The 72,089-nt window shown below is 36.0% G+C and overlaps 2 protein-coding genes across 2 annotated transcripts; both read left to right on the forward strand.

Annotated features, from left to right (window-relative positions):
- The first annotated feature begins 20,198 nt into the window (after positions 1–20,198).
- Positions 20,199–20,702, forward strand: LOC141660105 (uncharacterized). Its single transcript, XM_074467067.1, has one exon. It carries the CDS (start codon positions 20,199–20,201, stop codon positions 20,700–20,702), a length of 504 nt encoding a protein of 167 aa, XP_074323168.1.
- Positions 20,703–30,395: 9,693 nt separating this feature from the next.
- LOC141660106 (uncharacterized) lies at positions 30,396–31,376 on the forward strand. Its single transcript, XM_074467069.1, has one exon. The coding sequence runs from the start codon at positions 30,396–30,398 to the stop codon at positions 31,374–31,376; it is 981 nt and encodes a 326-aa protein (XP_074323170.1).
- Positions 31,377–72,089: the final 40,713 nt, after the last annotated feature.

Consider the following 72,089-nt stretch of genomic DNA (forward strand, 5'->3'; position numbering starts at 1 on the left):
TTTATGTTGATTACACAGATTTGAACAAAGCTTGCCCTAAAGATCCTTATCCATTACCTCACATCGACACAATGGTGGATTCAACGGCTGGTCATGAATTACTCACATTCCTGGACGTGTCGAGTGGCTTCAATCAAATCCAAATGGAACCGTCTAACTGCGAAAAAACTGCGTATATAACAGACAGGGGGATATATTGTTATCTGGCTAGGCCTTTTGTATTGAGAAATGCTGGAGCTTCATTTCAAAGACTGGTCAATAAAATGTTTAAAGAATAAATAGGACGGATAATGAAAGTCTACATTGACGACATGGTTGTCAACTCTGTCAACGCAGAAAGTCATGTACGTGATCTGTAATAACCCCAATTTTTGGATTTTTTTTTACCCGTATGAATAGTGATTTTGCTGATTATGCTGAATAAGAAAACTTTTCATACCACACTATGTAGGGGTTCTTCTATTGTTATTCTGAGATCTTATTAGTACTTTATATGGGATATAAGTGTATGTAAAGATCGTCAGAATCCAAATTCGAACACTTTGATTTTTCCCGAAAATCCACCAGATACAGAAAGAAGTGAGTATAAGGTAACAGGATAAATAGGATTTAAATTCAAGGATTTTAAGAGGGGATTATAAAAAGGAATATAATGTTTTGAGAAAGGTTAAGGAAACCTAAGTAATAAGATCCCGGGTATGATCCCTCAAACGATAAACGAAAACGAAAGTTAAGCGAACCGTATAACAGATCAGCGGTCATTAGCCAAACAATTAAAATCTAATCAAAGAGATTAGTGGGGATGATGTCATCAAATCAATGAGAAGAGGACAAAGGAGGGAGGGTGACATCACATGGTGACATAAGCATGGCCAAGCAAGTGTGTTGTTGGATGATTGTGAGCCACACAATATTTACCATGGTAACAACCTAATTAACAAGCAAAACAAACACAAAAATCAAAAGCAACCAAAACAAAAACATTTTCTTCTTCCCCCACTCTTCGCTCTCGGCTTTTCCATGAAAAGCAAAGGAGAAAATTTCAAAAATCAAGCTACACGCCTTCATAATTCAAGAGGTTTATTTCTTTAGCTTCCATAATTCATAACTAAGATGAGCCATAAGTTTAAGCTCAAGATTCCATGTTTAACATAGCTAATCAATTCATCAAAGTTCTTGGTGAATAGTGTTTTCAAGAAACTAACTTTGTGTTTTCTTATGTTTTCTTCAAGATCCAAGCTTAGTAAAGATAGTTAGTGGTTATTTAAGGCTTCCTAAGTGATTCTCCACTCTCCCAGGAAGGTATAACCCCTCCAAACCCTAACTTTAATTTGAGTATTAGGTTTGGTTTTGTTTGTTATAGTTCATGAGAGCATGATTCGTGTATGTTTAAAGTTTGGATGGAATTATAATGATTTTGGGTTATAAATCTTGGTTGTTGGTTGATGAACCTTAAGTATAATTAGTAGCTCTTGTTTGAGATTGAATAAGTTGGAAAAATCATGAGATTATGGACTGAGTTAGTAAGGTTTGGATGAGGTTTGGTGGTATTGGTGGTTATGGGTTGATTTGTTGTTGATTGTGGTTGATTGGAGTAGTTTAAAATTTGGTAATCGCGTAAACATAGCCGTCGTAATGTCCGATTTACTTTAAGACTGTTTTGTTCTTAACAGTCAGGACCCGTGAACTCACTGTTAGGTTTTGACCATTGCCATGATTAGATAGTTCATGTTACGAGCTTCGTTTTGATATATAGTTCGTTTCATTCCGATGTACGATTTAGGAGAAACGACCGTTTTAAGTAACGGCGTTTCGCGACCGAACCATTACCCCTCGCCTTACTTTGAAACCTTGGTTAAGGACTATAAATGACTAATTGGGTTATGAAACAATTATGTTAAGTGGATTAGGCAGTTGGTAAGGTACTCGCGAAAGAATCGCTTTAAAACCCTTAATGGTTAATTTATTAAAAATGGTGGAGCCGAGGGTACTCGAGCGACTTAAGTAAAACGTTAAGCGCGAAAGCGAACGTTAGGACTCTAAATGGTTAAAGTCTAGTTTCTTAAGCGACCGTGGTTTAATTCCGACTTATGTTGTTGTTCATAGGTTATCGAACCCACTCTAAGCTTAAGTCTATCCGGGAGCACTCAGGCAAGTTTTCTACCCGTTATACTGTTGTTGTGATGTATATGTGTATATGAATTATCTTGTGATAGATGCATAATTGTTATTAGCAAATTCTTGCGATATATTGGAGCATGTGATATGGTATATATGCATGTCTGTTTCGTAATCTTGATATATATCTGTTGGTTCAAATGCTTATTAGTTGCATAATACCTATGCTAGAGCTAAGCAGTAGTTGCGTATACCCTTAGTATATGGGACCCAAAGGTGAACATTTTCTAAAACCGGGAGTTGATGTTCCCGAGTATAATATATATATATATATATATATATTGATATAGTTTTCAAAACTATTAATCGAATAAGGTTTATTCGATAACTTTATTTTATTTATTTAATGAATATTATTTTGAATATTCATTCGAGGGCTTATGACTCCGTTTATTTTATTAATGAATATTATTTTGAATATTCATTCGAGGGCTTATGACTCCCTTTATTTTATTAATGAATATTATTTTGAATATTCATTCGAGGGCTTATGACTCCGCTTATTTTTATTAAATAATATTCTTTATTTTGTTAAAGAATAATGTTTCGATTATCAAACTTACTTTTGATTATTCAAATAAAGATAGTACTTTCGTATAAGTATATCTTTGGTTATTTAATATTCATTTCAAGTATTAGTTTTAACACTTCTACTTCGATTATTTTTATAGAGATTATCCTTTTTGGGAATATTATTTAAATAATAATATTCAGATATTTTCTAATATATTGGGATTGATTTACTTTAATAAATCAGCAGTACTCCAAACATTCTTAAAAATGTTTCGAGTCTTCGAAATGATTTTAAAAGTTAGAGCGGATCCCAAAACTCATTTTTTTATATTTAAGATCTTCCTTTCGAAGAGGATTTAAATATTCGCTCAAAACCTGAGGGATCCGGCTATGTGGTGTATTTTATATTCGCAATGAGGTTGCTGTTTTGATAAATGAATTGATTACTTACCCAACGTTCGGGAAGTAAGTCCATCTAATTGAGTCGGCATAAGCGACAGGCCGGGATACGGTCTATCAAAGTGTAAGTGGCTGGGTGGCAGCCGATCAACGCGTAAGAGGCCGGGTGGCGGTCCAGCACAAGGTCCTAATGAGGCCAGGGTGATGACCGGTGGGGGATTCATCCATCTACTAGTAGAAAAGGTTACTTATTGGTATCTTTGCCTGATCAGCAAGATATCAGGTTTATGCCAAGGTTTTCTCCTTTACAAAATTCATTGGATATTGCAACTCTCTTTATAATTTTCATAACAGAGGTTTTCAAGGAGTGTATGAAATGTATATATATAGGTGTATATATATATCGGGACTTAATGAAGTATCTCATAACTTCATTATTTATAATGATATTTCAAGGATTGAATCTATTCAAGTCTTATCTTGTAGTCTCATCTGGGTGATGAACTTTTGAAACTGATTATAACTTGAACGGTGGTAGTTCAAGTAGTATTCGGATATAAGTATATTGGAGTATCTTGTCACTTCATCTTTTAAACTTATATCTAGTAAATGATTATCTTGTGCATGTCAAAAATTTTCGGAAAAACGTTGAGACAAGGTTAGATATATGAGATCACCTTGCAACGATATTTTATACAGTTATAAACGGGAACTCTGTGTATATTATACATGTCAGAGGATTTCAAAGATTGTGAAAAGTATATATAGACATATATACTGAATATTTTGCGACTTGGTCGCGGTAAGATATCAAACTTGGTTCATTTCTTCTTGACCAAGACTTTCATGAGTACTATGAGAATGCTCATATATTGTAAATCATTATACATATTATTTTGGTGGGCTTGTTGCTCACCCTTGCTTTCTTCTTTCATCACACAACATCAGATAGACAAGATGAACAGGACCAAGCTTCCAATTCGCAAGCGGTTATTAAATGTTCCGCAGTTTTCTGGAAGCGTTGTTGCCGCCGTAGCTGAGGTAGGAGCTACCAATAGGCTAGGTTTTCAACTATTGATGAACCAGATTTATGTATATTTATGAATTGTAATAATGGCAAAGAAATGTAAATCTATTTAGAAACCCTTTTAAGGTGTAATGGCATATAATTTTAGAATAAAATGACTTGTGTTATTTTTGGTATTCATCTCTGAGACTATAACTTATGGAGTGTGTGTGTATATTGTGGGGTCACAGTACGTAGTAGTTCGTTGTTTATTAAGATTAAGTGTTATTAAGGGAAATGGAACTCGTGACAACTCGGATCCCCGACCCCGGATTTGGGGGTGTTACAGAAATGGTATCAGAGCGAAGCGTTATAAACCTCAGAGATGATGTGACGTTAAGATAATAAGTTCACTAAGATAATAAGAACTCTTGCCAAGTTCATAGTCGGACTACCTAACGTAGTACTGACAGTTAAAACCCTTATGGGAACCCTTATAAATATCGTGATAGAAGTATAGTTCGTTATCGTATATGGTAGCGGGACTCCGAACCCTGAAGTTGAGGAGCAACAACGCGATGATGTTTTATTAGTTATTGGAGATCAGATTGTGGATCCGATAGAGCGTCCTAGCACGAGACCGGATGATGTTCATATTGAGGATGTAGCGGTTGAGAATGTTGTCCTAGAGGGGATTATCGCTGAGAAGGATCCTGTGAAGGATCCTCACAAGAATGAATAAAGGACCACTGAGGAATTGATGACCATGGTTAGGGCAACTACCAGAGGTAGGATTGGTCGGTCACTACCAGAGGTTCGTTCAAGTTTATAAAGATAGTAGCCCCTTTAACACGACTTACTCGTAAGACTGAGAAGTTCTAATGGACAGAGAAATGCGAGAACAACTTTTAAGAACTGAAGCAAAGATTGGTGACGGCCCCTATGATGGCATTGCCGGATGGAAAAGAAGATTTTGTGATCTGTAGTGACGCTTCGCATAAGGAATTAAGGTGCTTCTTATACAACACATCAAGGTAATCATGTACGCGTCAAGACAATTAAGGGAATATAAAATTCGATATCCCCACCTATGAGCTTGGGCTCATGGCAATAGTTTTGCCCTAAAGATTGGAGGCACTACTTGTATAGAGAGAAGTGCGAGAATTACCTAAGCCATAAGTGCTCTAGTACATTTTCACGCAGAAAAGAGCTCAACATGCGCCAAATGAGGTGGTTAGAGCTAATCAAGGATTACGATTATGAGATTCTTTATCATTCGGGGAAAGCCAATGTGGTGGCTGATACCCTTAGTAAAAAGGAGAGACTCAAGATGATAATGTCTTTGAGAGAGTTTATAAGAGATTTTGAGAAAATGGAAATAGAAGTGAAGGTAACCGGAGCCGGTACCGAAAAGCTGTTTGAGATTGCAATACAGCCTGAATTATTGGAAAAGAACATATTGTGCCAGAAAAAGTGATGAATGAAGGCAGAGAGCCAACAAATAGATAAGAGATTAATACCGAGAAAAATGATAAGGGAATAATGAGATATTCCTACAGAATTTGGGTTCCAAATATTCAAGAGCTTAAAGATGAGATCTTAGATGAAAGCTAGTTTGAGGAATAAGATTTAGAGCAAACCCTGAACGTGATAGTCAGGGAGGTCGCCATCAAGATAGAAGGAACCCATAACATGATGAAGTGGAAAATAAGGATTTAAAATAGGTAGGATGACCCCGATTATGGGGAGGAGGAGGGAATGTTCAGACTAAGGAAACAGAAGTCGAGTAAGGAAAGGAGACCCGAGACGGTACTCCTATACGAAAATTTATGGACCTGTCTAAACAGAATTTAGACTATTATCCCCAACCACCACCCTGAGGAAACAATGCGGTGAGAAATTCTTTCAGGACCTTTAAGTCACTAAGCTCTCAGAGTTCCAAGGAGCAGGTTGACCCAGTCGAGGCAAAAGCCTGGCTAAAGGAAATAGAGGAATCATTTGAGATTCTAAATGATTGACGGAGTACAAAAGACTATTTTTATCACGTACCTTCCTAAAAGAAAGGCCAAGGAAGGAACGGAGCAAGAGATTATAATAAACTGATTAAAGTTCAGTCAATTGTTTTGGGGAGAGTAATTCCCAAGGTTATGGAGAGAGTGTAAAAGCTTTAGAGCCAGAACAAAGGCGGACGAGTATGATGAAATATGAAGCTAAGTTGTAAAAGTTGTCAAGATTCGTTCTGATGATAAGAATCCCAGAACGATGTGATGTTTGAAGTCAATGATTAGTGGGTTCATGAAATAATGATAAGAGAAAGGAAAAAAAAGAAAAAAAAGAAACTGAAGTGGAAAGGAATATAAAGGCAATAGAGTTTGAGGAATGATAAGGGAGTTGGGTATGAGGAAACCCTAAAGACTCGTAGCAATAGAAATAGAAAAGTATGTAATCGTCAGGATGAGGGTGATTCACCATGAGTTAAAGTTGATGATTGAAGAAATAAGAGATACATATATTTTATCCCCTATAAGTTGGGAGGATTCGAGGAAACCTTAAGATAGTTCGAAGGATAAATAATGAGGCACGGATAGACTAAGGAGACAAGGAAGTAAGAAATTAGGAAAAATTGGATGAAGGAAGTGACCTTCAAGAATGTGAAGTGTAAGACCGGTGGCTTGATACCCAGAAAGGGAGACGCCAGGTATGAAAGATATCCCAACATTGAGATGACTATTGAGATAAACAACAAAAGTAAATGAGTAATTATTAAGAAGAAGTTCAGGTGGAACACGACCAATGTCACACCCCCAACTTAAACAGCAAAATAAATATAGCTATTACAACATTTTAATGAAGAATACACAACCAAATCCAAGATCTTACAGTTTAGGGTTTGGAACAGCCCAACACTACCAACTATTACATCTGATTACAAATACCGAGTCCTCACACAACTATTATTACTTATTCTACCTGAGCTCGAACATAAGCATCAGCATCACAGGTCTTACGGGCAGTCTGCTTGAATCTAACCATAGCTGCTAGCTGTAATATCAGGGTAAAGCAAGAAGTGAGCCAAATGCTCAACAAGTGCTAACAGTATGACACAAAACATAAATCGAGATATACTTTTAAGAATGACAATGGAAAAACATAACTAATGATAACGAGAGATAAAACTATGTGAGATGGCATCATTTTACTTGTATCAAAACAATTTTAAAATCATGTCTTAATCAAAATCATTTTATGACACTACGGATTACAGCCGGTGATCAGCCGCGAAGTAATCCCGAACCTCGCTGGGTTTCAAAACATTAACGGGAATCCCTAGGCAACTTTTAAGCCTAATATAAGTGTGGAAAGGACTCGCGTCTCAGTCCAGATCCACTATTCAAGAAAATATATATCCCCCTTTGGGACTGAAAACCCATATTTTATTTATTTCAAAAACTGATGCCGAATTGTAACAAAATCTCTTTTAACAGTAAATATTTTTATTAAGGGATTATAGATCAACTCGAAACACGGGAAATATGGTACTAAATCTCAGGGCCATGATTTACAAAACTTTACTCTATTAGGGTAACCAAAAGGTTTTCATATGTCAGAACTTGGATAATATGAAGGGGAAATGCCAAACTGGGCTTAAAGCAATGGTTTCTCGTCAAGGTACAGGTGTTGGATCATTAAGAAGATAAGCTTCACGAATACTATGGGTGTTAAGGTAATGATCTCTAGCTCAGGATGTATATATATATCCGAATTGTCAAGCTTTAGGATAGGAAAGAGGGTATCAATCAATGAGGAATCATGTTGGTAAGTTTCTGACTATCAGAGTTCAAGGTAAGGTTCTATAGGGGTTCAAGTATCAGGATGAGATATCAATACTTAGGAATCATCATCATGTTAATCAAGAGGATCAATCAAGTAATATAACAACTCTTTATTTTATCATGGAATTTAACTATCATGAAAAGACTTTTGAACTACTTGCAATACATACTCGAGGGTTCATGGCATCTCTATGTAATTCAAAGATAAGCGAGAGATACGCTTGATTTAAACATATCAAAATGACTCAGGATAATTGCATCGATATATATGAACTGTTTATAGTAAATACGAAGGTCAAGTTGAATCATTTGCCTTGAGATAGGCTGGTCTGGTTTGACTGGTAGGAGCAACTGGAGCTTCAGTCGACTTTTATGGCAAGTTTTCCCTCGTCTCGAGATCCTACATAAATAATAATAATCCTTATTATAATATATTCTTACCATCTTAACCTATTTACAACCCGGAATTAAACACGGATGGCACTTAGGACTATATGCACTTAATTTATATCCACCTTTATATTTCAAATGTACACACGTAGCCACATAATCACATATCATATATTAATACCAAATAACACCATAATGCAACACTAGGCTTGGATGATCTCGACTCACAACTTAAGTCACTTGGTCGCTAAACTAGACAAGGTCTTCAAATTTTGGCTTCCTAACTCGATGTGCCTTTCCTAAATTATCCAAAACCTATTGACCCTCACTTATGCCTTTTGCTCTACTGACCTTATACTATCTTACAACTCTGGTGGTCGACCTAATACTCACTTCTAAGTGTTCTAAAACTATGTGATAAGTGAAAGCGCTCACTGGTGCAAAATTTCGGAATGACAACTATGGTTTCTTTAGTGCATTAGACACTCTTAAACTACAAGTTTTCCTTCAAAACTTTTACACAAGACTCTCCTGACCTAAGGGCATCTCGCAAACTTGATGTGGCTCAAGGGCCTGGCTTGGGCCTTCTTGGGCCTAAGCTAAAAGTCCAAGGTTCCCCTGTTTTTCTGGGCAGAAAATGCCCTGACTTGAATTAACTTGTGACACATGGTTCTAACTCATATCCTATTAACTATGGTTGGAAAAACTTCTCTGACACTCCCTCTAACTAAGGCCCAATTGGGCCTAATGAGGGCCTACCCATGACATGGTCAAATCTCCCTATTTCTAAGTTGTAACAAAACTGTCCCCTGCTGGACATATTTTGTTATTCTACTTGTGCACCTAACCAAATGACATGCAAACCTCCAACCAACTCCTAAAACCTTTTATATACTCCCAATAATAACTTCTGGTAGCTTGGGCCTCAAAGTGCACACCAATTATATGGTCAAAACTCACTCTAAACCTCAGTGTACTAAACTGATTTTCTGCAGAAACTATAACTCTCATTTCGCCAAGGTTTTGACTTGACAAACTCAACTACCAACAACCCAATACTCAAACCAAGACCTAAACATGGTATTCTACTGAACTAACTCCCGTATTCTCAAAATAACCTTGGTGAGATCATCCTTACCTAAGGTACAATTATGGCAAAACAAGAGAATCTACACTTCACAAATCACAAATCTTCATGCTTTTGAAACAACAAGGTATGCATTTTTATAAAGATAATCATGAATTATTACCATGCAACAAGAAGCATAAATCAATATTAACGCATTATACCTACTGAAATTAAGGCTCACTAACAAAATCTTTCCAAATGATCAAAATCTTACAACATTCTAAGAGAAATCCTCATGCATGCATGCCTTCGGGTTTTTCAAACCAAAACAACACATTTTCTACCTATATCCCATCTTAAAATTGACATGCAAGCCTAGCATAAGGTATACCTAGATGATCACTTAGCATGCAAGGAGTTTTATCAAATTTTCACCACAAAATTCAAGTCATTATCACATAAACATGCAAAAATTGATCAAAACAACAAGAATGATTTCAAGGACCATTCATTCGGCTCCCATATGGTCATGGCCGAATGAAATGGATGGAAATGGCCATTAAATCATCTAGAGTTTCCTTCTCAAGACTTGGAATTTATCCATTCCTTGTAGTTCTCTCAAAAATAACCTTAAATCCATAAGAATCAAGATTGTATTTTGAGTTTCACTAAAACCTTTACATGCAACCCTTAAACTTAAACTTTCTACTCAAAACTCTTTGAAATATGAATGATCATGGTATGGGAGATAACATTTACTTTTATAAAGAGTAGAAGCTTGGTGGATAGATGAAGAAAAATGGGGAGGGGGTGGTTCTCGGCTAAACCCGAGAGTGAGAGAGGGAGGGCCGAGAGTGAGGGAGGAGGAGGGAGAGAAGAATGAGTGTGGTGTGGGTGATGAGTGAAAATGATCATGTCTTTGCTTGTTTTTATGGTATTTGATTTGACAAAATGTGAGTGGAAAGGAGAATTGACAAGTCTATCCCTCCACTTATACTTGGTATATTTTGCATGCAAGCGTAAAGAAGGAAATTGGCTAGAGAAATAAGAGTTAGTGGGGTTGGAATTGTCCTCTTTGTCCTTGAAAAGAATGAGAGGGTGGTTTGCATGCAAGGGCTTTCTTGTAATTTGCTAAATATGACAACTAAAATTTATAATGATTTTATTTTTATAAAATAAAATACAAGTTCAAAAATTATAAAATTTATACCATAAAATAACTTGGATTTTTAGAGACTTTAATAAATCATTTTCAAAATTTGTGAACAAAATACCTTTTAAAAGAAAATTTTTCCAAAGCTTAGAATATTCCTTATAAATCAAAAATAAAGAAATTAAATAAACTCTTGCTTTGAAAAAAAATCATATACTAGACAAAGCAAATTTATAATGCAGAAATTTTCACTCACACTAGCGTACAATCATTGAATATATTTTCATTTGACTTTAATATTATACCAAATCCACAAATAATATTACATAAAATGTCGGTCGTAACAACCAATATCTTCCGAAACATCCCTGTTGTCATTACTGAATCAGGCAAGAAAAGCGGATAACCGTTCTTATCTTTTGGAGGCCATATTGATTGACCTCATTTTGAATAAGGATGCTATTATGAAATTAGGTATATACTATCGAGGTGGGAATGATTGAATAAGACACTCTTATCAGGGATATATGACTTGAATTATCCATGGAAGGATGTATGTACCTTTTAAAGGTGGAATTAAGGATAGAACATCGGCAACTTAAAATGAATCCTAGGGGAATGCATAAAGGTTGGCATTTCACCCTTAATAGGGATAGTATGAGTTTTGATAGTATGAATTGGAAAGGATTAAGGTAATAACAACCTTTAAGAATCAGTGGAGAAATTTTTCAGAAGTATATAGACAATGATTCTGGTATTAATAAATGGTATCTTGATATGCCCTGTATCTAGGGAATACAGGAGGAACGATTCAAGGATAACCTTAGAGGTTTTACAAGGAGAAAGGTAATATTCAAAATTCTCAAGAATAAAAATATTAATAAAGGAAATATGACGTAATTATAATGATGCCAAGTGGGGCACGTGTTAAACCACGAGAAAGTATGGATCGAACCAGTAAAGGTCGAAATTGTTCAGGGCAATTAGGGCCTAAGATAAAAGATGTTCTAAGTATGATTGAGAGTCAGTCGTGACAGTGATTAACCTTTAAAGACTGAGGCAATAACTTATGGAAAAATGGTGATATTTTTTTTACTCATCAGATTTTAAGGAAAACATCTTCACAAAAGCAGTGATTGAAATAAGGTAGAAAATTTATTTGGAGGTGGTTAAAATGACATTGACTGTAAGGAAATTTTACCATCAGGAAAGGCCAAAGAGGTGGCCGACACTTAAAATGTAAGAGGATAATTATAGGCGCTCGTGCGAGAGGAATACGGTGATGATGGTTGAAGCCGGGAAGGTTGTATTACGGTTCAGAAGATTGACATTCCTTCTGATGACTGTGCAATACTCAACCGTAATAGTAGTTGGGTAAAGGTTTAATTCGTGTAATCGCCATTAGCGGGTTATCTATCTTAGAAGGTCCTATCTTGAGAATAAGCCAGGACCATATTTCAAAACGGACCAAACAAACCTTTGAGTTAAGTCTTCTATTGAAAGTATATGATTAAGAATGGTATTAACCTGCTATCGTTGCTTTGATTGAAACTCTTCTGCAATTTTATCTGCTTCATGTCATGTATGTATGTCAGGATCAGGAGTGTTCTTCATGAATCATGAATGGTGATTATGTTACCTCCTTAGAAGGATTTGATACGACATGTATGGACTCCGTATGGTTAGATATTAAGATTTCATGGATCGTGAATGACGACAGTAGGTCAGTAGTGGACCATAGTAATGCAGCAATGATTCTGCGAGTAATGAGTTGATTACAATCGTGAGAGTTGTATTGGAATGGAGGTTGAGATTAAGTACCACTAATCGGGTCGTGTTGACGTATAAGTTATCTTTGATAGAAAAACTAGGTCGATTATTTACCTATTGAGTATCCATTGCTTCTTATCAATAGGGAGTCATGTTACTATACGAGGAAGGATGCAGTGCAAGCATAGAATTCTAGTAACGACGATGTCTAGAATGAGATCCCAGATTCGATTTTCGATATCGAGGGAGTTTCAAAGGTGATTGTGTATAAGCTCGAGCAAGAGCATGGGTCCATAGAATGATGGATGGAATAGTAAATATTTAAGCATGTGAAATGCGATGCGATAATACTTGATATATATACACATATGTTTTGTTCTCCTATGACAAACCTCTATAGTTCAGAGGTAGGTTCCAAGCCAGATATTTTGTGGCAGTATATTTTTTTTTTCATATACACAATTCTCTTCAATTCGTTCTTTTCTCTTCTTTTCATTTTGTATAAACTGAGAAGAACAACCCTTCCAGAAGGGGAGGTATTGCCGAATGACTATCTATCTGTGTGATAGAAGCCTAGTAGGATACCATCTATTGTTTAATTGCTTGTCAAGTACTAAAGGCTGACCACCTTCTGTATTAACTATGCGATATAACAAGTGTTCATGATCATAGTGATCTCTCAATAAATTCTTTTACTTCTATATGATTGATCAAATTTTGGAAAATGGAAACAGCTGAAAAAGGAGTAGTAAAGTTATGGTGGTATTCGGAATGGAAACACATTCGTGATACTAAGGTTGACGTGGTTATTAAAAGGTTATAGAACGCTAACGAGCAAAAGTATAACCAGTATAATATTAGGAACGGAAGGTAGTAGCGATTACGAACTGGAAAAGAATGGGTATTGAGAAGCAAAAGCTCTAATGCTAAAAGCTATAATGAGAGTCTGTGCAATAGACTTGAAAGAAATTGGAATGATCACTTAACACGGATTGAGTTTTCTTACGACAATAGATCATATGTCATTATCAAGTTGTCGCCTTATGAGATCCTTGAGGGAAGACAATGTCGATCTCCCTTATGTTAGGATGAAGTTGTAGAGCGCAAGATACTCGGACCCGCAGTAGTCCAAAGGACCAAGGATATCATAGATCTAATCAGAGGACGGCTGGTAGTAGCCCAAGATGGAAATAAGAAGTATGTTGATTTGACACGAAAGGACAAAGAATAGGAAGTAGGGGACCTAGTGTTTTTAAAGGTATCCCCTTGGAAACCCTTGGAAATGATTGATGAGGTTCGGAAAGAAAGGAAAGTTAAGTCCGCAATTTGTCGGACCCTTGGATATACTAAAACATATTGGGAAGTTAGCATACGAGCTAGCCCTACCCCCGAACCTGTAGCAAGTTCATAACGTGTTCCACGTATCAATGTTAAGGAAGTGTAATTCGGATGTCAGATAAATAGGGGCATATGAGCGCATAGACATGCAACCCGACGTAACCTATATGGAGTAACCGGGAAGGGTTATAGAGTGAAAAGGAACAAGTGCTTAGGAGAAGGGTTATCAAACTAGGCAGAGTTTGGTGGTAGGACCACAATGAGGGAAAATTTACTCGAGAGTTAGAAAGTGCAATGCTAAGAGAGTATCCCTATTCATTTTCTATCTGATTCCGGGACGGAATCCTTTTAAGGAGGGGAGACTGTAATAACCCCAATTTTTGCAATTTTTTTTTTACCCTTATGAATAGTGATTTTGCTGATTATGCTGAATAAGAAAACTTTTCATACCACACTATGTAGGGGTTCTTCTATTGTTATTCTGAGATCTTATTAGTACTTTATATGGGATATAAGTGTATGTAAAGATCGTCAGAATCCAAATTCGAACACTTTGATTTTTCCCGAAAATCCACCAGATATAGAAAGAAGTGAGTATAAGGTAACAGGATAAATAGGATTTAAATTCAAGGATTTTAAGAGGGGATCATAAAAAGGAATATAATGTTTTGAGAAAGGTTAAGGAAACCTAAGTAATAAGATCCCGGGTATGATCCCTCAAACGATAAACGAAAACGAAAGTTAAGCGAACCGTATAACAGATCAGCAGTCATTAGCCAAATAATTAAAAGCTAATCAAAGAGATTAGTGGGGATGATGTCATCAAAGCAATGAGAAGAGGACAAAGGAGGGAGGGTGACATCACATGGTGACATAAGCATGACCAAGCAAGTGTGTTATTGGATGATTGTGAGCCACACAATATTTACCATGGTAACAACCTAATTAACAAGCAAAACAAACACAAAAATCAAAAGCAACCAAAACAAAAACATTTTCTTCTTCCCCCACTCTTTGCTCTCGGCTTTTCCATGAAAAGGAAAGGAGAAAATTTCAAAAATCAAGCTACACACCTTCATAATTCAAGAGGTTTGTTTCTTTAGCTTCCATAATTCATAACTAAGATGAGCCATAAGTTTAAGCTCAAGATTCCATATTTAACATAGCTAATCAATTCATCAAAGTTCTTGGTGAATAGTGTTTTTAAGAAACTAACTTTGTGTTTTCTTATGTTTTCTTCAAGATCCAAGCTTAGTAAAGATAGTTAGTGGTTATTTAAGGCTTCCTAAGTGATTCTCCACTCTCCAAGGAAGGTATAACCCCTCCAAACCCTAACTTTACTTTGAGTATTAGGTTTGGTTTTGTTTGTTATAGTTCATGAGAGCATGATTCTTGTATGTTTAGAGTTTGGATGGAATTATAATGATTTTGGGTTATAAATCTTGGTTGTTGGTTGATGAACCTTAAGTATAATTAGTAGCTCTTGTTTGAGATTGAATAAGTTGGAAAAATCATGAGGTTATGGACTGATTTAGTAAGGTTTGGATGAGGTTTGGTGGTATTGGTGGTTATGGGTTGATTTGTGGTTGATTGTGATTTATTGGAGTAGTTTAAAATTTGGTAATCGCGTAAACATAGCCGTCGTAATGTCCGATTTACTTTAAAACTGTTTTGTTCTTAACAATCAGGACCCGTGAACTCACTGTTAGGTTTTAACCATTGCCATAATTAGATAGTTCATGTTACGAGCTTCGTTTTGATATGTTGTTCGTTTGATTCCGATGTACGGTTTAGGAGAAACGACCATTTTAAGTAACGGCGTTTCGCGACCGAACCATTACCCCTCGCCTTACTTTGAAACCTTAGTTAAGGACTATAAATGACTAATTGGGGTATGAAACAATTATGTTAAGTGGATTAGGCAGTTGGTAAGGTACTCGCGAAAGAATCGCTTTAAAACCCTTAATGGTTAATTTATTAAAAATGGTGGAGCCGAGGGTACTCGAGCGACTTAAGTAAATTGTTAAGCGCGAAAGCGAACGTTAGGACTCTAAATGGTTAAAGTCTAGTTTCTTAAGCGACCGGGGTTTAATTCCGACTTATGTTGTTGTTCATAGGTTATCGGACCCACTCTAAGCTTAAGTCTATCCGGGAGCACTCAGACAAGTTTTCTACCCGTTATACTGTTGTTGTGATGTATATGTGTATATGCATTATCTATTGATAGATGCATGATTGTTATTAGCAAATTCTTGCGATATATTGGAGCATGTGATATGGTATATATGCATATCTGTTTCGTAATCTTGATATATATCTGTTGGTTCAAATGCTTATTAGTTGCATAATACCTATGCTAGAGCTAAGCAGTAGTTGCGTATACCCTTAGTATAGGGGACCCAAAGGTGAACATTTTCTAAAACCGGGAGTCGATGTTCCCGAGTATAATATATATATATATATATTTATATATATATATATATATATATTTGTATATATATATATATATATTGATATAGTTTTCAAAACTATTAATCGAATAAGGTTTATTCGATAACTTTATTTTATTTATTTAATAAATATTATTTTGAATATTCATTCGAGGGCTTATGACTCCGTTTATTTTATTAATGAATATTATTTTGAATATTCATTCGAGGGCTTATGACTCCCTTTATTTTATTAATGAATATTATTTTGAATATTCATTCGAGGGCTTATGACTCCGCTTATTTTTATTAAATAATATTCTTTATTTTGTTAAAGAATAATGTTTCGATAATCAAACTTACTTTTGATTATTCAAATAAAGATAATACTTTCATATAAGTATATCTTTGGTTATTTAATATTCATTTCAAGTATGAGTTTTAACACTTCTACTTCGATTATTTTTATAGAGATTATCCTTTTTGGGAATATTATTTAAATAATAATATTCAGATATTTTCTAATATATTGGGACTGATTTACTTTAATAAATCAGCAGTACTCCAAACATTCTTAAAAATGTTTCGAGTCTTCGAAATGATTTTAAAAGTTAGAGCGGATCCCAAAACTCATTTTTTTTATATTTAAGATATTCCTTTCGAAGGGGATTTAAATATTCGCTCAAAACCTGAGGGATCCGGCTCTGTGGTGTATTTTATATTCGCAATGAGGTTGCTGTTTTGAAAAATAAATTGATTACTTACCCAACGTTCGGGAAGTAAGTCCATCTAATTGAGTCGGCATAAGCGACAGGCTGGGGTACGGTCTATCAAAGTGTAAGTGGCTGGGTGGTAGCCCATCAACTCGTAAGAGGCCGGGTGGCGGTCCAGCACAAGGTCCTAATGAGGCCAGGGTGATGACCGGTGGGGGATTAATCCATCTACTAGTAGAAAAGGTTACTTATTGGTATCTTTGCCTGATCATCAAGATATCAGGTTTATGCCAAGGTTTTCTCCTTTCCAAAATTCATTGGATATTGCAACTCTGTTTATAATTTTTATAACAGAGGTTTTCAAGGAGTGTATGAAATGTATATATATATAGGTGTATATATATATCGGGACTTAATGAAGTATCTCGTAACTTCATTATTTATAATGATATTTCAAGGATTGAATCTATTCAAGTCTTATCTTGTAGTCTCATCTGGGTGATGAACTTTTGAAACTGATTATAACTTGAACGGTGGTAGTTCAAGTAGTATTCGAATATAAGTATATTGGAGTATCTTGTAACTTCATCTTTTAAACTTATATCTAGTACATGATTATCTTGTGCATGTCAAAGATTTTCGGAAAAACGTTGAGACAAGGTTAGATATATGAGATCACCTTGCAACGATATTTTATACAGTTATAAACGGGAACTCTGTGTATATTATACATGTCAGAGGATTTCAAAGATTGTGAAAAGTATATATGTACATATATACTGAATATTTTGCGACTTGGTCGCGGCAAGATATCAAACTTGGTTCATTTCTTCTTGACCAAGACTTTCATGAGTACTATGAGAATGCTCATATATTGTAAATCATTATACATATTATTTTGGTGGGCTTGTTGTTCACCCTTGCTTTCTTCTTTCATCACACAACATCAGATAGACAAGATGAACAGGACCAAGCTTCTAATTCGCAAGCGGTTAGTAAATGTTCCACAGTTTTCTGGAAGCGTTGATGCTGCCGTAGCTGAGGTAGGAGCTACCAATAGGCTAGGTTTTCAACTATTGATGAACCAGATTTATGTATATTTATGAATTGTAATAATGGCAAAGAAATGTAAATCTATTCAAAAACCCTTTTAAGGTGTAATGGCATATAATTTTGGAATAAAATGACTTGCATTATTTTTGGTATTCATATCTGAGACTATAACTTGTGGTGTGTGTGTGTATATTGTGGGGTCACAGTACGTGGTAGTTCGTTGTTTATTAAGATTAAGTGTTATTAAGGGAAATGGAACTCGTGACAACCCGGATCCCCGACCCCGGATTTGGGGGTGTTACATGATCTTCAAGAAGTGTTCGATATACTGAGGTCATACAACATGAAGTTAAACCCATCCAAATACAACTTTGTTGTGTCTTCAGGAAAGTTCCTTGGACACATGGTGACAAGAAAAGGAATCGAAGCAAGTCCAGAATAAGTTAAGGCGATCTTCGAATTAGAAAGTCCAACGAACATCAAAGAAGTACAGAAACTGACAGGAAGAGTGGCAGCCTTGAACAGGTTCATTTCACGATCGTCGAACATGTGCAGGCTCTTTTATGACGTGTTGAGAAAGAACAAAGGGTTCCTATGGTCTGAAAAACATGAGACTGCCTTGAATGACTTGAAGAAGTATCTGGCTACACCACCACTTCTCTCCAAACCCATTCAAGGAGAGGACTTGTACGTGTATTTGTCAGTAACTGATCATGCAGTAAGTGGCGTTCTTGTCAAAGATAATGAAGGCATCCAGTCGCCTGTGTATTACATCAGCAAGAGCTTAGTAGATGCAGAAACAAGGTACACATCTCTTGAAAAGTTAGTACTTGCGCTCGCCATGATTTCCATTAAATTGAGACATTACTTTGAGTCACATAAGATACATGTCTGACGAACTTCCCCTTGAGGAATGTCTTAAGCAAACCTGATTTGACGGGGAGAATGGCAAGTGGGCAATACGACTAAGTATATATGACATCACATATGATACAAGGACTGCCATAAAGTCACAAGCTTTGGCTAATTTTGTGGCTGATTTCAGTCCAAGCCAAATGACGGATGCTGAACAAGAGTTTCAGCAAACTCTTTCAAGGGTAGACATGAAGCCCTGGACGCTGTATACAGACGGTGCATCTAACGTCAATGGAACATGATTGGGGCTTGCCTTCAAATTGCCACAAGGGGATATAATAGCCCAATCGGTATACTGTGACTTCAAAGCCACGAACAATGAGGCCGAGTATGAAGCATTAATCATGGGACTTACAGTTGCTAAAGAAATGAAGATAAAAAATATTGACGTTAAGTGTGATTCGTTACTTATTGTCAATCATGTCAGGGGCTCCTATGAAGTCAAAGATCCTAAAATGGTGGCTTACCTCGACATCACAAAAGGACTAACCAACCACTTTGACACCTTCAGCTTAGAACAAGTTCCAAGGGAGAATAATGTGTAAGCTGATGCATTGGATGGATTGGGAGTTGTGTTCAAAAACTTAGACCTCAATAACATCCCAGTAGTCGACATCATGAAGCCTGCTATGGAAAGACTAGCTCGTGGGACAGAAACAATGACTCTTGATCAAGATAATGATGAGACCAGTGAAAATGTAGATGACTGGATAAAGGTATTCAAAGATTACTTACAATTTGGAACAGTGCCGGCCAACAACAATGAAGCAAGGGTTCTCAAGATGAAGGCATCAAGGTTCACGATCATAGATGGGGAATTATTCAAGAAATCTTCTACAGGGTTGCTGCAAAGGTGTTTGCAAAGGCATGAAGAAGACATGGTGTTAAGAGATGCACATGAAGGTGAATGCGGAAATCATAATAATGGAAGAAATCTGTCTTTAAAAATTCTACGATTGGGATACTATTGGATGACGCTAAGACAAGATGCCCTAAACTATGCGAAGAAATGTAACGCCTATCAACGACATGCACCCGTCATACATCAACCATCTGAACAGCTCCATATGTCTATTCCATCCTGGCCTTTCATGAAATGGGGAATGGACATTGTGGGAAAAATGCCACCGGCACCTGGACAGAAAGTGTTTATGTTGGCTATGACCAATTATTTCTCGAAATGGATTGAGGCGGAGGCATTCAAGCAAGTGATGTCAAAGGAAGTGATTTCATTCATCAAAAGAAATATCCTTTGCAAGTTTGGAGTACCATCTGAAATCATTTGTGATAATGGATCACAATTCATCAATGACAAGACAAAAGCATTTTGCAAGCGTTGGAACATTGGTTTGATCAAGTCGACGCCAAGATACCCCCAAGCTAATGGACAAGCCGAGTCGAGCAACAAGATTATAATCAACAACTTAAAAAGATGACTGATGACTTGCAAAGGAAAATGGGCTGAAGAATTGCCTTGGGTATTATGGTCAGATAGAACAACTCCAAAGACGTCTACAGGACAGACGCCTTACAGTCTAGTCTGTGGTACTGAAGTTGTGCTACCAACAGAGATCATGGTGCCAACGGCAAGATATGGACTCTTGAAAAATGACGTGAACAATGCAGAATTGTCACATGACAAGGACACAGTAGATGAGCTGAGGGAAATGGCAAAGATCAGGGTAGCTGCTTATCAACAAAGAGTAGCCAATGTCTATAACAAACATGTTCACATAAGGACTCTCTGTGTTGGCGACATGGTGCTAAGGAAGACATTCCAGAATATGATGGACATGACGGCAGGGAAGTTTGCTGACACTTGGGAAGGGCTTTATCTCATAGACGCTGTCGTAGGACGTGGGGAATACCGACTTGCCACTATGGATGGAATGCGAGTACCAAGAGCCTGGAGTGCTTTACACCTAAAACTTTATCATGTGTAAAGTTTTCTATCTCATCTTTTTAATTCTCTGATTTTAGAAGTTATTGATCAATAAGTCGATTAGGACATAAGTAGTTTTTGCTTGTCGTTTGTGTTTGGCATGATATTGTGTGCTGTTTGTTATTGTTTGCTTTTGGTAGAACTTTAATGGGAGATCAATTTTATGATTCAATTCGTTATGAATTACCTTACTATGTAATGTGGTTATGCTTCTAGAGTTATGAATTACTTGAGTAAGATACATGAGATTATGCTTGTAGAATCTATGCACATTTGCACTTTAATTCCATAAAATTTCACAACATCACTCTATAGCTGCATAGAATAAAAACTCTCGAAGGGCTGATCACCCGGTTACAATTTTTGCTAGTTTGTAAGTGTCATACACACTTGATAAATTTAATTGACAATAAAAGCGCTATGACGTTCATTACAAAAAAATCAAAATACTTACATATCCACAGGATATTCTACGAAATTATAAAAAATGACATGGTGAGTTTCAAGAGGGAATAAGGCTTTTTAACCACCCTACGAGTGCATGCACCGACGTGTGTTAACGAAGTAACGTAATAATAGTTTTTATCAACAAAAATATACAATTTGACAGTATAACATGACGACATACGCTGACATTAGCAATTACATGAAAGATGATGGACGATGACTAACTAAAACAACAGATTAGGACAAGTGTATCTCCTAAAATACTATATGAGACAAACGTGTATTGAAGGTATACATGTGCGGTCTCAATAATAATATTCAATCAACATCAAATGATCCAATCATACGAGAAGATTGTAAACTTAAAGAAATAAAACCCAGAATGATAACGATTCAAAAGATGCAAAAGTCACAATTAACGATCAACGAAACAAAACAAGATTCCTCGTCTAAAAGACGAAATAAGAATCCAACGTAGCAACTTAAAAAACCAAAGTACGAAGCAAAAGTTCATTAAAACAAAGCAATAACATCAAATTACTCCTCATCAAGACCGTCATCCTTAAGGGACTTCATTTCAGTGTCTTTATTGTAAGTCTCAAACTCGTCTAGAGGGAAAGCATCGTCAGGAAAGTCCTTGTTATAAATCTTGACAGTCTCCAGTACATTCCAGGACTTCCACTCGCCTCGATGATACTCCAGCATAGTGTCCACACTAGTACGCATGATTTGCTGGTGGACAACCTTCTTAGCTTCAGAGCGCATGACGTTTTCAAGAGACTGTACTTTAGTTGCGAACTCATTAAACTCCCTTTGAAGCTCATCCATGCTCACCAATCTCTCCTTGGCAACTCTCTCTGCAGCCTCCAGCTTCTTGACGCAAGACTGACGTTCCTCAGCAAGCTCCTTAGCCTTCTACATCTTGTGGTTATAGACCTCACGGGAAACTAACACACTTTGACGCGTCTACATGAAACAGGAAGAAATAGGAGTTTATAGAAATCTACAGAAAGTATGAAACAGAGAGAAAATGAGTACAGATCTAAAGGAGTGAAGGCAGACTTACGTTAAAGGAGTAGCCTGCTGCGTTGTCAAGAATGTCTTCAAGATCCTTAGCAGAGAGTTCCTCCATTGATTGATGGAGCACCATGTCATCAAGTAAGTATGCAAAGGTGTGAGGGTCAGCACGAACAGAGTAACTTCGAGTCAGGAGAGGCATGGGAACATCAGAGCTAATGGTAGTCACAGATGGGTTAACATGGACCTTCTTAGTTAAAGGGCTAACATGAGGGGTTAACAAAGGGCTGGACAGCAGAGGGGCTTTATAAGAACCAATCTCGGTAGACTTCTCTTCACAACATCTCTTGTTAAACAAATCTTTACCAGATATTAATAAAGGTTTGATAATGGGGGCTTAAACTCTATAATTAGAAAGCAAGGCTCAATCCAAGAAAAACATTAAATCCAAATCCAAAAAGCTAGAAAAAATATGACATAAAAGAGAGGACATCACGCATACCTTTGGCATACATGCGTCCTGAACTCATCTCAATATTATGGTCACTCTTGGGGCTTTCTAGAGTCTCAGAAGACAAACTCTGTATCGAATGTGCCGGCTTAATGGCAGAGGACACAACCAACTTCCCTCTGGTCCTTTGAGCAATAGACTTGGACCCAGCCTTCCTAGAAGTACCCGCCTCATTTTTCAGTTGAGTCTTCTTCATGTTGACAATAAAATCATCTATATTCACTCTACTGGCATTACGAATGGGGCGGCCAAGACAATTGGGCCAGAGTCTATCAGAAACAGGCAGAGCCCAAATTTTAGCTACAATAGCTTTTGTCGCCTCATCACTTTCGTCAAACTCAAAATCACAATCTACATGCAAATGATTGAGAAAAAAAATAAACAAGTCGTGGTGTATACAACTACGAACAGGAACATATGAACAAAATATGAGAATGAGAAACGCTATAGCAATAATGGAATTACTAGACCACAAGGACAAATGAATAGAGAATCAATAACAAGTGTACAAAGGAAAGGGAGACAAATATAGGAAAATTACCCGCGTTGTTCCAACGTTCAAGCAGATAATTGAAATCGTCTCCTAACGACTTCTTCTCAGCAAATATGTAGTCCTTTTTCCAATTTCGATCATTGACCGTCTCATTATTCAATATCAAGGGATCTTCAGTGTCTTTATTGGTGAAACCTTCTCTGCAGTTGTGAAACTTCTTAAGACTGTAAGAATGCTTCACCACTTCAACGCTAATGTTCAACTTATGCTTATCTTCAATAGCGTCAAGACAAGCCAACGTCCTCCATGTAAAGGGCATCAGCTGTCCGGGAGACACGTTAAGTGCCTTAAGCACTCCAGCAACAAACCTCGAAAAAGGGAAAGTTAAACTAACATCAAAGGGATAGAAGTAAAAACAGACCCAACCCTCTCTATAGGAATTGGCTCGGATAAAAGAATCTGGGACTATGAGATTGACGTCGGAATGAAAAAGCAATTTCAATTCTTCAAATCGATCAGAATTGATGAGACTCGGTTGACTATCATGAGAATCCAAAAGGTTAGTCATGACCCATTCAGGGCTCTCAGATGACGGGTTAAGAGATTCATGGTGACTCTCTAAGCTGCGAACACTCTTTTTGGCCGTGGAAAAAGAAGGGTTTTGAGTTGATTTTTCTATGAGATTTGGGGAAAAGGTGAGTGAATAATGAAGGGGTAGGTGTGTATATAGAGACGTGAAAATTAAGTGATAAACATCGAGAAGAGTTTTATGGGGAGATGAAAGGACAATGCATGCATATCAATAGGAAATTACACACAGATCTAGGAGATGGATGACTACACAATTACTTTAAGGCTTGGAAAGTGAAACACGACATCAGGTGGATGAATTTTGTTAATTAAATAAATTAACAAAACCTGGGGTTATTGTTATGTATGGGATTCTGGACATGACGAGAGGGGATCACGAAATTTACAGGACGGGATGTCAAGACGGAAAGAGCAAGAGATCGTCTTAGACAACGTAAGCAAAGAAGTTGATGCCTGGGAGTAGGACTCGGTCTAATAGCTTCCGGATAAGTAGGAGAAAGAATAGGTAAGCTTATCTCCACGATTAACAGCCACAATTCAAATGAGAGAAAAATGAGGGGAGGTTGGAGAAAAAGAAGGAAAGCAAAGAGGATAAGAGGATGAGTACGATCAACACAAACACACACCTGCTCACACCCGAGAGAGAGGAGAAGATCACCTCGAGTCATGATCAACGTTGTTTCGAGTATCTTGTCCTTGATTCTCAATAAAATTGTATTCGTAGTAGCATAATTCAACATCTTGTAAACACATCTTCAAAAGATTAGTGGATCATATTTTGGTTCGGTACATATTCCCACCCGCGGTTTTTCCCATTCACGGGTTTTCCACATCAACAATTACCTGTCTCATTTACTTTTATTTATTTTCATTTTTCATCAAGGTTTGTGGTAGAATTAATCATAAACATATCACACTTAGCATTTAACCCACAAATTTTGGTAAGAACACAAATTAATGAGCCCTTAGCTACAATAGAATTTACTAAAGCCTCGGGGCCGGGCGGAATAAATGCTGGGATTTTAAAAGCTCTTTAGTTAATGGATCATATGAATTTTGACGAGAGGTGGATCATATGGATAATATCCTTGTTTGAATCGGTAAAAATTTCATTCCTAGTTAATGGGACGCCCACGGATAAATTTAAGCCATCGAGGGTTTAAGATAGGGGGATCCACTGTCATCTCTAATTTTTAATTTGGCATGAGAGGTCCTATCGAAATTGTTGACGGTGGCAAATGTAATTTTTTTAAGGGCATTAAACTCTCGAGGTGCAACATTGAACTTACATATCTACAGTATGCGGATGATGTAATTTTGTTTCTAGATAGTGAGGAAGAGTCAATTCGAGGGGTGTAAAGGGTACTCCAATGTTTTGAATTTATCTCAGGTATTCGCATTAATTTTACTATGAGCAGCCTGTATGGCTTCGGTGATTGCAAGATAATCATTCCTGAGTGGGCAGAAATTCTGGGCTGTGAAGTTGGTACAGGGAGTCTTGTATACTTGGGAACGCAGATTGGCACGAATCCTAGTTCAGTTCAATATTGGGATCCTTGACTGAGAAAAAAGAGAGCAAAAATGCTCAACTGGGATGTGGACAAGTTATCCATGGTTAGGCGCCTAGTACTGCTCAAGGTAACACTAGACAGTATTCTGACCTTCTAGTTCAATATATTTAAAATCCCTGACACGGTTTTAAATAAACTAGAATAAACACGAAAAAGATTCTTGTGAGGACACACTTCTCAAGCCCTTAATAAGATCCACTTGATCAATTGGAAGATGGTGGGTTCTTGAAAAAGTCATGAACGTTTGAATCAGACCCCTCTAAAGCTTAGGAATTTGGCCTTATTAGCAAAATGGTGGTGATGTGTCTATTTAGAAAGAAACTCGTTGTGGAACAAGATTTTTAACACAAAGATATGGCGATGAGTGGAGATACAATTTGCAACTGGTAGGAAGTAATGAAGGAGGGTCTCATATGGTCAGGCATTTCTCTAGTTTGGGATCTAATAGCGTTGCCGCTCCTTTACTGAAAGAGAATTATTTTAAATGGCATATCAACTATGGAGAATTGACATATTTCTGGGAGGATTCCTGGCATGAAGAAGGTCCTATTATGTTATTTTTACCTTGATGATACAAAATAGCATTACATAAACACTGTTCAGTATGCTCATTCCTAGCAGCCTGTAATTTGGATGCCAAAACAGCTAATTTATGGTCCAGGCCTATTATTCAGAGAGACGAGATTCAGTTGGCAACTTTACAATCCATTGTGACTAGCATTGTCCTTTCAACGGGCAATGATTGTTTAATCTGGTTTCCGGGTAGAGGATGTTTCACTTCTAAGAAATTTTCACAGCTTTGTACGTCTAGTTACTAGCCTTCACTACCTTCGGCTAGGGATTGGACCATTATTTGGTCTGCCAAACTTCCTCCTAAAATATCGATCTTTTTATGGAAGTTGAATTGGGGTGTACTACCAACCCGTAATTTCCTTAATTCCAAGGTATCACAGATCCCATTTCAATGTGTCTGGTGCAGTTGGGAGCAAGAAACGATCGAGCATCTCTTCTGGAGATGTGAACTAGCGTCATGGGCTGGAGGGTTTATAGGGAAATGGTGGAGTAATAATAAATTGCTACAAAGAACCATGCACTTCTCACTTTCTGGGCTTCTCGAACTTTATGATAAAAATCAAGTCACTAAAGTTTGGAGTTTCATAGCTGCAAAAACTATTTGGAGTATCTGGCTTGCACGAAATGAATTACTCTTCTTAAAGAGGAAGATCACAAGGAAACTGCTGGTATTTCTGATACTCACAAGGATGGATAAATGGGGTAAAGCAACAAAGGCACTGCCCTTTGGTAATGATCCGTTGTGGAGGGTAAACCCGCTCGGAGCGATTGCACTTTATACTTACAAGATTTTGAGAGAATACCAGAGGTACAAAATGGAGTCGTTTGATTTTGTTTGTGCGGTTGACAGGGCATGGGGGATGACTAGATATAAAAGATTCAAGGGAGGCATTGGAGGTAACATTAAAGGATCGAACAATGCTCTCCTAAATGTTTTTTCTAGACCTGTTCAAGTTTCTACTGCGGAAGAGGCTGAGATAAAAGCAATTCTGTATGTGGTTAGTTTTAGCTCAGCCAGCTTATCTGAAGGGAAAAGAATGGTGATCTTCTCTGATTCGGTAAATGGCCTGGAGATTATTAGGACTAGACTTCGAACATATGTACTGTCGAACGGGAACATTAATGAGATAAAGTCAGTGCTTGATTCCAACATTTTCCTTTCCTATGTCCCAAGGAAAATCAATGACAGTGTTGATCAATTGGCCAAGGAAGGACTTAATAGGACATCACTGCATTCTTATTCTGCTAAAAAGATCCAGTTGGCTCAGGCTCAAGTTTTGGCTGAAGTTTTTCTGTTTATTAATATATCTATTTCGGTTCCCAATCAATCACAACATGGGTCTGCCTATACTGGTATTATTAGCATATTTTGCAAGTTTTTCTTTATTCAAACAGCCTTCAGTCCTTGTCTTTTCTCAAAGGTTTTTAGTTTTAACCGCAAGATATGGTTGTCCTAGTGAGACTGTTTGGATTCAATCACATCGAGTTAATTGTTATTCCCTAATAATACAACAAGAATTACAGAAGCGGGGTTGAATGTAATTCTGGCTTCTTTTTCAAGATTTTAAAACAGTTCTTACATGATAATATATATGTGTTTGATTTGCAGAGTGCGGAATAAATTATTTATATGAATCAAAATACAAAGTAATAAAAACACAAGTTTTTAAAACTTTCTGGTGGATTTGAAAGTATCCACCAGAGAAATATATATATATATATATCGAATGAGAACCCTGTGAAGTTCGAATGGCTCACAACTGCTTACAAGTAGAATAACTAAACTTACAGAGAAATGCTACAGAATTCAGCTTGAAAATGTTTCTCTGAAAATGTGTGTGCTTAGTTAGTTGCTAGTTGGTCTACTAGCTACACTTGGTTTATATATCACCAAGTTTACATGATAATAAGACAAGATAATAAAACAAAACATATCTAGTCTAACTTCATGCTACTTCACTACTCTCTTCCAACATCTTTGAATATCTTCATAATAGCATGGAAATGGTAATGCTTCTTTATTCTCAAATCCCTGCTAAACAGGCTACCACATTCCGTTTACAAACACTCGACGCATATGACTGTGTTGTCACTATCAACAGATATTTGAATTTGATCATCCGTCAGGTACATGCTTGTCATCCGTCGGGTAGCTTTATTGAGCATTTGTCGGGTAGCTTTGTTGATCATCCGTCGGGTAGCTATTTGTCATTTGACTCCATTTCACTTATGCAGAATTACAAGACACCTCATATTTATAATTAATCAACCTATTATGCATATGTACTAGTAGTCAACATGACTCATATGCTCCTACAGAATCTATACAAAGTTGTTTGTAAAAATGTGCTACAATACTTATTATTTCATAAGCTATTCACTCGATGGATGTCAAATCATCATCCATCGGGACTATATTGAATCATCCGTCGGGACTACATATGATCATCCGTCGAGTGCTACAAAATTCACTAAGTTAAATCTACCAAGGTGTTTTGTTTAATTTATCATCAAATTCATAACATATTCCTAACAATCTCCCCTAATTTATGTCTACTGGAATTATTGCCATAAATTAAGAGAAACTTGATGATAACAAAACATCCAAAAGATACAAAATAAGAATAGTAGATAAAACTGACAAGTGCTACAAGGTTTACTGAAAATTGAATAATGCAAAGTGTACAAAGAAGTTGCTCACAATCATTATCAAGGTTTACTGGGTTGAATCTTCTTACTCCTTTTTCATCCCTGAATTCCATCAGCCAATAGGGCCTCAAATGCACTATCTTTCCTGTGAAGGGAATTGATAGAGTTTTTGGTAGTGCATCTTTTGTAAAATTCGTAATTTTATTTTTAATTTATTTATTAGAAATTAGATATTAATTTGTCTAGATAAATATTTTAAAATTAGAATATTCTGAAAACATTTTGTGCAAGGTAGTTGATTTGTGAAAAGATTTGTTATTTGTGGAAATAAGTGTAAGAATAATTTAGAAAATCGAAATTTTTTTAGTTTAGGTAATTGTGTGTATCAAATATTTTATTTATGGAATTTACTTGGAGAGGTTGTAAATCTTTAGGAGGAAATATTATTATTTCCTAGTTAAGATATAGGGTTTTGTATCGTTATAAATACACCATATTCGTATTCCTTGTTTTTATCATTAAAATTCGTAGGACTTTCTCAGCAAAAATCAGCTGTCTTGTAAAATTCGTAGAAAATTCATCGTAAGTCAGAATTCAGTGATTCTGGACTTTTCAGAAAGGTCTTTTCGTTATCTTCAGCTTTCGTGTTTCGTGTTTTTCAAGAAAATATCGTTTAGAGGGTCAAAAAGAGTAAATTCAGATCTGGTCAGGCTTTGAAGTAAGTACCTTTTGACTTACTTTTAAATTTCCGAAAAGATATTTCAGTTCTGTTTTTAATTTCATATAAGATATAAAAACTTTGATTTCGAAATTATAAGATATAAGTATTTGTGAATTTTAGAACCCAGTCTCTACGTTTTCGAACCGTTCGTAATTTACGCTATAGTTCCGGAACTAGCCTTAGATACCCTTAGTAGGCGCACAAGTGTGCAACTTTAGATACCTATTAAGGGCGCGTAATTATTGAACTTTAGATGCCGACCACTGGCAAAGTGTGGTATAAAGAATAAGAATAAGAATTAGATGCCGGCTACTGGCAAAGTGTGGCCGTAGATCAAGACTGTGGTATTTATAAGAATTATCGTTTCGTTCTGTTTTATTCTGCTCAGATCTGTTATAAAATCTGTACTGTTATAAATTCTGCTCTGTTCTGTTTTAAATTCTGAATTTTAAAATATAAAACTTTGGGTTGGATTTATTTTAGAAAATGTTTTACAAAATTATTATTGTTTTAAGAAAAATCGTTTTATCAAAACACCCATTGTTTTTCTGTTTAAAAGTTAGTCAATTTGTACTTGCTGAGCTGTGTAGCTCACCCCTTTTAACATTTCAGGTTCGGAATTTGGAGCATATTAAGATTAAGGAATGAGAACTATGTGGAGATCTGTGCTGCTTCGTTTTGTGCTATTTGAATTAGAATAAAGATTTTGTTTTTAGAGAATAAATTTAATTATCTGTTAGACAATTATTATCGGATTTGTGGAGCTGCGTCTCTATTTTTATGATTTTGATTATTGAGTTTGACCGCTGCTTTGAATTTCGTGATCTATTAGAATTATCGAGTAATAATATATTTTATTTTTAGTTTTCGATTTAGAATTTAATAGTCCGGAAGTGCGGGTTGTTACAGTTGGTATCAAGAGCAGGCTGTCCTTCGGAGTGTATTAGGTATGGGACTAGTACATTCCCTAGGATGCGATCCTTTAGACTATCGTATAGGTCTTAGAAAATTATTTTGGATTTAGGGCATTTATTTGTGTGATTATTTGATATGTTTGACTTTTGTGTTTTTTTTGATTATTGACTATAAGTTTAGAATTTGTTTTGTGTGTTCTAGTAAAGATGGATGGAGAAAATCAGAACAACAATGAAAATCAGGGCAATAATGATGAAGGAGGAAACGTCTTTGACCAGCTGGCTGAAACTCTAGCTGTACTTGTGAATCAGCAACCGAAGCCCAACATCGTCTCTCAATTCAAGCGTTTGAACCCGCCAACTTTTGATGGAGCTACAGACCCGGCTATCGTTGAGATGTGGATCCAAGAGATGGAAAAAGCTTTCGGACTTCTGGGGAGCAATGAGGAACAGAAGGTGACCTTAGCTGTGTACCAATTGCAAGGAAGCGCTTACGACTGGTGGCTTATGGAAAAGAGGAAGAATGAGACGACAAATCTTGAAGAAAATCATGAACCGTACACTTGGGCAAAGTTCAAGAAGGCTTTAGAGGACAAGTACTTTCCGAGAACAGTTCGTCTGCAGAAAGAGAGGGACTTCATTCGACTTCAACAAGGTGGAAGAACCGTCATTGAATACGAAGCAGAATTTGCAAAGCTTGCGAAGTACGCGTCGACCCTAGTAGCAGATGAGAGCAGTCGAGCACGAAGATTAGAGGAGGGACTTCGAAGTGACATCAGGAATTCAGTGGCGTCGTTTGAACTTCAGACGTACGAGGCTGTCCTCAACAAGGCGTTAGTGATCGAAAGGGGCTTGGCAGAATCTGAAAAGGCGTCTGGCAGTTGGAATAAGAGGCGGTTCACTCAAACTAGTGGGCAATCTTTTCAAGGGGGACCACTCAAGAAGCCACACGTGTACGATAACATCGGGGGTCAAGGTGATCGAGAGACGTGTACCAGGTGCGGCAAGAATCATCCGGACAAAGTCTGTCGTTGGAATACAGGTGCTTGTTTTCATTGCGGAGAAGTAGGACATAAGATTTCGAATTGTCCGCACAATCCGCCACCGCCACCAAGGAAGGAAGCAGATAACAAGATGGGCAAAGGACGTGTGTTTCAGCTGACAGGAAATGACAACTATCGCAATTAAGGTATGATTTCTTTTCTTTAGTGACTTATTTAATTTATTTATGTTATGTGAATTTGGGGACCAAATTCTTTTAAGGAGGGAAGAATGTAAAATTCGTAATTTTATTTTTAATTTATTTATTAGAAATTAGATATTAATTTGTCTAGATAAATATTTTAAAATTAGAATATTCTGAAAACATTTTGTGCAAGGTAGTTGATTTGTGAAAAGATTTGTTATTTGTGGAAATAAGTGTAAGAATAATTTAGAAAATCGAAATTTTTTTAGTTTAGGTAATTGTGTGTATCAAATATTTTATTTATGGAATTTACTTGGAGAGGTTGTAAATCTTTAGGAGGAAATATTATTATTTCCTAGTTAAGATATAGGGTTTTGTATCGTTATAAATACACCATATTCGTATTCCTTGTTTTTATCATTAAAATTCGTAGGACTTTCTCAGCAAAAATCAGCTGTCTTGTAAAATTCGTAGAAAATTCATCGTAAGTCAGAATTCAGTGATTCTGGACTTTTCAGAAAGGTCTTTTCGTTATCTTCAGCTTTCGTGTTTCGTGTTTTTCAAGAAAATATCGTTTAGAGGGTCAAAAAGAGTAAATTCAGATCTGGTCAGGCTTTGAAGTAAGTACCTTTTGACTTACTTTTAAATTTCCGAAAAGATATTTCAGTTCTGTTTTTAATTTCATATAAGATATAAAAACTTTGATTTCGAAATTATAAGATATAAGTATTTGTGAATTTTAGAACCCAGTCTCTACGTTTTCGAACCGTTCGTAATTTACGCTATAGTTCCGGAACTAGCCTTAGATACCCTTAGTAGGCGCACAAGTGTGCAACTTTAGATACCTATTAAGGGCGCGTAATTATTGAACTTTAGATGCCGACCACTGGCAAAGTGTGGTATAAAGAATAAGAATAAGAATTAGATGCCGGCTACTGGCAAAGTGTGGCCGTAGATCAAGACTGTGGTATTTATAAGAATTATCGTTTCGTTCTGTTTTATTCTGCTCAGATCTGTTATAAAATCTGTACTGTTATAAATTCTGCTCTGTTCTGTTTTAAATTCTGAATTTTAAAATATAAAACTTTGGGTTGGATTTATTTTAGAAAATGTTTTACAAAATTATTATTGTTTTAAGAAAAATCGTTTTATCAAAACACCCATTGTTTTTCTGTTTAAAAGTTAGTCAATTTGTACTTGCTGAGCTGTGTAGCTCACCCCTTTTAACATTTCAGGTTCGGAATTTGGAGCATATTAAGATTAAGGAATGAGAACTATGTGGAGATCTGTGCTGCTTCGTTTTGTGCTATTTGAATTAGAATAAAGATTTTGTTTTTAGAGAATAAATTTAATTATCTGTTAGACAATTATTATCGGATTTGTGGAGCTGCGTCTCTATTTTTATGATTTTGATTATTGAGTTTGACCGCTGCTTTGAATTTCGTGATCTATTAGAATTATCGAGTAATAATATATTTTATTTTTAGTTTTCGATTTAGAATTTAATAGTCCGGAAGTGCGGGTTGTTACATCTTTGGCTCTATTACTCCTCAGCTCCTCAATCTTCTTTAGAACTAATCTCTTTGCAGTCACATTGTATCCAAAGTTCTTTTCGAAAGATGAGTAGATTTTTATTAGACCTGATTGGCTTTCTAGAAGAATCCTTGAAGTGGCCATATTATCTCTTTTCCTCCCTTATATTTAAATACCAGCCTTTCAGGAAGATGTTTGTGAGTATCAATTTCTCTTACTTCTTCCAATTCATCTAAGTAGAGGTTTATGTTAGAGAACTCCTTGATGTCACAGATGTATAACAAATCTCCCTTGTTGACTGTAGATTGAGTTTTGGTTAGGGTCTTGGACTTGAGTGTCACAAGCTTCACTTTCTTGCTTGCTCTAGTCTTTGTCTTCTTTGGCTTGTTGAAGATTGGAAAGTTTAGTTCAGGATTTGGCAAACTATCCCAGTCTACTGGCTCATCCTTAGGAATAATGGGTTCACTATGAATGTTCCTATTGGATCCACCACCTTGAATTCTTCAAATATCACTGAGGGTTTTGATGTCTGAGTTGAAGTTGTAAGCTTTTGGGAATATAGTCTTTCATTTCCTCATCACTGAAGTCCAATTTTCTTTTGGAGTGGAGCTTGTATCAGAATCTTCTTTTCTGTTGTGGTTCATCTTGCACTTTTCAATCTTGAGGTTCAGCAATTACAGATGGCTGTGCAGAAATCTCAGTTGTGGTCTTTACAGCTTGAAGTTTGGCCAAGATAGCAGCTTGCTTCTTCTTTTATTTGAGTTTCTTAGCATTTAGAGCACCTTGCTTCTTTTCTTGCCTTATTCTTTCCTTCGCTTCCCTTTTAGCTTCCACAAACATAGGGTGTCCAGCCACCACACAAATTTCCTTACCATTTCTATAAATCTTGGTTAATCTTCTTTTGAGTGCTGAATTTGCTGGATCTTTGGAAAATGCAATTGATCTAGCCAATAGCTTCTTCTCATCTGGTCTAGGTGTCTCATACACAATATCCATAGGATTTTTATCTAAGAACTTTGAGTAGTTCCTTTTTGGATTTATGATTAGATCTGCTTTTGGAGATTTGATGCAAGATGTTTGGCCTTTTCTAGATAATTCATACTCATTTCATTCACAGAAATATTCTTGACTTGAGAGTGATGAATGAATGTTTTGTTTGGCTTCTAAATTGGCCCAAACTTTTGTTGAATTTCTGCATCTATCTTTCTCCATTTTCTTTTAACTCCTTCTCAGCTGTTGCTACATCAATCTTTAGCAGTTTGTCATCTGTGTTTAGTTTTACTGCTGTCAGATTTATTATGTTAATGTTGTCCATGGCTGGTGGCTTTGTGAAAGCAATTGTTGGCACAATTACTTTGCTGACTTGGATGTTTAGCACTTTCTGCTCCCCCTCACTCCTTGATCCCTCTTGGCTGATTGGGACAATAGTGCTTTCTTTCTCCCTCTTTTTGTTATCAGCAAGTAGACTAGAGGAAGAAGTTTGTGCTGCCACTAGCTTTTGAAGCAAGTCTGTTTATTGTGCTTGATGTAGATAAATAGCTGTTAGAGAAGCTTTCATAGCAGTCATCCTTTTATTTAAGGAATCCACTTGGGTAGCAAGATCAGAGTTCTTCCTTAGCTATATCTTAATATCAATAATAGTTGCTTCTGGAAGTTTGGCATCCAATCTTTCTGAAATGTCCTTCTTCATTTGATCAACCTTATTTTTGATAGAAGTGACATTTTGATTGTATTCAAAGCCTTGGATTTATCGTAACTGAAGAGAAGTAAGGTGTGCTTGTAGGAGCTTCTTGGTGCTGGAATTTGTTGTTGATGGAAGAGCAGATTGTATCTGACTGATGAGTTGAATGAGGGTGGTCTTGAAATAATGTTCATCATATTGTTTTGAAAATGCCCAAGATGGCATACCAGATCTGGAACTAGGGCCTACTTCTCCCCCTATGTCCAGTGATCCCTCTTCACTATCATCACCAAAGAATTCTTCTGACCCACCAGCCTCATAATCTATGTCATCACCAGCTGTAGAAGGTATAGCTGTGATGACATCCTTTGCTCTTTGCATGGATTGAGTGGTGTGCACCAAATTCAACATCCTTCTGTAATATCTGGGATACATCGTGTAATTATTTTTGCTAATAAATAAAAATTGTGCAGGTTCAGTATTTATTCTGTGAATTATTTGCTAAGTGGTATATGTGTTTGGATGTTTAAATATAATATAAATTGAGTATTTTAATTTTTATATGTCTAAAATAAAATATAGATAATTGTCATATTTTCCTATTTATTTTTATGTGGATTTATGATTTTGTAGGAAATTTATGGATTTTATAAAAAAAAATTCAGAGTATTTATAAACTATTTTATATAATCGGGAACCAGCCGACTTCACTCGTTTTTACGTTTTTATAACCCGAAACTCTTCCAAGAACTCCTTTCTAACCTAATTGCAATATTCCGAGCATTTTCTGTGTTTCGACTTTTTCGATCCGGCGTACGGTTTGTCCTGTGCGGGTCCCGGTGCAATATTTTTGATATAAAATTCATTTCGGTAAATCAATAAAACTCGTATTTCGATAAACGGGATCTTTTTATTAAACTATTATAATTATCACCTCGTAATACGTGTAACTAGGCACTGAGACCAAGACCGCAGTACAAATTGTACTGATTTGGATAATTATCCCGAAAACTGGTACCGTTTGGATCCGTTTTTATAAATATACGTACTATATTATATCCGGAATGATCCAACGGGATACTAATTTTTTGTAATTATAAATAGCCTTTACCGTATTTTATTTCATACCAAAAATCATTTTCAAACAGTAATTATAAAATTTTCCAGAGAAAATACATATATTCATAAAACCTTCCGAGAATTAAACCTCAATTTCAAGGTGTTACCGAAATCCTGGAGAAGCTCGAGTACACAAATCAAAGCTCTTGAAATATACTATCAGAATCTGTGCTTCATATCACTGCAGAATCAAAGGTTTATTTTCTATATTTTTATTTATTTTCGAATTATTTTGATTAAAAATATGAATTTTTGTTCGGATGATTGTTTGAATGATTTGATGCTTGCATGTTGTAGAGCTTGTTTTCCAGATGATTTTGATATGTCATATGACTGATTTGGAGTTCAATAACATGTTCAAAATTGAGTTTAATTTTCGAATTTTGAAATTAGGGTTTATAACCCGTATGAATGTTCTTAATTGAAATTTAGGGCTTTTTTTCCAGGGGTTATTAGATGTTCTAGATGGGTGGGTTTTTTTCCTCTTGAAATTTGCAATCGATTGGTGTATAGCTCGTTAACAGACGATCCCTAGTTTGCAGGGAGTTGTCATTTGAAGTTTTCGTCGAGTCACCGGAAACCCGTGAGTTTCTTGGCCATTTTCCGGCCAGGTATAGGGTTATTAGGATGAATTGATTGTTCGGTTGTGTTCCTTGTGAGCTATAGATCATATCTGGAGATGGTGGTGACCTGAGTATTCATGGATCGTCTTCTCCGGCGAGACATGGGTGTTTTCCGGCGAGGAGTTGGAAAATTGCAGTTTAGTCCCTGTTGTTTTGAAAACGATGCAGTTTAGTCCCTGTAGTTTATAAACTTTTCAAAAATAGGATTCCTGTATATAAATTATTTAAAAATCATATTTCCTATTCCATACTTTATTCCTCTTAAATTGGTTTAGCTCCTCCTGCATAGCTAAAATCCAATCAGGATCCAACAAGGCTTCTTCTACCTTCTTTGGTTCTTCCTTAGAAAGAAAGCTGCTATATAGACATTCTTCTTGAGTTGCTCTCCTTGTTTGAACTCTAGAAGATACATCACCAATGATGAGCTCAAAGGGGTGATCCTTTGTCCATTTCCTTTGTTGAGGTAGATTAGCTCTAGATGAAGAGGCCTCATTGTTGTCTTGATGTGTGATTGAGTTTTGATTGCTAGAAACTCCACATGAGTTAATGGATCTTTGATTTGAGAAAGGGGAGCTTTCTGTAAGTGATCTATCCTGACTTCCAGCTTCTTTTGATGATCCAACGGATGGTGAGTTTTGAGTACCGACGAATGAAGATGGTTGTCTCCCGACGGATAAAGCAGATTATCTCCCGATGGATGAAGCATTTTGTAACTCGACGGATGTTGAATTTTGTGCTTCATTAGTAGTGTATTTTTCTGCATTATCCTTTGATACTGTTTCTTGATCACTTTCATCATCACTGTCATCACTAACCATCTCCACATTGTCAAATTTGAGACTCTCATGGTAATCTCCATCTTACAGTCCTTCAATCTTTTTATCATCAAACACAACATGTATTGATTCCACAACAATGTTGGTTCTTAGATTGTAGACTCTATATGCTTTACCAACAACATATCCAACAAAAAATCCTTCATCTGCTTTAGCATCAAACTTCCCATTCTGATCAGTTTGATTTCTCAAGATATAACATTTGCAGCCAAAGACATGAAGAAAATTTAGAGTTGGCTTCTTGTTCTTGAACAATTGATACGGAGTCATGCATTTTGCTTGATTAATTAGAGAAATATTCTGAGTGTAGCATGCAGTATTTACAGCTTCAGCCCAGAAATATGTTGGTAACTTAGACTCTTCAAGCATTGTCCTTGCAGCTTCAATAAGTGATATGTTCTTCCTTTCTACCACTCCATTTTATTGTGGAGTTCTTGCTGCTGAAAACTCATGCAAAATCCCATATTCTTCACAAAATCCTCTCATGACAGGATTCTTGAACTCAGTTGCATTATCACTCCTGATTCTTCTAACTTTAAAATCAGGATGATTTTTGTAACACCCCAAATCCGGGGTCAAGATTTGGTGTTACTTAAACAATCATTACATAAAATAAATAAATAAATAAATAACCCCTTGAATCCGGATCGTTTACAGGTTATGGTATGAAACAAGAATCTAACCCTTTACAACTCACAATAACTAAAAATACAAGTCTAGATACCTTCGAACTAATGCTCTTGTCACATTCTTCTAGCACCTTCAACCTCTCGCAGCGGAAATTTCTCTAACTTCTGTTGTCTATCAAAGCTATTCACTTTTTATCCTTATCTGTTTCTGGCAGAAATAAGAATTTACAAAGCAAGAGTGAGCCAAAAATGCCCAACAAGTATATATTTTGAGTTTCAAACATTAATATCAAAGAAAACATCCGGACAAAATCTCTGAAATATTTTGAAGAGCGAAACACGAAATCATTTAAAGGATATATTTCATTATCTTAAAATCAATTTGATTTGCATTGCTATAATGCACATAGGAAATACTGACATTTCGTAAGAGCTTCAGAGATCACGTGTTTTCAAAATAGTTTCTAGTAACACTTCATACTTGAGCAACGAATGTAATAACTATTCATAAAACGACATTCAAGAAATTCCTAACTATTCAGTATCCATCATTATCGACTAAGTTTCCATAGACTTAGCCTGCTAAACCAGCCTGATAAGGACGGGTTGAATAATTAAGAAGATCTCAATTCATTCAAGATTCTAATTATCACTGAGCAACTAATTCTGCAGCAACAATATGAACCTCGAATTTATTTAGAAACATTGTAATTTCCCGAAACTGAGTGCTAAGAAAGAATAACTTTAATTCATAATCACATTTTATTTCAAGAAGGAATGCCATTAATGGCGATCAACAATAAATTAGACTGGACACTAGTTCATACTTATACCCTGCTGATCAGTCAGGATACAGTGCATATCTATACCTACCTGTATAGATCCAGTCGGGTCCCCAGGCATTACGGCCCATCTCAAGGCACCGATTATGTTTCGGTCCTTAGGATTAAGTAAAACTTAATCTCCAAAGTTTCACTATCCAGCCCGTAGAGTGTTTTGATGTCAAACTATTTTGAAGTCAAAACTTCCCCAATTCAGGGTTCGCAAATAACCCGAAAGAATGGGTATTTGCTCACGAGAGCAATCGAATTATAGGAACAATAATAAATGAACATGCATAATATGAGTAATTGCAGCGAAATATAAAACAGTTAACTATTCTGAACTTAGAATAGGATCGAAGAAATAATTGCAGAAAATCAGAAATACTTGCAGTATTTTAAAAGAATGTTCTGGAATACTTGCCTCAATAAGCTTTAACCACTATTGACTTTGGTTCGACTTTGATCGTTCGACTTTATCGTCAAACTATTATCCTATTCTGGATACGATCCCAACATTCAGACCCTTCTATTGGAACTTCGTTGATCTCAACGTCTAATCACTAGATCGTTCCTATTCCAATGTCAAATCTCGGGTCTTCCGTCTAAAACCTACAAGGTTGAAATATCCTAATTCAGATAACCGCTTAAGGTTAACATCAAATTGTTATCCTATTCTACCCATACGATTTCATAACCGAACTCATATTTATATGTATTATTGAAATACACATAGCAATTATGGTTCACATCTTCGAAACTCGGTTCGGTATTTATTTTTAGAAAATACGTATACTCGTCGTTTTGAAAAATAGGGTAATCGATTATTTATAAATTATCTTGTCTCAATCACGTAAATAGGTTTCATAAAGTTCAATCATATCCTTATTCGACGTTTCCGATAATCACAGGTTACGTTTTCGTATTTTCGGAATTAATTTCCCGAAAATCAAGCAGCGTCTCCTTTGTTTATCAGCCTACCCGTCGGTTCAGTTCGACGTCAAATTCACAACACAACAACAACCAACAATCGCATTCATCCAATTCACAACTAATTTCACTAATCCCAACCACCAATACGAACTTAATTTATTAATTATTATTTACTGTTATTCGTATCTTATTTTTTTCATTTCGTTGCGAAACTAATTTCTCACCTAATTTTATTTATTTAAAATTTAGGACTCAGATAAAAATCATCATCGCCCACCATCGACTCGTTACTAGTCATCGCCGACGGTGGCAAAATTTGGAGGTTCCCGATTAATTCGGGTTTCCGTCACGAATTTCACCGATTAAATCTCGAATAAATGTTCATTCGAATTTGTTTTAGAAAATTATCGAATAACCAACAAACAGGACCATTCGAATTATACATCTACACAGCCAAACCATCAAAAACTCCTGAACCACCACCACACGCACGCGGGCGCGAGTGGCCGGAAAAGGAGCAAAACTGGAAACCGAACACAACCAAGCTGGCCTGAAAACGAGTCGGGCATAGCACAGGAAACACAGGCCTCACAATCGCACATAACTCACCACCATCTCACCAGAAAATCGGAGAGAGGCGGCGACACAAAACAACAAAGTTGAATTACCCACACGAAATACACCACCACGCACGCATGTTCACACGCGCCGCGCGCCTCGCCGGAGCAGCGAGGGGCGGCGACCACACACACAGCAGTAGCAGACCGGAAACACTACAAAAAAAATGAATACATATACATATACTCAGGCGGAATCAAATAAAACCACCAAGCCTCATCGGATTTTAGGCGGCGGTGGCGGAAAATATGAACCAGGCGATGGACTTAGCACGAGGGAAAAACACAGGCGTAAAGGGAGAGAAATAAGAGAGACATGGGCTGAAATGGAGGAATGGGTTAAACCCGATTTTTTAATCTGCCCCCCCCCCTTTTTCTTTTTTTCCCTCTATTTATTACTTACTGAACAAACGAATAACACGACACTCAGAATTTGGAATATCTGACGAGTAATTACGAGTATCATAACTCCGAAATTTTCCCAAAATAACTTTAAAATTTATCGATGTAATTAAAAATTTAATAAATAAAATTTTCATAATTCTTTAAAACATTTTTAATGATGCGTAATGTACCCACATTTATCGATTGTACGAATAAATATGTGGGTGAATAAAAGTCAGACAATTGTCAGAATTATTTTAAAGTGCTTGAAATATTTGAAAGTTAATAAAATAAAATTTTCATGATTTTTGAAATATTTTGGAATTAATTATTGATTTTACAATTAAATGGATTAAAAAAAAAATCATTTAAGGATAATTAATAAATAAAATATTGATTTCTAAATTTTATAAATTCCTAAAAATAATAAATAAAATTTTAAAACAATAAAAATAATTTTAGGAACAATTTTAGCATTTATAAGAATAAATATTCAATAAAATTATTTAAAAATGAACTAAATTCATACAGTTCAATAATTAATTATAAAATTAATCTTTGGGTCCAACAATTCACAAACAATTCATAATACAGCAACACATAGCTGACGGAACCATTACATATCTTATTTATTTAATAATTTGATAATTACATTTACAAATCAGATCCGAAAATAGGTTACTTAGCCGCTAAGTAACTGAAAAGACGATATGATTCTAATACCAAATTTAAATAATTATCAAAACAGAGTTCCCTATAAAATAGTTTACACAAAATTAAGGTAATAATGTCTCGCCTTTTGAGAATAGGGACTTTAATCGGTATATAAAATGATTTGCGTATTGAAAATTTCACACCGGGACTCGTACAGGTCAAACCGTACCCCGGATCGAAAAAGTCAAAACATGAAAAGTGTTCAGAATTATCAGATTAGGTTAGGAAGGAGTTTTCGGAAGAGTTTCGGGTTGTAAAAACGCAAAAACAATTGAAGTGGACTGATTTCTGATTCTAAAAAGAAATTTTATAATTAGGTAAAATAATTATTATTAATTCTATATATCCTTATAAAATCATATGATATTCCAAAAATTACCAGAAAATATCAAAATTATCTAGATTTAATTCTGGATAATTGGAAATTAAAATATCTCAATTTTTATCGGAAACAAACATCCAAATATTATTATCCATCATCGGATAATTCACCAAAATTCACACAAAATTCACATAATAATTATTTATTGATAAAAATAATTACATCATATTTCCCAGGCGTTACATTCTCCCCCCCCCCTTAAAAGGATTCTGTCCTCAGAATCATGCTAAAGAACAACCACTGCTACATTTCGAGTATCTAATCAAAACTTCTCAGGATTCACTACTTTAATCACGTTTCAACGGTCTCCTACCGTAATTAGATTTATCAGTTGCTCATGCAACCTCTCACTCAATCTTTTATTTCACATATTTGAAGCTAGATTACTCTTCATAGTCATACACACATAAATGCCTTATGGACTCGTTACACCTGTGTCAACAAGACCAACTCATGCACAATCGTTCTATCTATCTCACTATTTCAAAGGACTAACTTAATTTACAATAACTTTCTTCTTCTTTTTTTTTCAAATTCTAATAGTTCATATTCATGAAATTTCTATTTTCACTGACTATTCTTCTCTACTTATCATGTCTCCTTCTGTTTGGTTAAATTGACCTATAATCGTTTCCAATCGTAGTCAAGAATCTTTAATCGGTCTCTTGCATCTCCTATTCATCTGCACCCGATGTCTTGATGCTTCGAAATGTTCTACATCTATTTAAAAGCTAAAAAGAAAAATCTCGGCAATTGCATCTACTCACCATCAGGTAGCATACTTATATTTCTTTCCAATCACTATCAAGTAGATTCATCGAGCGAGAATCCCTTACTATATGAAAGAAAGTACATTAATTGGGAACGGAATGAATTAGAACTTTATTCAAAATCTGATCTCTTGGTACTAATAGTCATTTTGTTGTCCTATCAAATTAGATATCAATACGAACTTTGATGCTCACAACGTTTCCTACTGAAGTCAACATCAATCATCTGCATTAATACCACCTTTGATATTCAACAACAAAGTAAGTATCACTATAACCCAGAAGACGGATCAAAACCTATTTTTCAATTCCTAAATTTTCCAACACTCTTAACGATATTCACTCTTTTCTTTCTATTTGAAACATCTGTTCCTAAATGGACTTTTCCTATTTGGTATTTAACCACACACTGGAGCTCATAATCCATTATACCCAGAATTCATATCTTTGAAGCTAAGAATGCAGCTGCTATTTTCCAGCTCTTCGCAAACATATCTTCAGTCGTTCGACTTAGTCTTCCTTAGTCCTTGAATTGGCGAAGATGTTATCAAAAAATACGATCACGCTATCTCAATACTCCTGGTACATTGTGTTCACTTAACTTCAAACTTACAATTTCGGATAATCGACGCATAACCTCATATATCTATTTTCTTTTTCCATAACCACTTTTGTGCTTAGAGAAAAATACTTTTTATTTCTTTATTCTTATATTTCACATTTCTGAGGTTTTCCTTCACTTATTATTTCATCCTTATTGAGTTAGACGATATGGGGCCTTTGTCACCAGCTTGACTCTGCGCAGTAACCGATGAGAAATCCTCACCCCATTCCTTGAGGTAATCTTGATAAAGCATTCATTCGAACCTCTGGGACTTCACTTTAGTTCTAAAGAGTTCCATTTTGAGATTCATTACAACGCGCTTCTCCAATCGTTTGCCATTAATTCCTTTGTTTAATCATTCCTATTTATACGCATCTCTTGAATGAAATTCCCATCTCCAACTATCGACGTTTCACCTCATTCTCCTAATAGTTCTGGCACAACCGACGTTCCCAACTTGCATATTTTCTGGATTATTTTATAAAATTTCTTTATCATCCTTTTGATTCCACTTCTTGTTTTGACCAGTTCTTCATTCTCATTATTCATTATCTTTTTCATACATAACGAATTTCTTTTTCTTAGTAATATTACTCTGTTTATTATTGGATAGGTCAATTCTGGAGTTCACACTGGAATGAAGGCTTTTATTTGTACTATTTAAATTCTTACTAACAAAATTATCGAATTTCCTCGGTAGCTATTTCCTTAGCTTTGCTTAACGTATCACAGATCACGTGTTTGACTTCTCTTCATTGACCATCATCTCTTTTTCCTGAGTTCACATGCGGACTTCATCAATCTTCGTTTTTCATTGGGTGCTTGAATTTGCGAGCTTTCCGTTATTCTACCGCAACTTCCATTCAATCGCCGTTCAAAAGAAGTGTACATTCAAATCTTCCATTAATTCGTCACTCGATATGGATATACATCCAAGTTCTTCCTGGAACGATATTACAGATGATATAATCCCTTTACTTTATCTTGAACCTTAAGTTCTTAAAAATATTCTTCTTACTTGTGTGTACCAGTAACTTCTTGTTCCTCTTATTCATCGAAAAGAGCGTATTCTTCTGGATCAAACCTTGCACCTGATTACAATAACATCATGCTAATTGAACTAAGCCTTCAATTATATTAACACCATTACTTTTTTTTCCAAATTTCTTATCGCTTTAACATCAGATCTGGAAATCATGTTAGAGCCTGACTCAACCTAATTGGAATCGATCTCCATTTAACTAACCATTAGTGGTTAAAGTTGATCAATTACCTCCTTTAACTGATCACTTAAACCAAATGCTGACTAGCTAACTGGAATCAAAGACCAATTATATAAAGTCGGTTTGGTCATAACAACTTTCTCAAGAACCGAGATCGCAATTATTTGGAGTACTGACGAGAACGATAATATACTTCTTTATTCTTAACTATAGGGTAATTTCTGAAAATTTGGGCAGCACTTCCCCTACACCATTGACTACCAGTCGGACTCAAGCCGGCACCATCAATCAACCAAAGCATCCACAATCATATCCGTTCATTTCCCTCCATCAAATTCATCAATTCCCATAATTCACCTTTTATCAACATCTGACTGGCATAACATATGTCTTTTTAACTGGGATTGGGTCTGAAACCCACAATAATTAATATAACCATACATTTCTCAATTCTTTCGAAATATTACAAAATTTTATTGGTGAACTTAAAATTTATCTTGTTATTTCTCAAAATTTTATTTCGCAAGTATTTTAACTTATTTCTTGTCATTATTAATTGTGTACGGTTACTTTAGAAAATTATGCCGCACCCTTCAACGAACCACATCAATCCTCCTTCTTTGACGATACACACTCAATTTTACTAATGAGTCTATTTATCTGTTAATAACCATACAAGATCTTGATTATCACCCTCATCTGTTGGAAACTCAATTGTCGGATCATTATTTCTTAAAAGATTTCGCAGTCGAATCACTATTTCTTCATCTTCACTTATGGTTCCGCATCCACTTTCATCACTGACCCGGGTATGAGCATGGAATTCACAATCACTTATTTACACAAATTAGAAAACTTCACGATTTCTTGAAGAACACGTTCGAAGTTTGATTACATTTAAGATTTCCCCCATCTTGAATCTTCACGACAAGTATCTTCCAGCGACGAAGGGATGTTTCACGTCGTAATTGCATGTCGGAGTCATTGTTCAGAATTTCCTTGATCTTTGATCGTCGTCCCGATACTCGTTTGCTCCGTTTGAGCACACAACTTCATTTCCTTATTTTGTACGATTTACTAACCATTCATTTCGCGTCGAAACCCTCTGGTTTGAAGTGCATTACGTTAATGCAATCTACCATGCTGATGAGATCCTCGTAACACGAACAACTATCAAATTTAATGTCTTTGTCACGACCACATTGTCGGTGTGTCCATTCTTTCTTGATCGCAAATGTCCACCATTTATCTATTTGCAGTCGTGTCCATGTTCGTTGTATGATTCCACGCATCGCACTATCTCACTTCTTTTAAAATCGTCGGAGAACAGTCTCTACGCAAGAGGAAAGTTTGTGAATATGATTTTGATTAAAAAATGGAATAAGGAATAACAATGCGACAACTGATTGAAGGAAGAAAAATGAGTGAAGGATGAGACAACCATATTCGTATTCAATATGGCCAGTCTTTCATACTATATGGCATACAGCACATGATTAGGTGGCGTCCCACCCGACTCTTCGTCATTTCGACAAAGCGTCATATAATAACACTGTTGTCTCAATCAGGAATCAAGAATTTGAGAAAAGCAACATTTCAGAAGGGATACAAGAATGTTCTTTCGTTTCCGCCTCATATGATTTATCCACAGAAGAAGCTCATACATATTCAAATTCGAGAAGAACATATGTTATCGTATTAGAAGAAAGAACGTCAATGCCGATCACCTTCCACGCTTCACTTATATATGCCTTCAGGATCGTGCGGATACAGGCTCACAATTCAAGTCACATCACTGCTTCGAAATGCTTCCTGGAAATGCCTTTACACCAAATGCTTCAATAATTTAATCTTAATCGCGTCGTTCTGAAGTTAAAATCACGGCTTCAGATTTCATCTATGTCGTGTAAAATACCCATTGATCACATAATGCCTCTATTTCGTCGATAGAAATACGATTCTTCTCCAATCATCTAGAAGATTCTGCCATTTCCTTCAATCATCCTCCGTCCATTCGAATCACGAATCTCGTTAAATTTTAATAATCTTATAAATTGGGTAAATAATATTTTAATACGTTGATTCAATTATTGATTTTATTAAACAACATTTACTTTCATTTTTCACAGCAAACCTTAAACCTTCTTCCTGCTGATGGGTCTACTTGGCCCTTTGTATAACAACACTGAGTCTAATTCCATTCTTCTTTTTAGATCATTTTCTGTTTACAATAACAAGAACATAAGTAGTAATTTGACAACCAATTTGTAAAATTCATTTTATGCAAAAATCTTCTGAAAATTGATTAAGAAAATCTTTTCCAAAATCTCATTTTAAAGTTTTGGAAATCAAATATTTGGTCGTTATTACTATATACATTACTTGTTATTTTTATGGTTTACCAATAAAATGTCTAATTAAATAATATCCATATAAGGGTCTCTTCACTTTGGTACCTCTTCTATATTTCCTCGGATTCAGCTCATACAAATTAATCGCCGAAACTCCATTCACCGTCGTAAATCATCTTATTCGCAATTCTATCGCAACGCTGACATGTAGTACTATCTTTAACATTTTTGTCATTGTTCTTGTCATTATTCTCACACCCACGTGTGTAATTCGGTGTTCTGTCGGTAGATAGGGTCGCATTTCCTTGCTAATCTTACCTATATCTAGAAAGGTAGATATTATTCCTTGCGCAGCTCCCGATAAGTGGTAAGAATCTTCTCGCAACGGTGGTGCCTTCAAAACGTGCAACGTTGGTTCTTCATGAGCTTCCATTAACTGGTTGCCTCCGAAGAGGAGCTCTCCTACTACCTAATTCTAAGTTAAATCATGCCAAAATTCACCTAGCATGCCTTTCACAAGTTCTCACAAGAATCAATCACTTTTTCTCAAACCCACATGAACAATTGGGTAACATCCCCAATCTCCATCGATCTGTCAATCCTTCATTACTGTAGAATCTAAGAATTCAATATACCTATAGCGCTGCGACATTCGGCTTACACTTTCTCAGCAATCCTATCGTACCAACTCCAGACCGGAACTGCTAACCCTAATTCGCACTCAACTCCACTTAACCTGAGTATGCCTAGGGTCTTTCCTATCCTGTACGACCTATCATTCCTATCTTACTCTCACCTATTCTTATTTCAGTGACCAATAACCTGCAGCTCTGATACCAAACTGTAACACCCCAAATCCGGGGTCAAGATTCGGTGTTACTTAAACAATCATTACATAAAATAAAGAAATAAATAAATAACCCCTTGAATCCGGATCATTTATAGGTTATGGTATGAAACAAGAATCTAACCCTTTACAACTCACAATAAATAAAATACAAGTCTAGATACCTTTGAACTAATGCTCTTGTCACATTCTTCTAGCACCTTCAACCTCTCGCAGCGGAAATTTCTCTAACTTCTGTTGTCTATCAAAGCTATTCACTTTTTATCCTTATCTGTTTCTGGTAGAAATAAGAATTTACAAAGCAAGAGTGAGCCAAAAATGCCCAGCAAGTATATATTTTGAGTTTCAAACATTAATATCAAAGAAAACTTCCGGACAAAATCTCTGAAATATTTTGAAGAGCGAAACACGAAATCATTTAAAGGATATATTTCATTATCTTAAAATCAATTTGATTTGCATTGCTATAATGCACATAAGAAATACTGACATTTTGTAAGAGCTTCAGAGATCACGTGTTTTCAAAATAGTTTCTAGTAACACTTCATACTTGAGCAACGAATGCAATAACTATTCATAAAACGACGTTCAAGAAATTCCTAACTATTCAGTATCCATCATTATCGAATAAGTTTCCATAGACTTAGCCTGCTAAACCAGCCTGATAAGGACGGGTTGAATAATTAAGAAGATCTCAATTCATTCAAGATTCTAATTATCACTGAGCAACTAATGCTGCAGCAACAATCTGAACCTCAAATTTATTTAGAAACATTGTAATTTCCCGAAACTGAGTGCTAAGAAAGAATAACTTTAATTCATAATCACATTTTATTTCAAGAAGGAATGCCATTAATGGCTATCAACAATAAATTAGACTGGACACTAGTTCATACTTATACCCTGCTGATCAGCAGGATACAGTGCATATCTATACCTACCTGTATAGATCCAGTCGGGTCCCCAGGCACTACGGCCCATCTCAAGGCACCGATTATGTTTCGGTCCTTAGGATTAAGTAAAACTTAATCTCCAAAGTTTCACTATCCAGCCCGTAGAGTGTTTTGATGTCAAACCATTTTGAAGTTAAAACTTCCCCAATTCAGGGTTCGCAAATAACCCGAAAGAATGGGTATTTGCTCACGAGAGCAATCGAATTATAGGAACAATAATAAATGAACATGCATAATATGAGTAATTGCAGCGAAATATAAAACAGTTAACTATTATGAACTTAGAATAGGATCGAAGAAATAATTGCAGAAAATCAGAAATACTTGCAGTATTTTAAAAGAATGTTCTGGAATACTTGCCTCAATAAGCTTTAACCACTGTTGACTTTGGTTCGACTTTGATTGTTCTGCTTTATCGTCAAACTATTATCCTATTCTGGATACGATCCCAACATTCAGACCCTTCTATTGGAACTTCGTTGATCTCAACGTCTAATCACTAGATCGTTCCTATTCCGATGTCAAATCTCGTGTCTTCCGTCTAAAACCTACAAGGTTGAAATATCCTAATTCAGATAACCACTTAAGGTTAACATCAAATTGTTATCCTATTCTACCCATACGATTTCATAACCGAACTCATATTTATATATATTATTGAAATACACATAGCAATTATGGTTCACATCTTCGAAACTCGGTTCGGTATTTATTTTCAGAAAATACGTATACTCGTCGTTTTGAAAAACAGGGTAATCGATTATTTATAAATTATCTTGTCTCAATCACGTAAATAGGTTTCATAAAGTTCAATCATATCCTTATTCGACGTTTCCGATAATCACAGGTTACATTTCCGTATTTTCGGAATTAATTTCCCGAAAATCGGGCAGCGTCTCCTTTGTTTATCGGCCTACCCGTCGGTTCAGTTCGACGTCAAATTCACAACACAACAACAACCAACAATCGCATTCATCCAATTCACAACCAATTTCACTAATCCCAACCACCAATACGAACTTAATTTATTAATTATTATTTACTATTATTCGTATCTTATTTTTTCATTTCGTTGCGAAACTAATTTCTCACCTAATTTTATTTATTTAAAATTTAGGACTCAGATAAAAATCATCATCGCCCACCATCGACTCGTTACTAGTCATCGCCGACGGCGGCAAAATTCGGAGGTTCCCGATTAATTCGGGTTTCCGTCACGAATTTCACCGATTAAATCTCGAATAAATATTCATTCAAATTTGTTTTAGAAAATTATCGAATAACCAACAAACAGGACCATTAGAATTATACATCTACACAGCCAAACCATCAAAAACTCCTGAACCACCACCACACGCACGCGGGCGCGAGTGGCCGGAAAAGGAGCAAAACTGGAAACCGAACACAACCAAGCTGGCCTGAAAACGAGTCGGGCATAACACAGGAAACACAGGCCTCACAATCGCACATAACTCACCACCATCTCACCAGAAAATCGGAGAGAGGCGGCGACACAAAACAACAAAGTTGAATTACCCACACGAAATACACCACCACGCACGCATGATCACACGCGCCGCGCGCCTCGCCGGAGCAGCGAGGGGCGGCAACCACACACACAGCAGTAGTAGACCGGAAACACTAAAAAAAAACGAATACATATACATATACTCACGCGGAATCAAATAAAACCACCAAGCCTCACCGGATTTTAGGCGGCGGCGGCGGAAAATATGAACCAGGCGATGGACTTAGCATGAGGTAAAAACACAGGCGTAAAGGGAGAGAAATAAGAGAGACATGGGCTGAAATGGAGGAACGGGTTAAACCCGATTTTATAATCTGCCCCCCCCCCCCTTTTTCCTCTATTTATTACTTACTGAATCAACGAATAACACGACACTCAGAATTTGGAATATCTGACGAGTAATTACGAGTATCATAACTCCGAAATTTTCCCAAAATAACTTTAAAATTTATCGAAGTAATTAAAAATTTAATAAATAAAATTTTCATAATTCTTTAAAATATTTTTAATGATGCGTAATATACCCACATTTATCGATTATACGAATAAATGTGTGGGTGAATAAAAGCCAAAAATTGTCAGAATTATTTTAAAGTGCTTGAAATATTTGAAAGTTAATAAAATAAAATTTTCATGATTTTTGAAATATTTTGGAATTAATTATTGATTTTACAATTAAATGGAATCAAAAAAATCATTTAAGGATAATTAATAAATAAAATATTGATTTCTAAATTTTATAAATTCCTAAAAATAATAAATAAAATTATAAAATAATAAAAATAATTTTAGGAACAATTTTAGCATTTATAAGAATAAATATTCAATAAAATTATTTAAAAATGAACTAAATTCATACAGCTCAATAATTAATTATAAAATTAATTTTTGCGTCCAAGAATTCACAAACAATTGATAATACAGCAACACATAGCTGACGGAACCATTACATATCTTATTTATTTAATAATTTGATAATTACATTTACAAATCAGATCCGAAAATAGGTTACTTAGTCGCTAAGTAACTGAAAAGACTATACGATTCTAATACCAAATTTAAATAATTATCAAAACAGAGTTCCCTATAAAATACTTTACATAAAATTAAGGTAATAATGTCTCACCTTTTGAGAATAGGGACTTTAATCGGTATATAACATGATTTGCGTATTGAACATTTCACACCGGGACTCGTATAGGTCAAACCGTACCCCGGATCGAAAAAGTCATAACATGAAAAGTGTTCAGAATTATCAGATTAGGTTAGGAAGGAGTTTTCGGAAGAGTTTCGGTTTGTAAAAATGCAAAAGCAATTGAAGTGGACTGATTTCTGATTCTAAAAAGAAATTTTATAATTAGGCAAAATAATTATTATTAATTCTATATATCCTTATAAAATCATATGATATTCCAAAAATTACCAGAAAAATATCAAAATTATCTAGATTTAATTCTGGATAATTGGAAATTAAAATATCTCAATTTTTATCGAAAATAAACATCCAGATATTATTATCCATCATCGGATAATTCACCAAAATTCACACAAAATTCACATAATAATTATTTATTGATAAAAATAATTACATCATATTTCCCAGGCGTTACAATTATTGACTTGCCTTATGTGATTGATGATGATTTCACTAGCCTCATCTTTAGAATTTAGGAAATACGTCCTAGAGAACTTTGAGAAATCATCTACAATTACTAGGAAAAATATTTTCCTTGAGATGGACAACACATTGACTGGTCCAAACAAATCCATGTGTAGCAGTTGCAAAGGTTCTTCAATTGTTGAATCAAGCTTCTTTTTGAATGATACTTTGATCTGCTTTCCTTTTTGGCAGGCATCACACAATCCATCCTTAGTAAACTCCACTTGAGGAATGCCTCTAACCAGTTCTTTCTTTACTAGTTCATTAATGGTCTTGAAGTTTAGATGGGATAGCTTCTTATGCCATAACCAACTTTCATCATGACTTTTGCTGAGAAGACAAGTAACAAATTCTACATTTGATGAGTTGAAGTCAGCTAAGTACACATTTCCTTTTCTCACACCAGTGAGATCCACTTTGTTGCTCCTCTTGTTAGTCATAACACAGGCTTCTGAGTTGAAGGTTACTGAATTGCCTTTATCACAAAGCTGGCTGATACTCAACAGATTATGCTTGAGACCATCCACTAAGGCAACCTCCTCAATGATGACATTGTCTTTTGAAATCAAGCCATATCCCACAGTATAAACCTTGCTGTCATCTCCAAAAGTAATACTTGGGTCAGCTCTCTCCTTGAACTCTGTGAGCAGGGTAGAATCACCAGTCATGTGTCTTGAACAACCACTATCCAAGTACCATAGATTCTTTCTATTTCCCTGCACACTTCAAAATCAAATCAAGTTGATTTTGGTACCCAAGTTTCCTTGGGTCCTGCCTTGTTAGCTTTCTTTTTCTGTTTCTTAGGTTTTATCTCATTTGACTTGGGGATATCAGATTCATCCTTAGTCATTTGAGGTTGACCTTTGAAACCATTCATTACAGCAGCATTATCATGCATATTTTGATTAACAGGGAATGACATGCTATTAGTAAACATGTTATTCCAGTAAGGCATGCTAAATGACATTTGTGGCATACTAAATGCTGCATAAAAAGGATTAGGTGCAAATGGCATATTAGCAAACTGTGCATTCATATTTTGTGTAGACATAGCATTCATAGGCATAGAAGGCATGGCATTCATGTTTGGAAAATGAGGTGGCACATATATGGAAGTAGGCATGGCAGTTTTGCAATTAACAGACAAATGATTTACACTACCACATTTGGCACATATTTTTCTTGGAGCATATTTATCAGGTGTGTAGTTGTTATGCTTGTTAATTTCTACTTTACCATTTCTATTATTTTTCCTTTTAGCCTCTGTTTTAACCTCAATCTTTTCCAGTCTGTCACTCAATTGCTTGACAGTCATATGACCAACACTAGCCTTTTTCCCCTTCTTCACTTGACTGGATTCTCCTGGAACAAAATTCTTGGAAACTGATCCATATTTCTCATTTAACTTGACAAGTTTGGCTTTACTCACAGGCTTGCTCACAGTCGACGGATGAGGATTTATATCACTCGATGGATAACCCTTTTTGTTATCCAACGGATGACCCTCATCATCCGTCGAGTCTACATCTGTTAGCAATCCTTCAACCAAATTGGATTCTAGCTTCTCTTTATTCTTCTTGCAGGCTGCATCACAAAAGGACTCAATATCTTGAACTTTGGTGATTTGAGCATGAACATCTCTAGATGTTTTCCATGCCTTAATCACCTCATGTTCTCTTTCAAGCTGCTTCTTCAAGATCTCTTCTTTCTTTAAGGACCCAGTTAATTCATCCTTAGCAATTTTACACTCAACTCTTAATTTTTCAAATTCAATGAACTGAGACTCTAACACATTATTCCTCTCACTTATAAACAAATTGTGTTCTTTGATTTTAGCATTTTCCTTAGTAAGAGACTTAAGTGTAACACGCAAATGATATAGTTCTGTAGACATGTCATTTATGGCATCATTACTCTAAGCTTTAGATAAATGTGTAAGATTAGTGGTGATTACTTGATTACTTGAAGAACTTATCTCTGTTTCATCAGACTTGGCCATTAGGGCTAGATTGACATAGATGAGATCCTCATCCTCATGCAGACCATCTACTATAACGACTCGTGTATTTTTCTTTTTATTTTAATATTTAAAAGTGTAATAAAGGTTTGAATAATTAAATAATGGTGTGTATTGGTTTTGGCAACAGTTACTGATTGTTATTTAGTTATTTATGAATTGTTATTATATGGAATTGGATTGTGTGATGTATTAGTGAGTTATATGATTTTATTTTGTTCGTAAAAAGGTAATTTTATTGTAGTTTTAATTTCATAAATACTTGGATTATTTCTACAATTGGTTTTATAGTTTTATAATTTTAATAATTATTTTTAGGACTTTATAAAATTGAGAAATCAATATTTTATTAACTATTTTTTTTCTGAGTGTGTTTGGGTGTAAAATCCATATTTAGTTATGGAAACCTTCAAAAATTACGAACTAATATTTTATGAAGTTTATAATATTCTGAGAATTTTAGAATTATTTTGGAAATTTTCGGGAACCATTTGACCCGCGCGTTGTTTCGTTATTTGTTAAAAACGGGTACAAAGGACACCTTAAAAAGTGTTTTAAAAATTTCGAAATTTGCGTTTTATAAACTCTGGGATATATATATTATTTTAACTTTATTTTGGTAATTTTTCAAAACAATTTTAAGGGTGGCTTGGTTCGTTAAATTCAGATTCCGGGGCGAAATTTTGGTTCCCGGGTATATCAAGGATACGTGTCAAAATCTTATAAAAGAAATTGACACGTATCCAATTAAAAAATACGTGTCAGCAGTTGGTTTTGGGAGAGTGAAAATATCATCTCTTCTTTGTCTCTCGGCTTCGACTGTTTCTTTTGTTCTCTCGATTCTCTCTCTCTCTCGATTGTCTCGGTTCTCTCTCTCTTTGCTCTCCTGTTCCCCTTGTTGTGGCACCTGGTTGTTGCCGTTCTTGTTTTCCGGCCCGATTCCGGTGAGCCGCCGCTTGATTTTCTTGCTTGGCTGGTTCGATTTGTGTTATTCAGTTGTGTATATGCATATGATTATGTATATGTGTACATGTGTGTAAAGTTGTGTGTGCATGTGTGTGTGTGTGGCGCGGTGGCGCGTGTGGGTGTGGCTGTGCAGTGTGTTGTGCGGCTTGGTTGTGTTCTCTGTTGGATTGGTTTGGGCTTCACAGTTGGGCCTGGTTGATTTGGGCCTCTACTGTTGGGCCTAGTTTTTTGCAGTTGGGCTCGATTATTGCAGCCTTTAATTTCATTTCCTATTTTCTGCAGAATTTTTGATTAATATTTATGATATTAATTATTTGTGCAGAATAATTCTTAAGGATAAATCGGTGAAATTTTGTGTTGGAAACTCGAGAATTTATCGGGTACCCGCGAAATTTTGTCACCATACCACGATGACTCGTTACGAGCGGACGGTGGACTGTGATGACGTTATTCTGAGTCCTAATATTTTAAATTAAATAAAAAAATAAAAATAAAATAAAAATAAAATACAAATAATAATAATAATTAGTTAATTTAAATCGGTGGTTGGGAAATTGTTAAATGTGGATTGCGTGATTGGTTTGGACTGAATGGATTGGTTGTGATTTGACGTCGAGTTGCTCGATGGGTAGGCCGATAAACAGAGGAGGTGCTGCCCGAATTTTTGGAAATTAAATTCGGAAATTCGGGACATACCCTGTAATTATCGGAACGTCGAATGAGTATAAATAAGTATATACATATATTTTGTGCGGAGCGTGATTGTATGCTGTGGTAAATGGTCTGTTTAAAACTCAATAACCCTAATTTCGTAAAATGAATAGTATACGTATTTTCTGAAAACGAACACCGAACCGATTTCCGAGATTGTGAACCCTAATTGTTATGTGTGTTATTTTAATCTACATAATTATGAGTCGGGTTATGATATCGTCGGGTAGAATTGGTATTGAGGATATGTCAAGCATACCTAGACGTCTAACGTGGGGTATTTCGGCTCTACAGGTTCTAGTCGAAGGACTCAGGAATTGATATTGAACTAAGATAATCTAGTGATCAGTCGGCAAGTGCCTCGAGGTTCCCAAGTGAAGAACCCTGAGAATCTTGGATACCATCTTGAGATAGATTGCTGCGAAGCAGGGATGTCTTCTAGTGAGACAGTCATTTTTCCATGAGAGCCTGAACGTTCAAGTATATCAAAATCAGTCAATGATTGTTGTAACGCTCTGCAAGGCAAGTACCCCTGACCAATTTTTTTGTGGTTCAGTGCTTATGAATAACTAATTGTTTTACGTTCGTAATGGAATAGAAACATTTTAAGTTACGTATCCCCTGTATTTGAAAATGATGTTTAAAATTATGTTTTGGGGAAAAGTAACTTCTGAAAATACCTATCTCTAAGTGTGATTAAAATGAAATGAGGATTTGAATAGTGTGCTGTGACAGAATTGATTTTGAAAAGAGATAGGTAAAAGTGATTTTGAAAACTGGATAAAACGATCAGATATGGGATACGTTGGGGCCAGAGTAGGCCTATTGAGGTTGCGTAAGAGGCTAATTCGGTTGCATGCACTGTATAACCGATTAGTAGTCTCTGAGTTCCGGAACAGGTATATAGGATGGCAATGAGAGCCATCCAGTGTTGATAGCCTGATCATCTGTCTTCACATATCCGTAAGTATCTGATTTAGCTTTGTGATTCTCAGAACTGAACAAGTGAGTTATGCAGTGGACTTGGAATAAAAATGGCATGCTAGAATTATTCTCTGGTATTTATGCACAGCACACTACTGATGTTATTATTTTACAGAGCATGCTAGTTTTGAGTATCCAGTTTATAAATGTTTACTTGTTTTATAAGCGAGTTATGAAGTCTGTTCCTATAACTGCTTTACTTTGAATCATTTTTACTTGTTATTCATATTGCGGTACTGCTGAGCAATTGATTGCTCACCCTTGCAGAATGTTTTATATATGTATTGCAGATGCCTAAGAGATTCTTTCGTGATAATCAGGGCAGAGTTCCAGTTCCCTTCGTGTCGGACTCCTCTGAGATGGTTGTGTTGGACCAAGGGTGGTCTGTGGAGTTGCTATATTAAGTTAGCTATATCAGGATGATTGTTGTAAGTAGGTTTGTGTTAAATGTAACCTAAATCATACTTAAACCTGGCAAAGATCTTGGAAAAAGGGGTCATATTTATATTATATCTTGGAATTGATTATATTATGTTTGTTATGGTGATTGTTGATGACGTCAACTCCTGACCCCGGGGTTAAGGCCGTCACAGTTGGTATCAGAGCTACAGGTTTGAGTCCCTGATTTAGGTTATGGGTAGAGTCAAAAGAGTGAAGAAAGGTTCGCCGATAGATGTGAGTCAGCAACTCAACCAGAGGAGCAAGTCTATGAGTTTAATCAAGGGTTTCAGAGACATAACCCTAACGTCTATTGGGAATTGACTGGAACTGCTCTAGTTTAGGGTACATTTCCTTCGTATATGTATTGTTAGTAATATCTGATAGAGATTTCTAGTTGCCTCTTGAGAATACGAATCTGATTGCGAGAGCTCAGCTTTTGAGTGGACCTTGGTGTGTCAGCTATAGAGACACCCATATTATCCCTAAATATAGCATTTTCTACGTCAAAGGATGTTGTTGGACCGAATGTTTGACCTCGGTGAGTTTGGAAGATATGATAATAGTCAGTGGTTGCTATGACGACCAAGTTTCATAGTGAATGTGGATCAGAACATGAGGTGGTATTTTTTAACCCTTCTATTTCCTTCTTCAAATGTATTTTGCTTCCAGAGTAATTGATCTCATTATAAATCAAGATTTCTCCCTCTTTAATTGTGAATTTTCTATTTAAACATTGTTTCTTTCCTTGATGACTCTTTTGGTTGATTGGGGCGAACAATGCATAGGAGTTGACCGTTTATCTGTGTGGCAAAAGGGTCTGGTGGGATGCCACCGAGTTATTTGTTATGAACTGTGCGGTACTAAGACTGGCCATCTTATGTACTTGTATGGTTGCTCTCAGTCATACCTAGGTTTTCTTCTTTTGTCCTCCCCTCATCATTGATTCTTTGACTTTGAAATTTCATTTGAAGTCCCGAAGCAGTGGATTGCCAGTAGCTTTTGTAATTAGACAGTCCTGGTCATCAAAAGTAGATGAGAGTTGACTGTCTGGAAAAAATATAAGATGTACATTGGATTGCTAGCCATCTCAGAAACGATGATAGTATAAAGGATTCATGATTCAATATTGAAGGATGCGGTTTTAGAAGGGTTAATCCTGTGAAAGATAGGTAAATCGTAAAAGATAAGAAGTTGCCTTGGGAAGGCAAGGTAATTCAGTGATTGATGAATCACTTGAGGGTGATAAGAAATCATCCCTGGAGAAAAGGTTGGGTGAAAAATTTAGATTATGGTACCTGGAAAAGTTTAGTGTTTCTTAAATTGACTTGATCTATCAGTTTGTTCAGTGTAATTGGTGGTTGATATAGCCAGCCAAGTCTTGTAGTATGTCAAAGGGGTGTGGAATTTATGTAGTGACGGAAAGTTAATCAGTTGTTGTTATGTTGTGCAGTCATGTGAAGTTGTTTAGCTCCCTTATATTTTAGTTTTCCTGAACTGTTGTTGATTCTGCTACTGTCAGTGTTGCTGTGATTGCTAGTGGTATTAATCTAGATTTCTTTTATAAGGGGACCCCGATATTAAGGACTTGGGTGCTGTAATTGGGCAGCATTTTCCTGATATAGATGCACCATTTAAACCGTGATACCTTCTGTCAAACCTTTTGTTATATTTTGAATATAACTCATTTATATATTCCAGGAAAATGCCATCCAAGAAAGCTACCCAGTCTAAAGAAAATAGTAGTAGTTTTGCAGAGGGTCCAATCATAAATGAAACTTTAGATTTATTGCGCCAGCAGCAGCAACAACAGTTGCAGCTAGTCCAACAGGTTCAGCGGTGGTAATTACTGTTGCAGCAGCAATAGCAAAGAGTGAATCAAAGTACTAGTTTAAATCTTTCTAGAATGCAGAAGGAGAAGGCCCTATTTCATGGGCTAGGTTTACTGAGTTGTTTTTGGAAGGGTATTTCCCAGATTGTGTGTGGAGTCAAATAGAAACCGAGTTTCTAGAACTAAAACAAGGTGAAAGAAGTGTGTTGGAATTTGAGGCCAAGTTTACAGAATCGGCCCGATTAGTTCCTGAGTATTTAGGTATGGAGAGTCAGAAGGCAAGGAGGTTCTAACAAGGGCTGAAGCCTGACGTTCGCAGAGGAGTTGTGGTATTGTAACTCAAGACATACTCCTCTATGGGTCAGGCCACCCTAGTAATAGAAGGTGACCAGAAGTTGACTGTTAGGGATGAAAGTGATAAGTAAGTAAGTCGGAAGGTGTTAAGGATAGATCAGACCAAGGAAAATCCATTCAAGGATTTGAGAATTAGTTTGGCCGGAACAGAAGTAAAAGTTTCCGGAGATAAAGTTTATTTCAGGGTAGATCTAGTGTTACTTCAGTTGCTTCCACTCCAGCTCAGTCAGTCAAGTAAGTAGTGGATTGCAAGTTCTGTGATAGGATACACAGTGGTTCGTGCAGAAAGAATGTGCAATGTTTCAAGTGCGGATATAAGAGTCATTATGCATCGGAATTTAATCCAGAAAATCTAGGAGTTATGCATTGCAATTATAGGAAGAGTGGCCATATTGCAAGAAATTGTAGGACGGTTACTCAAGATATTACATCCCAAATGCCAACATCCAGCACAGTTAGAGATAGAATTTTTCACAAGAACCAAGAAATCAAGCGTTTAGAAGTTGAACATAGTCGTAGTTGATCTGACACCCTCTAAGCTAGAGGGGTTTGATGTGATTTTAGGATTGAGTTGGTTGTCCTGTGTTATGGCAAGGAGTAGTTTTTTTTAGCCATGTGTAAAGTGCACAGAAGCTAATAGTAAGGTAAGTTTCTAGATGCAGAAGCAATATAAGGAATTCTTCCAATAATGCGAGAAAAGAAGTGATAAGCTAAGGACATAAGGTAGATCCACCATCTGTAAAGATACGAAGAAGAGAATACTTAAGTTGGAGGAATTTTGGGTAATAAATAAATGCCCTGGAGTCTCTAGAGGCAAGTAGAATGAAATAATTAGTTGGTAATTGTAAAAGTCATGAGAAGGAGGAAAGTGAGCATACCAGTGATGCTGTAGAGAGGAAGGATGGAATTATGAGGTTGTGCGCTGACTATCGGAAATTTAATAAATGACGACTAAGAATAAATAACCCCTATTAGGAATTAGTTACTTATTTGATCTAATTCAAGGAGTGTATGATTTCTACGGGATTGACTTAAGATCCAGCTTGAGGACGTATCAAAGATTGCGATTAGAATGAATTATGAGCATTGTAAGTTCTGGTGATAGTATGTGGAGTAACAAGTGTATCAGCTGTCTATAAAGAATTGAGGAACATGATGTATAAGAAGTACTTGGATAAGCGAATTATATTTATTGATAACATCCTTAGCTATTTAAAAATTAAGAAAGTCTGTGTCGAACTCCCAAGGATTTCCCTATGAAGATTAGAAGGGAAGAAACTATACGTTAAATTTTTCCCAAATGAATTCTAGCTGAGATAAACAAGGGGTTCCGATCGTTTCATCAAAGATCACCTAAGCAAAATCGGCATAATAACAGATACCCTGCACAGAGGGAAATTATTGAATGTGATTAAGATCACTGATTAGTTAATGAAAAAAATGGGGAAGAGTGAAATGTGAAGTTTAAATACCTGAAGATGAGAAGAAGTGAAGATATGAGGTTACTTTCCAGCCTAAATTGCTGGAAATGAGTAAAGAGTGTTTGAATATTGGAAATTAAAATTGAAAATCAATATTACTTATCATCCTTAGACAGAGGATCAAAGTGAGAGGATGATTCGGACAACCTAAGACATGTAGAGAATATATATAAAATGGGTTTTAAAAAAAAATGAACTGCGATAATCACCTATCATGAATTAAGCTTTCTATGATAATAGTTACCCTGTTAGTAAGAGAATACTACTTTGCGAAGTGTTGTGTGGACATAAGCATCAGTCCTCCCTCTATTGAGAGAAAGTGGGAGTAGAGATATTATTAAGTCCTGGATTAATTCAGTACATTCAGAGTGTGGTGGTGTTGACTCAGAAAAGAGTTGAAACAACTCGGGATAGACAAAAAGAGAAAGCGGATTGTATCGAGAAAATATGAATATATAGAATGAGGACCGAGGTATAGGCGAAAGTTTACCCTGAAAGAGATTAGTTAAGTTGAATAGAAGGGACAAGTTGAGTCCTCAATATAGTGAATTACTCGAGGTATTGATAAGTATGGGTATAGTTGCCATGAGTTGACGTAGCTGTTGCAGTTGCAGTATATATATATATATATATATAATGTGTCTTACGAATCAATATTAAGGTGAGGTGTATCTGATTCAGAATTAAGCCATTGATTAGGAGCCAGTGGGCTCTTATCAAAATTTATTCTGCGTAGAATGATCGATACACATCCTCGATCATTAAGAGCGAGTCCTTGGTAATGAATTTATGTCTGTAGTAAGTATGCTTTGAATAAATCCTTGAGTTAAGGAGTCTACCTGAAAGTTAGGGTCAGATATGCTTGACGAGTATCCTCAATTGTGTAGTTAGATCAGATTCTGAGGACAGAATCTTTTTAAGGGGGAAAGGATATAACGACTCGTGTATTTTTCTTTTTATTTTAATATTTAAAAGTGTAATAAAGGTTTGAATAATTAAATAAAGGTGTGTATTGGTTTTGGCAGCAGTTACCGATTGTTATTTAGTTATTTATGAATTGTTATTTTATGGAATTGAATTGTGTGATTTATTAGTGAGTTATATGATTTTATTTTGTTTGTAAAAAGGTAATTTTATTGTAGTTTTAATTTCATAAATACTTGGATTATTTCTACAATTGGTTTTATAATTTTATAATTTTAATAATTATTTTTAGGATTTTATAAAATTGAGAAATCAATATTTTATTAACTATTTATTTTTTTTATGATTTTCTGAGTGTGTTTGGGTGTAAAATCCATATTTAGTTATGGAAACCTCTAAAAATTATGAACTCATATTTTATGAAGTTTATAATATTTTGAGAATTTTATAATTATTTTAGAAATTTTCGGGAACCGTTTCAACCGCGTGTTGTTTCGTTATTTGTTAAAAACGGGTACGAAGGGCACCTTAAAAGTGTTTTAAAAATTTCGAAATTTGCGTTTTATAAACTCCGGGATATTTATATTATTTTAACTTTATTTTGGTAATTTTTTGAAACTATTTTAAGGGTGGCTTGGTTCTTTAAATTCAGATTCCGGGTCGAAATTTTGGTTCCCGAGTATATTAGGGATACGTGTCAAAATCTTATAAAAGAAATTGACACGTATCCAATTAACAGATACGTGTCAGCAGTTGGTTTTGGGAGAGTGAAAACATCATCTCTTCTTTGTCTCTCGGCTTCGGCTGTTTCTTTTGTTCTCTCGATTCTCTCTCTCGATTGTCTCGGTTCTCTCTCTCTTTGCTCTCCTGTTCCCCTTGTTCTGGCACCTGGTTGTCGCCGTTCTTATTTTCCGGCCCGATTCCAATGAGCCGACGCTTGATTTTCTTGCTTGGCTGGTTCGATGTAACACCCCCAAATCCGGGGTCGGGGATCCGGGTTGTCACGAGTTCCATTTCCCTTAATAACACCCAATCTTAATAATTACTCAACTACTCTGTACTGTGACCCCACAATAAACACACACACCACACGTTATAGTCTCAGAGATGAACATCCAAAAAAATAACCACAAGTCATTTTATTCCACAATTATCTGGTAATACACCTTAAAAGGTTTTCTGAATAAATTTACATTTCTTTGCCATTATTACAATTCATAAATATAAATAAATCTGGTCCATCAAAAGTTGAAAGCCTAGCCTATTGGTAGTTCCTACCTCAGCTACGGCGGCATCAATGCTTCTAGAAAACTGCGGAACGTCTCCTAATCGCTTGCGAATCGGGAGCTTGGTTCTGTTCATCTTTTCTATCTGTTGTTGTGTGATGAAAGAAGAAAGCAAGGGTGAGCAGCAAGCCCACCAAAATAATATGTATAATGATTAATAGTATATGAGCCTACTCATAATACTCATGAAAGTCTTGGTCAAAAGAAATGAACCAAGTTTGATATCTTAATGCGATGAAGTCGCAAAATATTCAGTATATATACATATATACTTTTCAAAATAATGGAAGTCCTCTTTCATGCATAATATACACAAAGTCCCAGTGTATAACTGTATAAAAAAATATCGTTGCAAGGTGATCTCATATATCTAACCTTGTCTCAACGTTTTTCTGAAAATCTTTGTCATTCATAAGACAATTATTAATTAGATATAAGTTTAAAAGATGAGGTTACCAAATACCCCAATATACTTATATCTTTCCCAATACTACTTGAACTACCACCGTTCAAGTTATAATCAGTTTCAAAAGTTCATCACATAGATGAGACTACAAGACAAGATTTGAATAGATTCAATCTTTGAAATATTATTGAATGAAATAAAGTTACGAGATACTTTATTTAGTCCCGATATATATATATATCCACATATATATATCTCTTAAACATTTCCTGGAACCTCTGTTATGTAAAGTATGAACAGACTTTGAAACATCCAATGAATTTTGGAAAGGAAAAGAATTTTGGCATAAACCAGATATCTTGCTGATCAGGCAAAGATACCAATAAGTAACCTTTTCTACTGTAGATGGATGAATTCCTCACCGGTCATCACCCTGGCCGCATTAGGACCTCGCGCTAGACCGTTACCCGGCCCCTCACGCGTTGATGGACTGCCACCCAGCCACTTACACTTTCATAGACCGTACCCCGGCCTGTCGCTTATGCCGACTCAATTAGATGGGCTTACTTCCCGAACATTGGGCAAGTAATCAATTCATTTACCAAAACTGCAACCTCGTTGCGAATATAAAATACACCACAGAGCCGGATTCCCCAGGTTTTGAGCGAGTATTTAAATCCCCTTAGAAAAAGAAGATCTTAAATATAAAAATGAGTTTTGGGATCCGCTCTGACTTTTAAAAATCATTTTGAAGACTCGAAAATACTTTAAAGAGTGTTTGGGGTAAAGCTGATTTAATGAAGTAAATCAGTCCCCATATATTAGAAAATATCTGAATATTATTATTTAAATAATATTCCCATAAAGAATAATCTTTATAAAAATAATTGAAGTAGAAGTATTAAAACTTATACTTGAAATAAACATTAAATAACCAAAGATATACTTATATGAAAGTATTATCTTTATTTGAATAATCGAAAATAAGTTTGATTATTAACACTTTATTCTTTAATGAAATAAAGAATATATATCAGTAATAAGCGGAGTCATAATACCTCGAATGAATATTATAATTAATATTCATTAAATAAAATAAAGGAGTCATACATCCTCAAATGAATATCCAAGTAATATTCAATAAATAATATAAAGGAGTCATACATCCTCAAATGAATATCCAAGTAATATTCAATAAATAATATAAAGGAGTCATAAGTCCTCGAATGAATATTCAAGATAATATTCATTAATAAAATAAAGTTATCGAATAAACCTTATTCGATTAATAGTTTTGAAAACTATGACCATATATATATATATAAATATATATATATATATATATATAAAATCTACTCGGGATCCTCGACTCCCGGTTTTAGAAAATGTTTTCACCTTTGGGTCCCTATACTAAGGGTATATGCAAATTACCGCTATTATCTAGCATATGTATTATCAACTGAACCAATAGATATATATGGCAAGAATACGAAACTGCATGCATATATATACCATATCAGCATGCTTTAATATATCGCAACATTTGCTAATTAACCAACATGCATCTATCGCAAGATAATGCATACATATATACATCACAACAACAGTATAACGGGTAGAAAACTTGCCTGAGCGACTTGGGGTGATAAAAGGCTCGGGACGAGTCTGGTAACCTATAAACAACAAGTAAGTTGGAATTAAACCAAAATCACTTGTAAATCTATACTTTAACTAACTTAGACTCTAACGCTTGTTTTGCGCTCACTGATTCGCTTAAGTCACTCGGGTACCCTCGACTCCACCATTTTTAATAATTTAACCTTTACGAGTTTTAAAGCGATTCCTTCGCGAGTGTCTTACCAACTGCCTAACACACTTACCATAAATGTTTCATACATTAATTAACCCTTTTTGGTCTTTAACCTATGTTTCAAAGTAAGGCGAGGGGAAAAGTTTCGTTCGCGAAACGCCGTTACTTGAAACGGTCGTTTCTCCTAAACCGTGCATCGGAATCGAACGAACTACATATCAAAACGAAGCTCGTAACATGAGCTATCTAAACATGGCAGTGGTCATAATCTAGCAGGGGGTTATCGGGTCCTAATGTTATGCACAAAAACAGTCCAAAGAAAATCGAACGTTACGACGACTATGTTTACGCGATTACCAATGTTTAAACTACTCCAATTAACCACCAACCAACTCATAACCATCAATACAACAAAACTTCACCTATACCATACCACATCAGTCCATAATCTCCAAGGTTTTCAACTCAAACAACCACAATCAAGACCTATGAACTATAATCAAGCTTCAATTACCAAAACACTTCCAAATCAAACCAAACTACTAATAATCACAATCCATGCTTCTCATTTCATAAAACCAACCATTAAACTTACTAACAAATAAAGTAAAGGCTAGGGTTTGAAGTTTATACCTTCCTTGGGAGGTTTTAAGTTGCTAGAAAGCCTTAGGGAGCCTCCTACAAGCTTGATCTTTCCAAAGAAATCAAGAACACAAAGTTAGGCTTTGAAGTTTCTAAAAGTCCGATTTAAAGAACTGTAAAAATGAGGGTCTTACCATGATTATTTAGACGAGACTTGTGAACAAGAGTTGTAGGCCATCTCAATACCTTTCCAATGAGCTATAGAACACAATATTTGAGTGAGAAATGAAGGAGATACAGCAGTTTTAGTGTTCTGGTTCTGTTTTGGCCGAGAGCATGAAGAACAATGCCTTGGTTTCTTTTTGATTTTGATGAAAAATGATTTGCTTGGCTTGGTTGGTTTGATTTTTGTGTTTGTTTTAGTAAATTACCTAGTTGCCCTTGAATTTTGTGTGGTTAAAAAGCCACCACATCTCCTTCCTTCCCATGTCATGCTTGTGTCACCTTGCACATGTCATAATGCTCCCACTTGTCCACACCTTGTGGTTTGATGATGTCACAATCCCTGGCTTCTTGTACAAGCTTGTCTCTTGGTCACTTATTTGTTTTACGGTTCGCTTATCTTTCGTTCTCGTTTATCGTTTGAGGGATCATACCCGGGATCTTATTACTTAGGTTCCCTTAACCTTTCTCAATATATTGTATTCCTTTTATGATCCTCTCTTATAATCCTTTAATTTAAATCCTTTTTATCCTGTTACCTTATACTCAATTCTTTCCGTATCTATTGGATTTCCGGGAAAAATCAAAGTGTTCGGATTTGGATTCTGACGATCTTTACATACACTTATATCCCATATAAAGTACTAATAAAATCTCAGAATATCCATATCAGAACCCCTACATAGTGTGGCATGAAAAGTTTTCTCATTCAGCAAAAACACTATTCATAAGGGTTTCAAAAATTTCCAAAAATTGGGGTTATTACAGTCTCCCCTCCTTAAAAGGATTTCGTCCCGGAATCAGATAGAAATGAATAGGGATACTTTCTTAGTATTGCATTTTCTAACTCTCAAGTCAATTTTCCCACATTGTGGTTCTACCATCAAACTCTGACTAGTTTGATAACCCTTCTCCTAAGCACTTGTCCCTTTTCGATCTATAACCCTTTCTGGTTGCTCCCTATAGGTTATGTCTGGTCGCATGCCTATGCGCTCATATGCCCCTATTTATCTGGCATCCGAATTACATTTTCTTAACATTGATACGTGGAACACATTATGAACTTGCTACATATTCGGGGGTTGGGCTAGCTCATATGCTATCTTCCCAATATGTCTTAATATATCCAAGGGTCCAACAATTCGTGGACTTAGCTTCCCTTTCTTTCCGAACCTCATCCTTCCTTTCCAAGGGAATACCTATAACAACACTAGGTCCCCCACTTCCTATTCCTTGTCCTTTCGTGTCAAATCAACATACTTCGTGTTCCCATCTTGGGCTACTACCAGCCTTCCTCTGATTAAAATCTATTATATCCTTGATCCTTTGGACTACTGCGGGTCCGAGCATCTTGCGCTCTACAACTTCATCCTAACATAAGGGAGATCGACATTGTCTTCCCTCAAGGATCTCATAAAGCGATATCTCAATACTGACACATGATCTATTGTCGTAAGAAAACTCAATCCGTGTTAAGTGATCATTCCAATTTTTTTCAAGTCTATTGCACAGACTCTCATTATAGCTTTTAGCATTAGAGCTTTTGCTTCTCAATACCCATTCTTTTCCAGTTCGTAATCGCTACTACCTTCCGTTCCTAATATTATACTGGTTATACTTTTGCTCGTTAGCGTTCTATAACCTTTTAATAACCACGTCAACCTTAGTATCACGAATGTGTTTCCATTCCGAATACTACCACAACTTTATTACTCCTTTTTCAGCTGTTTCTATTTCCCAAAGTTTGATCAATCATATAGAAGTAAAGGAATTTGTTGAGAGATCACTATGATCATGAACACTTGTTATCTCGCATAGTTAGTACAGAAGGTGGCCAGCCTTTAGTACTTGACAAGCAATTAAACAATAGTTGGTATCCTACTAGGCTTCTATCACACAGATAGACAGTCATTCGGCAATACCTCCCCTTCTGGAAGGGTTGTTCTTCTCAAATTACATGAAATGAAAAGAAGAGAAAAGAACGAACTGAAGAGAATTGTATATATATAAAAAAATATACTGCCACAAAATATCTGGCTTGGAACCTACCTCTGAACTATAGAGGTTTGTCATAGGAGAACAAAATATATATGTATTTATATCAACATCAAGTATTATAGCATCCTATTTTACATGCCTAAATATTTCTATTCCGTTCATCATTCTATGGACCCATGCTCTTCCTCGAGCTTATACACAATCACCTTTGAAACTCCCTCGACATCGAAAATCGAATCTGGGATCTCATTCTATACATCATCGCTACTAGAATTCTATGCTTGCACCGCAACCTTCCTCGTATAATAATACGACTCTCTATTGATAAGAAAGAATAATAATTCACTAGGTAGATACTCTACTTAATTAGTCTATCAATGATAACTTATACACTACCACGACCCGATTAGTGGTACTCAATCTCAACACCCATTCCAATACAACTCTCACGGTTGTAATCAGCTCATTACTCGCAGAATCATTGCTGCCTTACTATGGTCCACCACTGACCTACTGTCATCATTCACTTTTCCATAAAATCTTAATATCTAACCATACGGAGTCCATACATCTCGTATCTAATTCTCCTAAGGAGTTAACATAACCACCAATCACAATTCATGAAGAACACTCCAAACTCTGACGTACTTTCATGACATGAAGTAGATAAAATTGCAGAAGAGTTTCAATCAAAGCAACGATAGCAGGTTAATACCATTCTTAGTCATATGTCTTAAATAGAAGACTTAACTCAAAGGTTCGTTTAGTCCTTTTTGAAACATGGTCCTGGATTATTCTCAAGATAGTACCTCCTAAGATAGATAGCCCGTTCCTGGCGATTACACAAATTAAACCTTTACCAACTACTATTACGGTTGGGTATTGCACAGTCATCAGAAGGAATGTCAATCTTCCAAACCATAATTCAACCTTCACATTTTTAACCATCATCACTGTTTTCTTTTGGCACACGCGCCTATAATTATCCACTTACCTTTAAAGTTTCGGCCACCTCTTTGGCCTTTCCTGATAGTAAAATTTCCTTACAGTCAATGTCATTTTAACCACCTCCAAATAAATTTTCTACCTTATTTCCGATCACTGCTTGAGTGAAGATGTTTTCATTAAAATCTGATAAGTAAAAAAATCACCATTTTTCCATAAGTTATTGCCTCAGTCTTTAGAGGTTAATCACTGTCACGACTGACTCTCAATTATACTTAGAACATCTTTTATCTTAAGTCCTAATTGCCTGGAACAATTTCGACCTTTACTGGTTCGATCCATACTTTCTCGTGGTTTAACACGTGCCCCACTTGGCATCATTATAATTACGTCATATTTCCTTTATCAACATTTTTACTCTTGAGAGTTTTGAATATTACCTTTCTCCTTGTAAAACCTCTAAGGTTATCCTTCAATCGTTCCTCCTGTATTCCCTAGGTACAGGGCATATCAAAATACCATTTACCATTACTAGAACCATTGTCTATATACTTCTGAAAATTTCTCCACTGAGTCTTAAAGGTTGTTGTTACCTTAACCCTTTCCAAATCATACTGTCAAAACTCATACCGTCCCTATTAAGGGTGAAATGCCAACCTTTATGCATTCCCCTAGGATTCATTTTAAGTTACCGATGTTCTATCCTTAATTCCACCTTTAAAAGGTACCTGCATCCATCCATGGATAAATCAAGTCATTTATCCTTGATAGATTATCTTATTCATCATTCCCACCTCGATAGTCTATACCTAACTTCATAATAGCATCCTTATTCAAATTGAGGTCAATCCATATGGCCTCCAAAAGATAACAATGGTCATCCGCTTTTCTTTCCTGATTTTGGTAATGATAACATGGATGTTCTGGAAGATATTGGTCATGTTCAACGTGAACTTCTTCTTAATAATTCCCTATTTACTTTTGTTGTTTATCTCAACAGTCACCTCAATGTTGGGATATCTCTCATACCTGGCGTCTCCCTTTCTGGGTATCGAGCCACCGGTCTTACATTTCACATTATTGAAGGTTACTTCCTTCATCCAATTTTCCTACTTTCTTACTTTCTTGTCTCCTTAGTCTATCCGCGTCTTATTATTTATCCCTCGAACTATCTAAAGGTTTCCTTGAATCCTCCCAACTTAAAGGGGATAAAATATACATAACTCTTATGCCTTTATACTCTTTTCCACTTCAGTTTCTTTTTATTTTCCTTTCTCTTATCAGTATTTCATGAACCGACACAACATAAGCATTGATTTCAAACGTCCCGTCATTCTGGATTCGTGTCCTCAGAACGAATCTTGACAACTTTTTACAACTTAGATTCACAATTCATCATACTCGTCCGCCTTTGTTCTGGCTCTAAAGCTTTTACACTATTCCATAACCTTGGGAATTACTTTCCCGAAAACAATTGGCTGAACTTTAATCAGTTTATTATAATCTCTTGCTCCGTGCCTTCCTTGGCCTTTCACCAGCAGGTGGTCTCTCTCTTAGGAGGGTGAGTGATAAAAACAGTCTTTTGTGATTCGTTAATCATTTAGAATCTCAAATAATTCCTATATTTCCTTTAGCCAGGCTCTTGCCTCGACTGGGTCAACCTGTTCCTTGGAACTCTGAGAGCTTAGCGACTTAAAGGTCCTGAAAGAATTTCCCACTACATTGTTTCCCTCAAGGTGGTGGTTGGGAATAAAGTATAAGTTTTGTTTAGACAGGTCCATGAATTTCCGTATAGGAGTACCATCTCGGGTCTCCTTATCTCGCTCGACTTTTGTTTTCTCAGTCTAAATATTTCTTCCTACTCCCCATACTTGGGGTTATCTTATACGTTAAAATCCTCATTTTCCACTTCATTATGTTATGGGTTCCTCCTATCTTGATGGCGTCCTCCCTGACTATCACATTCAGGGTTTGCCCTTAATCTTATTCCTTGAACTATGACTTTTATCTAAGATCTCATCTTTAAGCTCTTGAACATTTGGAACCCAAATTCTATAGGGATACCTCATTATTCCCTTATCATCTTTCTTGGTATTAATCTCATATCTATTTGTTGGCTCTCTGCCTTAATTTATCACTTTTTCTGGCACAATATGTTCTTTTCCAATAATTCGGTCTCTATTGCAATCTCAAACAGCTTTTCGGTACCGGCTTCGGTTACCTTCACTACTATTTCCATTTTCTCAAAATCTCTTATCAATTTTCCCAAAGACATTATCATCTTGAGTCTCTCCTTTTTACTAAGGGCATCAGCCACCACATTGGCTTTCCCCGAATGATACAGAATCTCCCAATCATAATTCTTGATTAGCTCTAACCGCCTCCTCTGTCGTATGTTGAGCTCTTTCTACGAGAAAATGTACTAGAGTACTTGTGACTTAGGTAAATCTCGCACTCCTCTCCATACAAATATTGCCTCCAATCTTTAGGGCAAAACTATTGCCACGAGCCCAAGCTCATGGGTGGGGATATCGAATTTTATATTCCCTTAATTGTCTTGACGCAGACGCGATTATCTTGCTGTGCTATATAAGAAGCACCCTAATTCCTTATGCGAAGCGTCACTTACAAATCACAAAATCTCCTTTTTCCATCCGGCAACGCCAACATAAGGGCCGTCACCAACCTTTGCTTCAGTTCTTAAAAGCTGTTCTCGCATTTCACTATCTATTCGATCTTCTCAGTCTTATGAGTAAGCCGCGTTAAAGGGGCTACTATATTTACAAACTTGAACGACCCTCCGGTAGTGACCGGCCAATCCTACCTCTGGTAGTCGACCTAACCATGGTCATCAATTCATCAGTGGTCCTTTATTCATTCTTGTCAGGATCCCCCATGGGATTCTCCTCAGCAACTATCCCTTCTAGGACAACATCCTCAACCGCTACATCCTCAATATCAACATCATCCGGTCCCGCATTAGGACGCTCTATCGGATCCATAATCTGATCCCCAATAAATAATAAAACATCATCGCATTGATGTTCCTCAACTTCAGGGTTCGGAGTCCCGCTACCATATACGATAACGAACTACGCTTCTATCGCTACATTTATAAGGGTTCCCATAAGGGTTTTAACTGTCAGTACTACGTTAGGTAGTCCGACTATGAACTTGGCAAGAGTTCTTATTATCTTAGTGAACTTATTATCTTAACGTCCCATCATCTCTGAGGTTTATAACGCTTAGCTCTGATACCACTTCTGTAACACCCCCAAATCCGGGGTCGGGGATCCGGGTTGTCACGAGTTCCATTTCCCTTAATAACACCCAATCTTAATAATTACTCAACTACTCTGTACTGTGACCCCACAATAAACACACACACCCCACGTTATAGTCTCAGAGATGAACATCCAAAAAAATAACCACAAGTCATTTTATTCCACAATTATCTGCTAATACACCTTAAAAGGTTTTCTGAATAAATTTACATTTCTTTGCCATTATTACAATTCATAAATATAAATAAATCTGGTCCATCAAAAGTTG

Source organism: Apium graveolens, chromosome 5, assembly GCF_009905375.1.
Source record: "Apium graveolens cultivar Ventura chromosome 5, ASM990537v1, whole genome shotgun sequence".
NCBI classification, from domain to species: domain Eukaryota; kingdom Viridiplantae; phylum Streptophyta; class Magnoliopsida; order Apiales; family Apiaceae; genus Apium; species Apium graveolens.

Coding starts and splice junctions, on each gene's coding strand:
- LOC141660106 (XM_074467069.1), top strand. CDS start 30,396: ATGGATGGAGAAAATCAGAACAACAATGAAAATCAGGGCAATAATGAT.
- LOC141660105 (XM_074467067.1), top strand. CDS start 20,199: ATGACTTGCAAAGGAAAATGGGCTGAAGAATTGCCTTGGGTATTATGG.